Genomic DNA, 72,089 nt, shown 5'->3' on the forward strand with positions numbered 1-72,089 from the left:
AAGCTTTTCTGACCTTATAGTTTTTGAGAAGAAGATTTTTTAAAATTTTTTCGATATATTCCTATGTAAAACTTGATCCCCCCTCTTGTGGCCCCACCCTACCCCCGGGGACCATAATTTGAACAAACTTGAATCTACACTACCTGAGGATGCTTCCATTTTAATTTGAGCTTTTCTGGCCTGAGAGTTTTTTAGAAGAAGATTTTTAAAGATTTTGTCTATATATTTCTATGTAAAACTTGATCCCCTAATTGTGGCCCCACCCTAGCCCCGGAGACCATGATTTGAACAAACTTGAATCTACACTACCTGAGGAAGCTTCCACTTTGATTTGAGCTTTTCTGGCCTAATAATTTTTTAGAAGAAGATTTTTAAAGATTTTCTCTATATATTCCTATGTAAAACTTGATCCCCCCATTATGGCCCCACCCTACCCCTGGGGACCATGATTTGAACAAACTTGAATCTACACTACCTGAGGAAGCTTCCACTTTGATTTGAGCTTCTCTGGCCTAATGATTTTTTAGAAGAAGATTTTTAAAGATTTTCTCTATATATTCCTATGTAAAACTTGTTCCCCCCATTGTGGCCCCACCCTACCCCCGGGGACCATGATTTGAACAAACTTGAATCTACACTATCTGAGGAGGCTCCCATTTTTATTTGAGCTTTTCTGGCCTGATAGTTTTTTAGAAGAAGATTTTTAAGGATTTTTTCGATATATTCCTATGTAAAACTTGATCCCCCCATTGTGGCCCCTCCCTACCCCTGGAGACCATGATTTGAACAAACTTGAATCTACACTACCTGAGGATGCCTCCACACAAGTTTGAGCTTTTCAGGCCGAATAGTTTTTGAGAAGAAGATTTTTGAAAAATACCAACAAATTTTCAAAAATTCTCAATTATCTCCCCTTTGAAGAGGGCGTGGCCCTTCATTTGAACAAACTTGAATCCCCTTCACCTAGTGGTGCTTTGTACCAAATTTGGTTGAAATCTGCCCAGTGGTTCTTGAGAAGAAGATGAAAATGTGAAAAGTTTACAACGCCGACGACAACAACGACAGACAACGGACAAATTGTGATCAGAAAAGCTCACTTGAGCCTTTGGCTCAGGTGAGCTAAAAACTGCTTTGGCGGAATATCTGAATCAAATGATCTTCCCTTATAATTCCCTTTAAACGATCGCATGAACGACAGTGCATTAATTCCCGATTCTACCCAAGTTTGCACTGTTTCAGACATGTTATCTGATTTTCTTTTCGTAACATCTGACCAAGCACTTGCAATTGAACAATTGTGAATTTCGCCAGAAACAAATGTATCTGGATTTCGTACAACCAGATCGTTAAACGTTTCATTCTTATCATTGTGACCGAGTAAATAATAAAGACACGGTTCTGTGTTCAGGATGTTTTATATGTACAAAAAGGTGATTCTGTAAATAAATATAAACACATATAAATATATATACAATTTATACACAATAATTCGTTACGGTTTAAATAAAGCTTTAAACTTTATTATAATCTTAGTTTACTTTATGTAGATACTAAGAACAGTTATGTTATATAAATTAATACAATGAATACCTTGTGCGAGGTGTTGGTGTACAAAATCGCCGGACCCACAGTGAAACAAAATCAAAAGTAACCGGGATTTATAATAATAGAAATGATCTGATTCGATAATACTAGCCAATGGGAACAACGGCCAATAGAAAAGTAAAGAAAGTGTTCACCAACTCAATCCACCTGCGCACAAGAACAAGCGTAACTTGGTAAATAATTAGATATTGTAAATTTTAAATCTGCCCACATCATATAAAGGAAATTGTTCATTTACGTGGACTGCAGGTTTGGAATCGCTTTCTTTTAGTGTTATCCACGTAGGATGCCCTCTCTTTTCCAAAACACTTTTCTCCGGATCAAAGGAATCACATTTTTCCCATTCTGGGATTTCAATCTCAAAGTCCTGTTAAGGAACAAAGAATAAAATTTAATTTACAGAGAGCATCTCTTTGAATATCACTAAGGATAGGATTCCCAACCTGCAATCCACGTGAGCAAGCTCACTAGGGCGTCAGAGTCCCTGGTTATTAGGTTAAAGGAACACAAATTGATGTAAGTCAATATTCATCAAGTGTTTTATTCATACAAATATAGTCCTTTATTGAACAATTACAGTCAAAATTAAAAACCCCCAGTAAGCTTGTGGTGGCTGTGAATATAGGTTCAACATGGGAGACAGATGTGTTGCCCGAACCTTCCCCAATACGCTACTTTCACCACACTCTGACTTTACTTTCAACGCTTTTGATAACGCTTTTCCCACCACATCTGTAGCTCCCCCCCCCCAGAACACTTAAACAGAATGACGGGATATCCAGCTTTTCTTTATTACAGTTAGCTTTTCTCGCTAATTCCTCGAAGACTGCCGCATCATCGCTGTTCATTTTTCGGGCGGTACTTGCTAACTCCTCAACAAGGACAAGAATCAACGGGACGCTTGGTTCCGTCTGCATACACAGGCCCCTCACCTTTGCTTTCAGGCTCTTCAACTCCTCTTCTCCCTCGCTCCTCTTTGATTGTTCGAGTTCTTCAATTCTTTTTTCCAGAGTTTGCTCCTTCTTTTGTTTTTTGGCCTGCGGCTCACCAACCTGCATATTAAGTCATATATGGTAAATATATGCGAACAACACATTGAGTGAATACTTCATATTATACTTATCACCATTATACTTCTTATATTAAATTATAGTAAGATCATATTGTGCTGTTCTCTGTCATTTTTTTTTCCAAATACATTGTCAGTCATTCGCCATTCCCTTTTGCTAAAATATATACAGTCATGTATTTACCTGCTCATCTTGACTGATGTCTTGACCATCCGGCTGGCCCACCTCATTTGCATAAATTATTGCATAGTGCAATAATTTCTTCATGCCCTCTCAACATTGGCAGTATCTCCAACCATCTGGAGGCATTCTTCAAGAGACTCCCCAGACAGCTCTCTGAACGCCGTCTTCATCTCGCTGATGGTCATTGTCTCAGTTGGCGTGTTCATCTTTAGTCTGGCTAAAGGTCCCGCTGGGCCCTCTGCTCCTCTTACACGTTTAATTAACGGGAAAATGTCCTTCCCCGTTAATGTATGCCTCTTCCGTAAGACTGCAGGTGGCGGCATCTAAACAAATGTAAAAGAAACCAATTAAATAGCCATTCAAACTTTATCTTGAAACTAGCTACATTATATAGATCCAAATCTTGTCTCATCACAAATATACTTAAATGACTTATCACGCTTTTATCACAATATTAAATTATGTGAACATTTTACTTAATATGAAATTTTCATCAGTAAACCAGCTTTTACTAAACATAAATTCTCTCTCTCTCTCATCTCTCTCTCTTATAAATTAAACTTGGACTCACTTTATTAAAGTAATTAACATTTTCATGTATTTTCCTACGCGATTTTTCTCCTCTCCCCTCTCTTTATTTTCAAGCTATTAGTCCTCATGCGAATTTACATTATGAACCACCTCCACGTGATTTTAATTTTTTCCTCACCGTAGACACACTTTCATCATCATCACATTTTCTCAAGCATCAAACTTACAACCACCTCAACGTGGACTGAACGTGTTCTCAAAATGCCATTTTATTTCTATCGTCTCTTCTATATCTCAGACTCCATTTCCACCACAATGTGGATTAACATTACACACCTCCGCGTGTGGTATTTATAATTATTAAATGTTTTCCTTCTGAATAAACAAGACATTCACCTCAACGTGGTTCTAATCACAAATTTCATAATTATATGAATTAACATTTCACACCTCAACGTGACTTATATTTCCACCTCATTGTGGCATTCAATTGTTAACTTTTTACTTCAATTAAACAAAACATCCACCTCAACGTGGATTTAATCATGATTTCAAATCACTATATATTATACATCCACCTCAACGCAGATGCATTTTTAATCAACATATCTTAACATACCTTGAAGAAGTTTCAATCGGTGGTCAAATATAGCTGTTAAAACACGTCTGGAAGCTCTCTCCGCAAATCGGCAAGTGATGTTGCTACTCGTTATCAGCAGTTCTCAGTGGGGATCTGTTCTGCAGCTGGAGCCCGTTTCACTAAAAGGCGTACGCCCGGCAAAACCTTACGCCTGTCGTAAGTCCGGACTTAGGTCAAATATTTGGACTTAGGTCCGTTTCACTAAAAGGCGTAACTTTGCGCCCGCCTTAAGTTAAGACAAAAATCTACGCCTAGCCAAGGGTAGTCGCAACTTATGGCGTTAACAGGAATTGACTGCTAATTCTGTTGCTGAGAATATCGGTGCTGACCGTAATGTTAAATTGTACAATTTGTCACGTAAATGTTATCAATTTCATATGAAATTAAGAAAATAGAGAGTTTTGATAGGTGGTACTAATTCTCGAATAGAAACTTACTTACCATGTTTTATGCACATTTTTGTATATTTGCACTTGCCGTTTACATGTTAAAATGACATATTTAGACAATCGATATATAGTTTTCATTCGATTAGTTTTATTCAATAATCTGATTTACGTTTCATATATTTTTGTAAATTGGGCAATGAATAACGCAGAATTTATACATACATGATGCACATGTAGTACAAAGGTATATTTGTGCACGTGTAAGAAATGTCTAGCATTTCAAGCATTTCATCCCCCCTTCCCCAACTTCCACGCAAAATATGTGTGAGCGGGATATTTTGAAATTTAAAACTCACTAAGTGAATTATTGACTTTTATATTTTCCTCTTTTTTTATTTCATTTTTGGTGAGTAAAAGGTGTTAGCTTAGATATAGTTAAACAAAGGTAAATCAAAAAAGTATTTTCAGTATTGTTAAAATGTAAATACCAAAATATGATGAAATATGTTTTATAGTCGTCAAAAGTTCTTAATTTTTTTTAATATTAGATAATTTATTTATCATACAACCGATGCAAAACACTGACTCCAGATTAGATAGATTTTATTTTGTAGGTTACATACACCTACTCTTTATTAACTTCAAATTTATATGAAGCCTCGTTCAATATACTAAATACACATTTAAGTGTACTTGGGTAGTTTATGTTGAGTCCACCATACGTCCGACACAATCATACATCTTTACCTTGGATCTGATAACTTTGGTGAAACGTTTTCAAATAAACGTGCATGCACTTATGGTTTGTATGTACCCTTTCACTTAAAAAATTCGAAAAAAAACAAACTTCGGAAACAAATTGTGTAAAAAAAAAATTAGACTTGGAATTCATTCTTTATTTCCTAGATTATTTTTGCTCCACATTTTAAATTGACACAAATCTTAATATGAACGTAATAAATATATTTATCCGAGCCCCTTCGTTTTTTTTTTTTTTTTTTTTTCTTCTTTTTTTGCAGGAAATATTAAAATTTCGTTATTTTTAGCATATGTTATACGGTTGTTCGATGCATGCTTAATATTGTCCAATCCATGGTTAAAAAGCTCATTGCTGCATTAATTCGCGATATTTTTTTTTATTTTTAAACAAATTCAAAGATTTTTTTCAATCAAGAGGAATCCAGAAAATTTAATTAAAAAAATATTTATACTCGAGCCATAATTGACGCATGATCAAAAGAGAAATTCCAAGGATGTTCGAAGCATGGTTAAATCACCGTAGATATCGATAACAATATAGTTCTGTTGAGTTAATAATTTTGAATGAACATACCAAATATATCTTTCAAATAAAACATTTTGGCAAGTTTTGCTGTGTTATTTTGTCACTTAGTAGGATTAATATGCCTGAATACTTTATGTCTCTCTCTCTCTCTCTCTCTCTCTCTCTCTCTCTCTCTCTCTCTCTCTCTCAGGCAAACACTATTGACAAGTTCTATCTTTATATCTATCTAAAGAATATCTATCTGTCTATATATTTATATATCTATCTTCCTTTCTACTGTTTATCATCTGTCTGCGCATGTGCATAAGCTCGTTGTCAAGGACGTAAGTCTGGCCTTAACTTAGTCCGATACTAGTGTTTACGGCCAGGCGTACGCCTCTTAGTGAAACGCAGTTTACGCCGGACTAAATTTTGGCGTACGCCTTAAGGCCTAACTTAAGTTTCGTCGTATCTTACGCCTTTTAGTGATACGGGCCCTTGTAGCAAAACAGCTCGGCTTCGGCAGACATGTGAAACTCAAAATGTTTACTCAATAACTCGTACATAGAATGTTTCTTAAACCTCACACAAAGACTCACACCCCCCCCCCCCCCAAAAAAAAAAGAAAGAAAGAAAAAACCGAGCCCATCCAGTCGGCAAGATAGTTTGTTTACATCAAAGTTTAACATGCTTGTGTTTAGAAATTAATCCTCGGGGATTTTTACTACCTCGGAAATAACATACAATGTATGTATCGAATATTAAAAAGACCTCATATCATTACAAAATTAAGATGATCAGAAATCTAACATTGGAATTTTGTTCTCACAAAAAATAAGCCTGTCAAAAACGGCGAAAAAATTAATCCTAAGATGAAATTGGGATTCTTTTATCCCAGCCATGTTTTGATGTGAACCTCCGAGCATATGCAATTATGGCAATAAAATATTTTAATTAACACACCCGAACTTTGTTATTTTTTAGCATTTTACAATCACATAGGAATGAAAGATGACTGTGTTATTATATCCCTAATTTTTGAAGTGAATACCAACGGATAACAGGGCAATATAGGGGACCTATATGTGGCTATTATTTCCCGGTTTCAAATTTGGGCAGTAGGGGAACCTCTAGATGGTCCCCAGGGGTTTGGGATCATTTGAGGGGTTTATACACCCCTTGATTTTGATCGCAAGAACTTACAAAACTTGGGTGAATTAGAGGAACTCCCTAAATATTTATAAAACTACGTGCGTGCACGGGTTGACATTGCATATCGGACATTTACGAAATAGGTACATCGACACACTTTATTATTGACATTTACATAACAAAGCTATAAGCCTACAATAATGCTATTAATTTCACTACACTTTCCTTAGTTTGAACAATCTGTGTCTCGGGAAAGGCCCTCGCCACAGTTAGAATGCCTCCCTTATACCCGTAATTTAGCAGAAAATTGCAAAATCGCTCCGGAACGATTTTGGAGAAAGTTAATGAAGTTGTTTTAAAAATAACAGTCAAATTCATAACAACAAACCTTTTTGATACTGCAAATACCTTTCAACTAAACATTGTTATCCACAGAAAGGACGAATTCAACACCTTTTCACCAACGTACAAAAACTGGGTCCGTAGGACATTATTCATTTTTACGATAAAAGTGTTTGTTTTAAACATATTCTATCTTCACTCTCCTAACAAATATAATGCAACTTTTTTGCATGTAATCAAATATTTTTTGTCATCACGAAGACAAAAGTAAGTACTTAGTTGAAATGTATATTTGTTATTTTATACACTCTTCTCATAAGAAATCATTAATATATATGAACAGAATATATAGCAAAAGCCAAATGAAAATTTATCCGTATTTGTATTATCATTTCTGAGTTTATTCATGCAGATATGTGATATTGTGGAAACATAAACTAAAGGTCCCGTTAGTGTGAATGTATTGCGCAAGCGCAAGATTGTAAAATCCAAAAAATCCATGAGATTTCCGGGATTTTTTTAAGGAATTTTCGTTGATAATTAATTAGCGAATCTTAACTGAGAAAAAAACAACAAAACAAATTGGTAATCTTCAAGTATCAATGATATTTAAAATATATAAAACAAAAGACAGTATTCTTCCGATTTCCCGGTATTAAAGACCAAAAATTCGAGTCTATTATTTTATTATAGTAGTATAGAAGAGTCTAATGGCTTCGATCACATCTAACTGTGTCCATTTGGCTCACTAAAACTTTGTCATTTTTAAAAACTTTTCACAACGATATTGTGGTAAATGATGGACCGTTATTTCTCTTTTATTGAAAATGTACATCAAACGAATTACAGGGAAGTCTAGGAGACCTGTAGGGCTATTATTTCCAGGTCTCAAATTTGGGATGTACGGGTATCATCAGGTGGTTCCGAGGGGTTTATATCTCTCTTAATTTTGATCACGAGTGAAGACGCATTTATATTTATTATCCAGGTGATCTTTACTGCCTCTGAAGTTGTCAATGCTCCCACAAATTATTGATGCATTAATCATCTTGATATTTATTAAAGTATGCCGATTATAAAGTAAAATATATTTTCTGTTCGAGTACTCTCAGTAATTTGATGATTTATCTTACTGGCCGTTTGCTTTTGCTAGCTTAATGGCTGTTGTTAGTGACAGCTAACTCTAGCATGGTTATAATGCCAATATGAAGTACGCTTTTCATAATTTTGGTTTAATCATTATTTAATTCTGGGTGATGCGCTTGCAGACCAAGTAGTTTGTAGATGGGGAAATCGTCAGTGCAAGTATGATTCATAAACAAGTCTACTCTTTCATGGCCATTAAACATAATTTTGTTTTATAGTGTATTGTATCTCGAAATTATTACATTTTCAACTGCCTGTGTCTGTGATAACATAACGAATCAATTTTGATCCCTTAAACCCAGTAACTTCATAAAACATGAGTGACACAAAATGGGCGTGTCTTATAGCATAACCGAGAAACGGTATTGGTTGGTATCACCTTATAATACTCAAAGAGTAAATCCTTATTTCTTAAATAATTTCAATGTGTTGTCACTCGTAATAATAAAATAAATGTAAATGTAACTCGTTAAGATGAGAACCATACCCCGATACAATAGGTGAGTATCTCGCATTTGAATTATAATTTTTGTTACTTTCTGTAAAATGCAGTAAACAAATGATGTAGAGTGTGCTTATTTAAATGAGAATGACACTTCTTCCTCAGGCAAAAGGATCATTTTTCTACGTAAAATAGTGACCGGGGGTCATTTTTCTATATCAAAAAATGACCTGCGGTCATCATTCTACAGGGGTCATTATTCTGCTTTACACCGGCAGAGCTCGGAAAAAACCCCAGAACTTAACGGAATAAGGTTACCTTTTGAAGCTGAACGACAAGAAATTAATTAACGCAAGATTATACAAGAGTACAGATGAGTCAGTTTTGGAAATTTGGATATGAATTTTGCGGAGTAATGATTTAATTTCAATCTGAAATTTTTAAGTGAGTGTAGGCCAATACTGTTGTCACTACAATGACTTCCCAGTGCGTGATAGACATTACCATTTAACATATGCAATAGATTGTTCAAGTGAAGTTCCAAGTCTACCCACTGGAATCAGCTCGAAGTAAGTTATGTCTTTTCCTATTTCTGACGACCAGAGCTGGGGCCACTGAAGGTACGCCCAATGACAACCAAATATGACACCGCAATCCAAGTGGCCTGAACTGTCAGATGCAATAAGTAGGGTATCTTGATCTCACCAATCAAGGTCTGACAAGGGTTGAGCCATTATAACTTGCTAAAAATTCAATCCATATTAATATGGTTTAAACTGAGATCAACTACAATTATACATTCTCCGGCAAAATGCCCTGCCTGACGGGATGGCTTTGCTGGTGAAAGCTAAAGACCAATCTAATGTCTGCATTTCTTTAATGGTGATTTTATATTTAGAAACTGTACTAGATTGTATAACTTGGAGGGCATTTACTTTGTCAGGGGGCACAAATATTGACTGAAATACAATATGTCCATAAAGCATCTCACAGGATTTTAAATTGTGTTCTATATTAATTTTTATTGTTGTAATATTAATATTTTTGTTATAAATTATTGTATATAACCTGGCATAAAACATAGTAATGATGTTGATTCAAAGTTTACAATAAGTGCTATACTATTTGCTGTCTTAGTTGGGAGGCCCCACCTTAGCATCACTGTCCATTTCGTCTTTTTTATGACAGCCCTACTAGAGGACAGGTCTCTTCTCAATAACTGAAGAATATTAGAAGCTATCCCAATCTCAACAAGAGGGCATGCCATTTTAATCAATGGAATTTTCAAAATGAAAAACATTTCAAAAATAAAAGCCATTTTTACTTTCTTAAGTGGAAAATACATGCAAAACTTTTCAAAATTTGGTATAATCCAAACTGTAAATTGATGTAAATTGATTACAAATTATGAAATACACGACACTGTAGATTTTTTTTCTTGTTGACATCAAATGGAAGATCCATTATAAAATTATTAATAAGTACCCAGAAATCCCTTGCACTGAATATACATTTAGGATCCATGAGGTATCATTAAACTAAAACTGTAATGATATATAATCATATTAATATGAAATATATTTGATGTAATGCATTCTATTACACCTGCATCATTTTGTCACTGTGATGTTGGAGCATAAGGGGGCTTTTTTGAATGATGCTTCATAACGTAACTTAATGTGTACTAATTGTGTATCCAGGTTGCGAATTAATCTTATGTTCAATCCGGATTATTTTAAAAAGAAAACATCTTCCAGAAATATTAAATGTTAATATACATACCCACAATTAAGATGACGTGATAAGATATTTCCTGGAGTATAAATAGCTTATTGTCCTGTGTTCAGACGGTTTTCGAAATCATTACGTGGATCAATGTCACGGTCAACAGCTGTTACATATTGATGTTTAAAAAATAAACATTCCCATACTGAACAAAGCAGATAAACGTTTCTACATACGTATGCACATATGATCAATTGGACTGAAATGTTAAAAAAATTATTAATTAGTTTAAAACATCAATTTTGATTAAAGAAATTGTCATTGTCATTGATACTTTAAAGGGAGGAAATGGCTTGTGCAATTTCATACAAGCTGTTAGAATGTCAAACATCTATTCAAAAAAGATGATTTAAATATGTTTATTTTATATTCTTTATACTCGTTATCTGTAAGGACTATAAACATCTTACAGAACATGAGAATCTGTACCTAGCAGATGAAAACTTACTTCACCGAATGTTATTGTCATTTAAATTTAGACCACGTGGTTTTATTTTCCTCTTTCAGTTTCACAGAGTTTCACAGTTAAAGCTGAACACCGCTCGTAAATAGGCACCGTCACACAGATACCTGGTATATAAACCCTTTGATTTCGTTACTATATTTACTTGTTTATTTTCAATTCATTTCCACACTCATTCACATCTCCAATGCTGAAGAGTTCCAGTCAAGGTCATAAATAGACTGTTTCAAAATATGTCGTATTCGTAGTTTTACATAGAAAATTATAAAAGGGCAAACATAAACTTTATAAATGCATTTAGATGTCAAGTTATTTGCCAAAAAAAAATAAAATATGGAATTTATAATAAATAAAAAGGAAATATCCGGTATTTATAACTAAACCTTTTAATTTTATAATGAAATATTCATAAAATGATAAGGTTGAAACCTTTGAGTACGACATATTCTGAAACAGGCTATTTGTCACCTTGACTGGATCTCTTCAGCATTGGAGATGTGAATGAGTGTGGAAATGAATTGAAAAATAAACAAGTTCATATTTTGTGGGATATAAATCTTTTAACGGTAGGAACCTAACATTTTATGTTGATAGGGAGTTAAAGGGATGTTCAAAGTAAAAAGTTGAAGCGAGCAGATGATTTAATTCAGCGTATTTCTAACATAACAACCGGCCGAAGTTGGGGCAAATTTTCCCGAATCACTTTGTGTGGCACTGGTCTGAGATTCGGAAAAGACGTCCGTCAAAAATTTTTCAGTCTTGACGAATCTCGCTGAGATTAATATCTTTATTAAGTACATCTAATTAAAATAAGACGACGTAAGCAATAGATAGAGATATGAGTAAACGCACATGTAATACCCTGGCTAACCCGGTAGACAAATACATTTACATACAGTGCATCACGTGGTCTCCGATTGTAGCACATATACGCATAGGCAGACCCTAAGGGTCAAGGGTATATAACAGTAATCACAATATATTTCCTAAACTTCTAAGTTTTGTTGTATATTTCAATGATTTTATGTACATTGTAATGTAATTCATATTTCTTATTAAATAAATCTTTAATTACTCTCTAAGACTTTGAAAAGTCATATTTTCATTTCAAATCTACATAACATTTAAAATTTAGAAATTCTATATGCAACATAAGATATAATGTTGTTTAAAAATTGTACCTTACAGTTATTTTTATAAAAAAAACCCCTAAAATCACATATTTCCACATAATATCAAATTACAAAATCGTACACAATTTTGACCATATTTCTTAAACAAAGTCATATTCAAAAGTTAGATCTTCAATATTTTTTGTTGTTTTTGACAATAATCACACCAGTGAATTGAACTTACATTTCATCAAAATTATTTGTGTTACAGTTCATGATAATGAATCTTTATTATTATGGACAGTTTCCTGACCAAGAGATGCATAGTTTGATCCATCCACATGTCCCACAGGGGAAAGATAATCTCTGTTTAATATAAAATATGAAAATCCTTTAAGACTATATCTTATTTTAAAATTAGACATAATTTCTCCATATGTTCAATGAACTATTACATGTACAGTCAGTATAAGCATATATGTTACAATATACAACATAGCATTGCATTGAAATCTCATATCATAACATTGGAATCTCATACATGTACCATAGCATACAATCCCAGAGATCATCATTCGTCATATCATACCATACCATAGCATAGCATACAGCATGCTTTTAACTCGGTTTGAATACTTTTATTTAAAAAAAAATGAATGTTCACATTGCAGATTAGTGGTATATTTTAGCTTCTAATCATTTTACTTTGAAATGTTTGGAACTCCCCAGTATAAGGAGGTTTTTTTTATTCAAATCTCATAGTATAACATAGCATAGCAAAGCATAGCACGCAACATTATTAAGACCTTCATTTCAATTTCTCATAGCATAGCATACAAATCTCATAGCATTGAAATAAAATCTCATACCATATCATTTGAAGAGCATATTATAGCATAACAAAAAATTGTAAAAGATATGCATGAAATGACTGTAGTAATTTAGGATTCAAAGCAGTTTTACAGTGTCAAATCAACATTTCTTCATTTAAACAAAAAAGCTTGAAAGAAGTCGCTTTTATAAAAAGTGGACAGTAATTTCTTTACCTGCTTGTTTGCAGATAGAAAAAAACAACTCTGGATTTGTTTTTATTATTAATTAGAGAGAGAGAGAGAGAGAGAGAGCAAGCAAAGCATATTAAGTTCTTTTAGCAAGCTGGTGTCTGTCTCTCGTCATAAACCACTGCCCATATATTTTACTATGACCCTCTCCCGTCTAGCTGGGCGAGAGCTGCATTTACTAACAAGCATATATGCGGATGGTCAATCTTCCAATAAAGAAGTATTATCGGGATACTGAAATGGTTCCTTTCACTGGGGACGAAAACTAGCTATTGTCCTCATAGCTTACTTACTTACCCCATGTCCACTTCCTCTGTACTATTAACAGTGTTTTTCTTCTGCGTTCTTCTTGCAAAAATCAAACTCATAGTTGTTGTGCCCAAAATCAATGTAAGGGAAATAAATACAATTGCAACTACTGTCCAGATATTTACGGAACAAAAGGCGCTTCCATTTCTCATAATACAGTTTTGTATAAATAAACAAGGGTTTTCTAAACACGTTTTTTCTATTTCCAAAGCATTCTCCTCTTCGTGTCGTCCTTGGACAGTTATGGTGACATTGGATGAGCTGTGAAACATATTCCCTTTGATGAAATTATATGCCACACACTGGTATAAACCACTGTCGGAGATGTTCGTAACGGTGATTGATAACTTGGATTTATCTGTAGATATGTTGAACTTTGAATTGTTTCCAATACTTGAGTGATTAAATTTCCATGCATATATCGGATTCGGGTTGCCGTCAGAAATACATTCAAGACTTACAGAGACTTTAATGAATAGTTGTGCGTTTAAATCGAAAGAATTAATTCTTGTATTTGTATTTGTCAAAAAATAAATAAAGATTTTAGCTTTCGCTCCGATTAATGTGACATATCTCCATGTTTCTATTCTTTTCAGAACACAAAAGATGTATAAACTACCTCATGCGTTGTTTAAGGTAGTCCATCCATAACTAAAGCGATTTAAACAATTTTGTTTGATCTATACGACATCAAATACATATTTCAAAGTTATTATGAGGCTGATTTAAAACCCAACTCGGAGGTATGTATGTATTCAATTAAATGAACTTTTTGCACTTAAAACTTTTTAATAGAGTTGTCTACCCTTCGGAAAAATTAAAAGAAAATCATTTCCTGAAAATATGTATGGTAAATTATGAATTATTTTAGCATATTCGAAGAAATGTAAAGCTTTTGCAACTTTTACCAAGGGAAATATGAGAAAATTACTTGTACAAAAAATATATTCAAAAATGCATTTCCCCCGACTTCATACTTCAACGTTAACTTCAACGAATGATAAATTTGTTAAGATTCCATTTTTCATTTAATTTCAAATCTTTATAATTTGATAAATGCCTTAATATCCCCTTAAGAATTTACTGATCACACTTGCACTTTATTAGATATGAAATATGATAGTTATGGATGGACTAACTTAAAAGACGGTGCAAAGTTTAAGGTAGATAAACTTACGCTTGAATAAGAAAAGACGAATAGTGAATTTGAAAAATATTGTAAAGATAATTAAAGACCTTGCATCAATCATTATACCAATACTCATACTTCTCTTTCAATAGAGCGCAATCAATTTCAAGCAGTATGCAATAGGTTTTTTTGTTTTCTTATCAGCTAAAATTCTCTATTCTTTTCAAATAGCTACATGTATCTGTTTTTTCTTTTCATGCAAAAACTCAAAAAAATCTTTTGATAGACATCCAGAAATTTCGAGGAGTATGCAATTAATTATTTTCCTTTAAGCTGGAATTCTGTAATTCATTTCAACTAGCTACACCTTAAAGTGTAAAACACTCAAAACAACTTTATACTTGATTACTTAATAAGTTGGACCATTGAAGATTAATGCTTTAGGACTTACAGAGAACTTCTATAGGACCAAACTCTGCAGCTGGGGCTGGTTCTTTAGTGAATTTATTTCTTGATGAACACATGAACTTGGCTCCATTGTTATGTCGGCTGACTTTATATGTTATGGTAAGGTTTGCAACAGATAAACATTGGTCAGTATCAATATACAGTTTTGATGTGTTTTTCAGAAGTGTCGAAGTATTTGATGAGACATTTTGTTCCCATATTGCCAGCGATCCGTGAGGACTTCCGACAACTGCTACACACGCAATATTGAGAATTTCATGTTCCTCCAGGCTGTTATTGGGGTGAACTGAGAATGTTGTTGGTCTCTCTGCATTTGCTTTAAATCATAAACAATATTCATTCACTTAAAGTGCATCAACATCGAATGATTTAAAAAGACAAGGAAATTGTATAATTAATCAAATGCGAAACATACTACATGTATACATGTACAATGTATATGTATAATTTTTTTAATTGCCTATTGTGTTATTAAGGTTAGTTTTGCTCTCTAGCTTTGCACAATAGAAGAAGCTAAATGCAAACAAATTCACGTTAAATTATAAATAATTATTCCGTTTCAAAGGATATATTAAAACACTGCCTTAAGTTAATAATTACTAAAAATCCGGACAAGGACTTTTCGTACAATTTTGCTATGGCCTTCACATTTGACCTTGAAAATTGGTATAAGGTCACTACACATCCGTTATTCATAAGCTCTGTTTATGTGAAGTATGAGCCAAATAGGGTTAAGTGGAAAGTAAGTTCTGAAAAAGGAATATGGCATGGATCGACATGATCTTGTGAAGTATAAACTAAATTGGAGCAATGGGAGAAAAGTTATGCTCTGGACAAGGATTTTATCTATAATTTTGCTATGACCCTAACCTTAGACATAGAAACATTGCACACCCTTTACTCAAAGGCGATCTGTGTGTGAAGTATGAGCCAGATTGGGCAAAGGGGAGAGAAGATATGCTACGGACAAGCGATTACGGACGGACAGACAGTCTGATCACTATAGGGCGCCAGCAGAGCGGAGCCTTAATTATCCATTTTATCCAGGATTACTTCAATTCAAACACTGCTTTATGAAAGTAATAATTTGCATTTCTTTATAACTACTAGTATTTATTTTAAGTTTGAACGTGCTATTTAATTGGATAAAAATATTGTACAAAACTGCGTTGCTTACGTCAGCACACTGTTTTAGATTATGTTCTTATTTTGTACAATTTGTTGTCGGTTTAAGGCTACATTTGTAATATTGAAGAGCGAATGGTTAAAAATGAAAAAAATAAGAAATCATTATCGATTTCGCGTTTTAGAAAGTATAAATTTCCGCCTATAGTTATTCTTGAAATTTTTTTGTAGTTATATATTAATTTTATTTCTGATTTTCTCTGTTCTTGTACAGTACTGCATAAAAAATTATATAGCTTTTGTACCGCTTTTAACAATTAAATTTAATAAAAGTCAATTTTCATCAATTAACGTAAATGTAATGTTTCAGAAGATTGTAAGAAAAGTTCGCGGACCAGTGCAATTGTAAGCAGGCTATTTGCATGATACCAGCGAAACTTTTCATATTTAAACTTGGCATATTTCTAAGAAATATGTTAAGATTTAGTTTTTTTCAATGCACCATAAAAAATTACAGCTTAATCATCATGATAAGATATGCTTCACGTAGCATGAAAGTTTCAATTAAATTGAAGAATTTTTGAATGTTTTACCGCCGAATATGGACAACACTTGAATATTGAGTCAAAAATGTTAACGTCAGTGGACACCTTGGAGCACCGGACCATCATTAAATTTTGTGTATAGGGAGGAAAACCTCTGATGGGGACAAAACGGTTCTTAGATGCTACTGGAGATGGATGGCCACATGTGTATATTTTAATAGAACAAAGGTTTACAGTTGCAATCAGAGGTTTAAAGATGGAATAACATATGTTTTTGGCACCCCTACACACATGCAACCCGGATCTTGCACCAATGGATTTTGCTTTATCGGAACTTTGGTCAGCGATTCCGGATCTAAATGATATACGATATCCCACAAAAGACATTATACAAAATCTTGTCAAAAAATGGTATAGAGGTGCATTTTGTGAATTGTTTAAATGTCATAAAAATGTGTGGACCTGAAAGGTGTGTAAGGTGTTTACTTTGAAAAAAAGTGATCGGTTTGCCTCTCAGTTGTTTGAAGTCACCTGGACCCGGGGCCATACAATTTTTTCCACCATATATTCTTTTTGTAAAAGTGAGACTAAGATCAAAAGTGAGCTCGTCTAACTTTTATGGCCCCAGGGTCTGACGTCGTGGAAATATAAAATGGTGCTCCGTAAATCCAATTTATACAAAGTAAAAATCGCTGTGTATTTTAAACTAATATTGAAAACATATGATTTTTTGAAATACTTATTTTCAATTGATAGTCAATTAATAAAACATACGTCATCCTACAATGTACACAATAACATTTCCGTAAATTACTTTGTCCGCAAACTTGTCTAACAACCCTCGTAGAGGAAACTTTATTTCAGAAATGATAATGATAAACACCGCATGGACGATATTCAAGATACATTTATTTAAAAATGTATACCTTGTATGTACACATCTGTGTATTTCTGGTATGTTTCTCTTTTTGAATCTACCGAGAATTCTACTTTACATTGATATTGTCCGACATCTTCACATCTTACATCTGTAATGTCCAGTATGGGGCTTTGAGTGTTATCATTGAAACTATGAAGATTGGATCGGTTTTCCAAACACAAACCATGTTCTAGATAATACACGGCAGAGTTATAAGCAAATTCTGCCAACTTATTGTAATCAGTGCCGTGCTGTTTCTTTCCCCAGTTCACATTTCTGACGGCTTCGTTGACGTCATGCTCAAATGTACAGTTCAACACAATGGCTGAGTTTGATCCAAGGGAGACGTTTATTTCAGGTGGTGTTGTGATAGTCAGAGAAAAGATTCCTGAAAAATAAAACTAATCTAAATGAGAATATACATATACAGTTCCGATTACCATATGTCCGTGAGACTTATATATATATTATTATATAAGATTCTTAGTAGTTAGTTAGTGAGAAGCAATTTTTAATGTTACTACAATCCTCAAAAGTGGGTGTACTTGAATTTCGTTCTTCATTTATTGGTATTCGAAGAATCTACCTCTTTATCATATTTCAACTTTGGAAAATCTCATTGGCATGACCATTTTTACCTTTCATAAAATGATATTTCATTAGATAAATTTGATTAAAAAATCTTTCGTAATGACATTTTTAGATTGAAGCACTATCTTAGCGAATATTTTAACATTGTCTCAAAGATAACCAGTCAAACAAACACATTTAATTGAATTTGTATCTTTTATGGTATTGAATCTTGTTTAAATACCTTTTATAAAAAGAAGTCCAATAAACAATGTAACCATTCTACTGCTGTTTAATATCTGTAAAATATAAAAGAAAATGAAAACAAGAAAAGTTAATTATTTCTGAGAGAGAGAGAGAGAGAGAGAGAGAGAGAGAGACTAATTTATTTCGTTTAAATGTATAGAAACTATCTTCTATTATTTTACGCTATATTTGTAAAAATCACTAGCAGTACACTATTAGTCAATGCAACACTTAAATAAGTCATAAAACCTAAACCTTTAAATTTTATTTAGTAGATCAATCAAAATGATTTAATGAAAAAATATATTATGATTAAACGTTTTAAAAATGTACATTATATGTGTAATTGTTCGGTCTGCAGTTTCTGTATGTTTCCGTATGCGGGACAATAATTGAGGACGGCTTATGACAAGATTATGGCAATTAAGAGAAGAGAAGAGAAAATTTCCGGAAATAGTGTTTTCCTCCTGACCTCTCTCCCTTTCTTCTGCTGCTAATTCAGTTACATTTATCAGTTTTTCTTCGATGAGTAAATTCCATTTTAGGTACTGATTTTTTATTACATTATTGGTGTAAGGATGTTATCAACAGAAGGATTTCTGTCCTTGACGTCAAGGCATCAAGGCACAAGCTACATGTACATTCTCATCTTGTATTCTCTCTCTTAATTTAATTGAAATTAGTCGCTTAACCTCACATTTCAGGTGGATCTAAACAAATCCAATACAGTGTGTGTGTGTGTGTGTGTGTGTGTGTGTGTGTGTGTGTGTGTGTGTGTGTGTGTGTGTGAGAGAGAGAGAGAGAGAGGGAGAAAGAGAGAGAGATTATTAACGAAGAAATAAACAGAGGACACACATGATTCAGAGATATGTTTGAAATAATCGTGTGTTTACATAATTAGCAAGACTGGAGGTAGCAGTCACTTGTTCCAATTTGCGTAATCTCACTGATGGTCTTTTAGGTTTTAAGTAAAAGAGGTCACTTTCAACTATTCATGTCTTTTTTTAAATTCGTAATTCCACTTCCTTATTAACGTAACTTACACCGAATGCATGTGCTAGAAGAAACCTAATACGATGGAGTAAATGGTTTTGTTAAGTGCCTCATTGCGATGAAACTTTTCGTTTGAAAACTTCATGGTGCATTCTGATAATCCACGGTTATTGATAATCCTCACATGGATATAGATGCAGAGTTGTTAACCTGAAAGTGTTACGTTTTATGTGTATGCAACTACACTGGAAGTTAGTGGACGAAAGCAGTCTTCAAAGAAGCACGCGAAAGACACATCAGAAGAACATTGGGAAGATAACTCCATTAACTGTTACCCCCCCCCCCCATTTTTGAACTCTTCCAAATCTTTTATAAATGCTAGGTTCTGAACCCGACTAAGGGGTCATGGATTTCACAGTTTAGGTATAGGAGTTAGTGGACATCATAACAATACATTCAGTTTTTTGCCCACATGTGTGGTAGTAAAAAAGACGTTTTTCTAAGATTTAATTCATTTTCTCTATATGGGTATATTGGCCCCGCTCTAGAGCCAGAACCTCTGATCCAGGGGTCATGGAATTCACAATTTGGTAGAGGGTTCCATGGACATCATAACCATCATTTTTCACAAATATTTATGGGAGTAAAAAAGAAGATTTTCTAAGATCTAATACATTTTTACTATATAGCCATACTGGCCCAACCCTAGAGCTTGAATTGAATCACTTGACCCAGGGACCATAAATTTCACAAATTTAGGTAGAGGGCTTCATGAACATCATAACCATGTATTTAGTTTTTAACAAATATCTCTGAGAGTAAATTAAAGAAGAAGTAAAGAAGAAGAAGAAGTAGAAGACATCATAACTATGCAATCAGTTTTTTCCTCATATGTTTCAGAGTAGAGAGGAATGTTTAAAATATTGCCTTTTTTATATTTGGCCCCGCCTGTGGCACCACGGGGTTGTAGAGCCACAAATTTTACAATTAAAATTTCTCTTACCATAGAGATGCTTCACACCAAAAATTGTAACAAATGGCCTTACGATTTTAAAAAGTTAAAAGTTAAATATGTAAAATTGTTAATGCACGACAACGATGACGGACGAAAATGGATAGCAATAGGTCACCTGAGTTTACCCAGATGACCTTAAAAAGGAATTTAAGAAACTGATAATAAAAACAGGATTTCAGATTAGACATTTGTTTTTTCATTATATACTTATGATGAACAAAGGCAAAGAATGTTCATTATTACGTGTATAGATTTTACAAATAAGAATTATTTCATTGTCACGTTAATGTATGTCCAATTTTGTCAGATCAAGATATTTTACACATGTTTAGTCTATTTCTGTTTTTATCAGATTGTTTACCTTTTGCCATCACATAACTAAAGGAAGTAGGTTAAGCAGAAAACAGTTAGCAAAAAGATTTAGAGAAGAAAAGCAAGGGTCTGGAGTAGTGTATATGTATAGATATACATCTATGTAACGTGGATGAGCCAAGCGTTCTCCAAATAACAGTTAAGACAACTTCAGGTTTATAAATTTATTTACAAAAGAACAAATGAAATATATTTACAATAACACTTTCCCACCCATTCTCGCTCACATCCATTACTCATTCAATTTGCAGTAATTAATAACCCTACTTTAACAAACTCATAAAAAACACCTACTATCTATCTCTCCAGTATCCCCACCGTAGAATCATTCAGGGCTGTAGTCCTGGAACGTAGGTACCGTGGTGGTGTTGAACATCGGGGTGGTTATCCCCATTGGACCTTCACTGTTGTATTACCAAGTCAAAACGCTACAATTTATTACAGTAATAAGTACATGTAGGCAACCTGAGTGTGGCATGATTTGATGGTACTTGAATAAAATAATCATATGATAAGTGTATGTCACTAATATGTAAACAAAGTTATGATTCATAGCAAAATGTAAATAATAACAAAATAAATATGGCGCACACGTCCGGTCAATAAGTTCCGGAGAATCACTTCCGCTCAAGACATTTAAATAAATCAGCAAGTTTTATCTAATACAAAAAAATACGCATTACGTTCAAAGCTATACAATTCTAATACATGGCTTTATCGATAATATAAAATTCACCCCTGCGAATGTTATTGTCATTTAAATCTTAGACCACGTGGTTTTATTTGACCCTTTCAGTTTCGCAGTAAAAATCATGCCTCATGTTTATACTCTAGTTAATAGAATCTATAGGTACTGTAGTAGTCAAATATTAAATCTAGAGGTTTATTGATTTTAAACTTTATCTTTATTAATTGGTGAATAAAATGTGTTCTAGAAATAAATGTGACAATACAAAAAATAGTTTTTGTCAGCTGTTGCAACAAAAAACATGCTAAGTAGAGATCCCCCCTGAGGATTAATTTTCGATCCGCGCCTGACCTAGTAATAGCATCAATAGTGAAACAGACTATACAATTTAATGCAGAATGTTCCTTGAAAATGACTCGATATACTAAGTTTTTATGCAAAACAGACATCCATTATTTTTTTTTAAACATGGTATTGCACACCACAAGCATCAAACATGGATATGATTTTATTAAGCGTTTATATTTTCAACCACTCAACACGTGGTTGAACACGAACGATAACTCTGTTCTGAATATTATCGTTTAATATAAAAAACCGCTATAAGAAGAAATAAGACGAACTTATTAAAAGAATATCATGCTTTAACATAAACCAAAGTAGGATACGATATGAAAAATGACCAGTACTTACGTTATAGAGAATATAATCCGAACACTTATACTTCCGCTCGAAATTTCACAGGAACTGAACAAATCTCGGTGAAGTCTCGTGAACTTTCATTCGAGCACCTCTGGATTTATTACATACTTAGCAACGATAAAGAAAACATTCCGAACACATTCGCAGGTTTGAAACTGCTATTTAAACTTCCACGCAAAAGATACGCTCGACTGTTCACACAGGTGAGTTTAACAGGTGAACGCTGGCCAAGGTTATATTTAGCTCAATAAACAAGAATTGCTATTCGAATACACAAAAATACAGAATAAAACTGATAACATATACCTACCACGGTCTGCTATCCGTGCCCACTTATTAACAAGGTTCATCCCCAATGCATACTGCAATATCACTTAGTACAGAAAACAAGAGCTGCTCTCAAAATCGTGTCTTGTTACACTGCAGCCAACCCGGTAATGACCAGGACTGCGTTCAAGATCGTAGCTGCTATGTAGGGCTACGTAGTTGAACGGTAGGCTAGCCTAGCCGCTAGGTAGATATTAGTAGCCTAAATATTTTATGCTAAGCATCGAATTCAAGATGGCCACCTTAGTTACCACTTTGTAACAAATATGAAATCTATTCATTTAGTGATATTTTATTCATCCTTTAAGTGAAAATAAATTTTAATATGTATATTTCCGTTTGAAATTAACAAATAACATCGATGAAATTTGTCTTTAGTTGATTATTTCCAACTTCAAATCTGAGACCTAGCGGCTAACCTAGCGGTCCGTTCAACAGACCTAGATATCTACGACCTAGAGGCTAGGCTAGCAGCTACGACCTTGAATGCAGACCAGGTGTCAGCGGTTCTACCTGACTGCGCATTTGCAAAGAATTATGGGCAAGCCGTCTTACAAAATCAAAGGGCCACGAAGCTAGCCTGGTGCTTGTATACAAGTGATTGTTACAATGTAAGTGCATGTAGTTCAGAAAATAAAGAGTGTAGTTTAAGTTGGGAAGTAATTGTTGGTGTAGTTGGGTGGACTTCAGTCTGAAAGAAAAGTGGTTTATTAAGATTAAGGTTCATTATCTGACAGTGTTTTTCTTTGTTATATTGAGTACAGTCTTAGTATATGTAGATTTTTGAATGTCTTGTGTTTGAATTATTTTGTTTATGTGTTAAGAAATAGATCATAGCTAGCCACACAAGAAAATGACATTGTGATTTGCAATGGTGATGCAAATTTGTCAGCGCGCTTCAAATTAAACGTCAAGTAAAAGATTAAATAGAAAATATATATCATTAAAGATAGTTGGGTATACAGAGCGAACACGGAAGCTGAATTATTAAATTTATTTTTACTCAAAGAGAAGCTGTTTATATATTTACAAACTTATACTGAATGAATATATCAACTGTGTTTGGCTTTTCAATTTAAAAGTAGTATGCATGTTTAAAGCTGAACACCGCTCGTATATAGGCACCGTCACACAGGTACCTGGTATATAAACCCTTCGATTTCGTTACACCCGATTGCACATCTGAAACTCGTGGCCGACGTGTAGTGTTCCTTTCGTTGTCTTTGGATTTTTATGCATTTAATTGTTATTTATGTGCATATTATGTCTGTAAATAATGCAATGACCAGTTCATTTGATGTTAGTACTCTCCTGGTTTGAAAAAAGTGCGTAAAACTTGACAATTTCATCGCGACCGAGTAACATGGCGAGGCAAGATGTACGTCCACACAGGTGAGACCTCTACAGCGATATACTTTGAACTTTTAAGAGGTCTATGGCTTATATAGGGGTGTAGGAAGAGCGGTGCTGAAAGAGAAATATGGCGGACATTGCCTATTTACGAGCGGTGTTCAGCTTTAAGGGCTGTGTACATTTTACTTCGAGCTTCATCTCACCTGTTGCTCTATAGAAAACCAGTTTATTACAACAGCGTTACAGATAAGGTAGTGTTTTTCATTTTGGAAACACAATATTATTTTTTAAATGTCCGTTGTTTAAATCATATTTTTCTACCCTTTTAACGATTATAAATCTTAGCATAGAAATAATTACCAAATATTGTATTCTAACAAGGAATATATTTTGGCGGAATAGTTTCTTCAGAAACATTATAAGTATTGATTTGTTCAAAATAACTGTACAACAACAATCAAGTTTATTTTTTGAGATGAAAATCATACAGGATTTTTAAATTATTAAAATCAATATTTAGGGATCAAGGTTTAGGGGTGTGTCCATTTTAGATAAAGGGAGATCACTCAGTACAAAGGAAGCTTGTACGCATTGTTGTAAGCTTGTCGTTTTATATACAGCCATCATCACTATAATTATCATCACCAACATCAATGTATCTATCATTCATTTATCAATTTACACACCTCAACTAATTTGTAGAATGCTGGAGAAAACATACCTAGGAGAAAACGTACCCAGGAGAAAACGAACCCGGGAGAAAACGTACCCAGGAGAAAACGAACCCGGGAGAAAACGTACCAAGGATTATGCAGGTACGTCTGGGTACATTTTCTCCTGGAGAAAACGTTTCCTAGACAAATCATAACCAGAATGTGAAATCGTTATAAAAACTATTTTAATACATAAAGATTGAGGAATTGGTGAATTTTACAAAGTATAATCAATGGTGTTATAGATGCTCGACAGTTCTTATCCAGGTGTTATCAATGTAAGAAGCAACTCTCTAATGTTTGCATATGAATTATCGCCCCTTTATCCAGTAATAATCCAACTTCAAAATATAAACAGATGTTCCGTACTATGTGGTGTTTTAAATTCATCGATTTTTAATGAGTAAAATTCTCTGCTGTAATAACAATTATATATGGAAACTTTTTATATGGCTTATTAAACTAATTGCAATGCTTCAGAAAGAAACATGCAACCAGTTAGATATAATTAGCCTTCTTTCAATATGCAAACTGCCAACGATAATCACGGATGCACAACGCAAAGGTAGAAAATCATCATTGTTTGCACTATCTGAAATAAGATGCTAAATCTTATGTCAAAATTCATACCTTTATAAATACGTATATACCTTTTTTCGGTACTGTATGGATATGAACTTATGAATCCTTAAGTCTTACTTAAACATTGATACTTTGATATAAAAATTGCAATTTACCTTTACAATTCGTAAACCTGACTTATATAAGTCTTCCACGTGTGTACTTTTACCTCGATCTCGAAAACTGCCACTTAAAAGCTTTTATCTTGAAAGATTATTGAGAATGGACCTGCAAAATGTGTGTTTTAATGTGTCATTCTCACCTAAAATAGCAAAAAAGAAAAAATTGAGATAATTTTAAAACTTTAATTGCAATTCTTCCCATACATCTAAAAAGCATTGATAAATATTTGAAACAAAACGATGTATCCGATTACAAACTATGATGCGTACATTCTGAAATGAACAGCGCTTTAAATTTACATGAGCTTATTTTTTTTAAAGAATTGTTTCAACAAAATTTGTTTAAGTGAAGGTTTTGCCGACTAAAACATGTGTTATATTAGGTTTACAGTATTTTATTCTAGTATTTGAGAAACTTATACAATCAATATAACTATTAATAAGATAGCTGTGATCTATATGAATTAAAACTGACAGTAATATAGTCTAAATTATAATCAAATTGTGCATTAATACAATTTATTACATACTTACTAATAAATACAGTGTTTTTGCATATGCGATAAAGCTAACTTTATAACACCAGTATCAGCCTCCGGGGCTGATACGGATTCTGCAGGGCTGATATCGATCTACAGGGCTGATACGGATCCGTATCGCACCCCTTGCGGAACCACTCTGGTTTTTACTCTTTCAGAAATGGGCCGTATTATAGTTACTCTTTTCGGAACACCTCTGCTTTTTACCGCTTCGTCGTTTCTGTACATTTGCAGACGGTAAAAACTTAAATGGATCTCAATGAAAGAACATTTGAATTGCTTGGAAATAGACTTAGTGAATTGGAATACATGTGTGGACTCAACGACACTGTAAGTGAAAAAACTGATTATGTTACGCTGGATTTGTTAGATTCGAGTCTAGGCCTAAGTGCACAGTCTGTAAATGAAAACCTCGAACCTGTAACGTTACCACCTGCTGGTATGCCCGATGTTGAAAGGGAAACCGTGACAGACACACAAAAAGATTCTACATTTGAGTTTGTAAGGGGCCTTCAAAATACCAATACGCGTAGAAAAAATGAATCTGACTTGAGGAAATTTAATGATTACCTAACGAAGAACGATGAACACAGAAACCCGGAGGAAATTCCGGTTTATGAGCTGGATATGCATTTGGCAAGATTCTTCATTAATGCAAAGAAAGCAAGCGGCGAGGATTATGAACCCGACACGTTAAAGTATATCCAAGGGAGTGTGAACCGTTATTTGGCTGAGAAGAAGTTGAACATTAACATCATTACGGATAAGGAGTTCAAACATTCTCTCGATGTACAGACACGTGCAATAAGTATTCGGTCAAAAATGGCAGCGTGTTTACGCTTGAAAACGAAAGTAAAAAAATAAACGACCTTGTCCGACAATTTTAGCACTACAAGAAGTAGAATTGTTTAAATTTAGAAATTAGTCACGTGGTATATCACGTGACACTTTTGTTTATCGTCTGCTTGTTTACAAATAAAGAAAACGTAGTTGTTATAGCCATGGGTCGGAAAGGAAAAGATACGGGAGCGGACGCCAAAAAAGTCATTGTGAATTTAATGCAAAGTGGAATTTCACGTAGAAAGATTAGTGAATTGTTGAAAATACCAAAATCAACAGTAATTGACATTTGCAAAAGGTTTTCAGATACGGGTTCCCTAGAAAACAAACCGAGAAGCGGCAGGCCTCCAAAAATCAAGCCCCGGGATTATCGCACGCTAAAAAGGATTGTAAAAACAAATCGGGGTTGTTCCCTGTCAGATATTACTGCAAAATTTAACGAGGAAAGACCTGAACCAGTGAGAAGGACTAATCAACATAATTTACATAAGAATAATTACAGGAGGGGTGTTGCTAAGAAGAAACTTGTTATAAAGAAAAACAATAGGAAGAAGCGGCTTGCGTGGTGTCGGGGGAAAAGACAATGGTCAGTTGAGAATTGGAAACGTGTAATTTTTTCAGATGAAAGTAAAATCATGATTGGCCATGACAAAAGAGTTCGGATTTGGAGGAAAAAAGACGAAGGATGGCGACCCGACCTCGTTGAGAAGCGGAATTCACAGGCGAAGTATGAAGTCATGATATGGGAGTGCATTTGATGGGAAGGTGTAGGGACTATGACGCCGGTAGAAGGAAACATAAATGCTGCCAAATATCAAGACATTTTAGAGGAAAACTTATGACCCGTTCTTGCTAGACATTTCCCCCCAAATGGATATTTTTTCCAAGACGACAACGCCCCCGTCCATCGAGCCAGATCAACACAAGAATATGTTGCAAGAAATCAAATAAACTGTTTAAGCTGGCCTGCCCAGTCACCAGACTTGAATATTTTTGAAAATGTGTGGCTTTTCATTAAAAGGAAACTTCAATCACGCTGTGGCGCAATTAAATCAAGGGAAAATTTGATCGAGGAAATTCGGCGAATTTGGACTCAAAGTACGCCTGCTTACATTAAAAGTTTGTATGGCTCTATTCCAAACCGTATCCAACATGTCATCAGACTTAAAGGACACCTAACAAAATATTTAACCGTAGGTAGTTTTTTTTTCATTTCATAAGTTTTTGTAGAAATTAAGCATGTTTTATTCGTGTGCATTCGTCGCCAATGTAAACACGCCGCCATTTTGTGACCGAATACTTTTTTGCACATTACTGTACTTTTGTTAAAACGAAGTTGCTAAGACAGCTGGGAAAGGGAAATCGTGAAAAAATAGCAGACCCCCTAACGCCAGAGGAAATCGATCTTCTTTATGAAAAGAATCTTCTTGGAACTGGTAATTTATGATTTAGTTCTGACTCACTTAAACTTAATTTTTTTTTATGATAAAATGTCAACAAGAAAAAATACAAATTTGACTCATCAATTTGTTAAGAAAAAACTCACATGTCTTTTTCTTTAATAGGCGAACAACTAAAATTGTCTTTGAAATTGTTTTCAGGAGATCCCAAGTCACTGATGAATGTTTTGTATCTTAACAATACAATGCATTTTGAAATGAGAAGCAGAGCTGAACATATCAGTCTTAGATTGGGTGATGTGCAGCAAAAGGTCACCTCGACTAGAGAGGAATATTTAGAATATAGAGAGAGATCAACAAAGACAAGAACTGGGGTCACAAGTGAGAGTCAAAGTTTGCACCAAAGATGTTTGAAAATAGAGGTACATATTGCCAGATTTATGAAACCTTTATTTGGTAACCTGAGATTTATTCCTGAAACCTGAATAGTTTGATGTTGCATATAGATATGGCTCTCTATACATAAACTACATATATGCTTTTGTCACTCAAGATAATCCGCGATGCCCTGTTTTAGCGTATAAGGAGTTTGCAAGGAGAAGACCAGAACAGATGAACAGCCCCAATCAGTCGCCATTTTACTTAAGAGTTTCAAGGCACCCTGAAAAAGCTTGGTATGTCAACCAACCAATGGGAAAGAATACGATTGGCAACATTGTGAAGGTCATGTGTGAGGCAGGGGGAATCCAAGGAAGAAAAGTTAACCACAGCGAAAGAAAGACAGCCATTAGTTCCCTAGTACATGCTGGTGTCCCCCCAACCATAATTAAACAGAAGTCCGGCCATAAGAATGTTAACTCTATTAATAATTACAACACCGCCTCCAATGAACAGCAGAGGCACATGTCTTCTATTCTTACAAACTATTCATCTAGTTGCTCGGAACCAACAGTCACAGAATTCGACAGTTCCTCTTCATCCCTTGATAAATTTAGCTCAGTTCTGCCATCCACCTGTGTGGTGCCTTCATCAAATACTGACGATATTATTCATCAAACACTGACTGAAATAAGTTCTTATGAAAATCAACCCATAATGAAAGAGCATGTCTTTGGCAGTTTTAGGGGGGCCAATATTTCTGGCAATGTTATATTTAACTTCTCTTCCAAACAACCAAAATTCCTTAAGAGATGTAGAGTCACCTTCAGTGATTTAGAGTCAGATCAAGAAAAAGGAAGTAGATCTGTGATATTTTGTAAATATGTTCAAATATTAAAAGTGAAGTTGTGTTATAGCTATAATGACTATGATATTTTCTTTGTTATTAAATTTTGTTATTGTTCAAAAATATGAAAGATTATTTGTGTTTAAATTATCTGTTAAGTTTACCAGTAATGTGTTAAACTTTGTCTTTATATATGTATCATATTGATAAAAATGAAAGTTGAATCATTTATGTTTATAAGAAAAAGGAACTTGGTCTGTTATATCTTGTAAATATATATATGTTCAAATATTAAAAGTGAAGTTCTTTTATAGCTATAACTGTGATATTTCCTTTGTTATTAAATGTTGTTTTTGTTAAACAATATGAAAGTTTATGTGTTCAAATTATCTTTTAAGTTGCTGTTTGTTATAATTGTGTTAAATTTTGTCTTCATACATGTATCATATTGTTAAAAATGAACTATCATTTATGTTCATATTCTCTGTTTAAGTTGTTGTTACTAAACAAACTAAATTGTTTTTGTTTTCTGTATGTTATTAGTAAGTATGTAATAAATATAATAATACATACCCTTTTCCATATCACACCTTGTATCAGCACTCTACAAATATCAGCCCTCGGGCCTTCGGCCCTCGGGCTGATATTGGAATCTCGGGCTGATACAGGGTGTGATATGGAAAAGGGTATGTAATATTCTCTATATATTTTCATGTTCTTATATAAATCAAAGTAGGATATGATATGAAAAACGACTAGTACTTACTTATTTTGAGAATATTATCCGAACACTTTAACTTCCGCTCGAAATTTCAAAGGATCTGAACAAATCTCAGGGAAGTCTCGTGATCTTAACTTTCATTCGAGCACCTCTGTAATGATACACACTTAACAATGATAAAGAAAACATTCCAAACGCATTTGCAGGGGTGTACTTGAAGAAATTAGACATTGCGTTTTAAGACGACACAGGGCACCTATGGTCTATCAGTAGATATAGATGCGCAGCCAAATACTACATCTGATGTCGAACTACTAGCCAAACCCTGCGCGTGTTACCCGTATTAGCCGCTGTGTTAACCTCACTCCGCGATACGGTGTAATTCTTTAATTTTTATATTAATGCTGCATATGAATATATTTGGTCTCTTTTTCTAATTATTTTTCTAATAATCAAAAAGTTGATTTTTCATGTTTGTGTGTAATATATAGGCCAAAGAATACTGGTGAAAAAAAACTAGCAAAAACTGTTATATATCTTTATTAAGTACATCTATAAGTTAAAATAAGGCGACGTAAGCAATAGATTGAGATATGCGTAAACGCACTTGTAATACCCTGGCTAACCCGGTAGACAAATACATTTACATACAGTGCATCACGTGGTCTCCGATTGTAGCACATATACGCATAGGCAGACCCTAAGGTCAAGGGTATATAACAGTAATCACAATATATTTCCTAAGCTTTTAAGTTTTGTTGTATATTTCAATGATTTTATGTACATTGTAATGTAATTCATATATCCTATTAAATAAATCTTTAATTACTCTCTAAGACTTTGAAAAGTCTTATTTTCATTTCAAATCTACATAACATTTGAAATTTATCAATTCTATATGCAACATAAGATATAATGTTGTTTAAAAATTGTACCTTACAGTTATTTTTTTAAAAACAAACCTAAAATCACCTATTTCCACATAATATCAAATTACAAAATCGTACACAATTTTGACCATATTTCTTAAACAAAGTCATAAGTTAGATCTTCAATATTTTCTGTTGTTTTTTGACAGTAATCACAACAGTGAATTGAACTGACATTTCATCAAAATTATTTGTGTTACAGTTCATGATAATGAATCTTTACCTACAATCTAATGTCAGTGGAACGTATAAAATTTTGTAAGGGGAACGATGTAATATATTTTCTACATCGAGTACTATTTACATTTTCAGCTGTCATTGTCTCTGATAACATTACAAATCAATTTTGAACCCTGAAACCCATTAACTTTATAAAATATGAGTGACACAAAATGGGCGTGTCTTACAGCATAACCAAGACACGGTATTTGCTGCGCCACGAAATAATACATAGCATGTGCTTCATGAAAAAAAGTGATTTTAAAAATGTTGTTTTTAAAGTATAGAAATTGGAAAATAATATAAATACTGGTAACAAGGAAATATTCTTTAAATATTATGAGGTGATAATTTCGGTCGGAGCGTGGTCAAATCTATCATTAAGCCCTTCGAGCTTTATTGGATTTGACCCCGACCGAAATTATCACCTCATAATACTTAAAGAATGATTCCTTTTTCCCGAAAGAGTTATAATTGTTCTTAAAAATAATGTCTCCTGTAAAGAAGAAAATATTCTTAATATGCGTTTTAAAACTTGCAAAGAATACACTGAGTGGTGTAACTATCTTATGCATGTCGACGTGCATCCCATCTTGTAAGAATTTTTATTAATGAACTTTATTGAGTTAAAAATGGATAAACCGATCGATTTCCTTTAAATTAGATCTGTGTTCTGCATCGTAGAGTACACATGCACAGTATTTTGTCCAAGAACTTCATAGTTTGATCCATGGCTAAACAAGTCCCTGTTCCGCATCGTAGAGTATTCATGGACAGTTTCCTGACCAAGAGATGCATAGTTTGATCGATCCGCATGTCCCACAGGGGAAAGATAACCTCTGTTTAATATAAAATATGAAAATCCTTTAAGATTATATCTTATTTTAAAATTAGACATAATTTCCCCATATGTTCAATGAACTTTTACATGTACAGTCAGTATAAGCATATCTTTTACAATAGACAACATAGCATTGCATTGAAATCTCATATCATAACATTGGAATCTCATACATATACCATAGCAAACAATCTCAGAGATTATCATTCGTCATATCATATCATAGCATAGCATACAGCATGCTTTCAACTCGGTTTTAATGCTTTTATTAAAAAGAATGAATGTTCATATTGCAGATAAGTGATAAATTTTAGCTTCTAATCATTTTACTTTCAAATGTTTCGAACTACTCCCCTGTATAAGGAGTTTTTTTTTCAAATCTCATAGTATAACATAGCATAGCAAAGCATAGCACACAATATTATTAAGACTTTCATTTCAATTTCTCATATCATAGCATACAAATCTCATAGCATTGAAATAAAGTCTCATACCATATCATTTGAATAGCATATTATAGCATAGCATAAAATTGTAAAAGATATGCATGAAATGACTGTAGTAATTTAGGATTCAAAGCAGTTTTACGGTGTCAAATCAACATTTCTTCATTTAAACAAAACAGGCTTGAAAGAAGTCGCTTTTATAAAAAGTGGACAGTAATTCTTTTACCTGCTTGTTTGCAGATCGTAAAAACCAACTCTGGATTTGTTTTTATTATTAATAAGAGAGAGAGAGAGAGAGAGAGAGAGAGAGAGAGAGACAGAGAGAGAGAGAGAGAGAAAGAGAGAGAGAGAGAGAGCAAGCAAGCAAAGCATATTAAGTTCTTTTAGCAAGCTGGTGTCTGTCTCTCGTCATAAACCACTGCCCATACATTCTACTATGACCCTCACCCGTCTAGCTGGGCGAGAGCTGCATTTACTAACAGGCATACATGCGGACGGCCAATCTTTCAATATGGAAGTATTATCGGGATACTGAAATGGTTCCTTTCACTGGGGACAAAAACTAGCTATTGTCCTCATAGCTTATTTACTTACCCCATGTCCACTTCCTCTGTACTACTAACAGTGTTTTTCTTCTGCGTTCTTCTTGCAAAAATCAAACTCATAGTTGTGGTGCCCAAAATCAATGCAAGGGAAATAAATACAATTGCAACTACAGCCCAAATATTTATGGAACAAAATGCGCTTCCATTTCTCATAATACAGTTTTGTATAAATAAACAAGGGTTTTCCAAACACGTTTTTACTAATTCCATCGGATACTCCTCTTCGTGTCGTCCTTGGACAGTTATGGTGACATTGGATGAGCTGTGAAACATATTCCCTTTGATGTAATTAAATGCCACACACTGGTATAAACCACTGTTGGAGATGTTCGTAACGGTGAATGATAACTTGGATTTATCTGTAGAAATGTTGAACTTTGAATTGTTTCCAATACTTGAGTGATTAAATTTCCATGCATATATCGGATTCGGGTTGCCGTCAGAAATACATTCAAGAATTACAGAGTCTTTAATGAATAGTTGTGCGTTTAAATCGAAAGAATTAATTCTTGTATTTGATGGACCATCTGTCAAAAAATAAATAAAGATTTTAGCATTTGCTCCGATTTATGTTACATATGTCCATGCTTCTACTCTTTTCAGAACACAAAAAAATGTATAAACTACCTCATGCGTTATTTAAGGTAGACCATCCATAACTAAAGCGATTTTAACAATTTTGTTTAATCTTTACGACATCAAATACATTTTAAAGTTATTATGAGGCTGATTTAAACCCAACTCGGGGGTATGTATGTATTCAATTAAATGAACCTTTTGCATTTAAAACTTTTTAATAAAGTTGTCTGCCCTTTGGAAAAATTAAAAGAAAATCATTTTCTGAAAATATGTATGGTAAATTATGAATTATTGTAGCATATTCTAAGAAATGGAAAGCTTTTGCAACTTTTACCAAGGGAAATATGAGAAAATTACTTGTACTAAAAAATATATTCAAAAATGCATTCTCCCCGACTTCATACTTCAACGTTAACTTCAACGTATGATAAATTTGTTAAGATTCAATTTTTCATTTAATTTCAAATCTTTATAATTTGATAAACACCTTAAAATCCCGTTAAGATTTTACTGATCAATATTGCACTTTATTAGATATGAAATATGATAGTTATGGATGGACTAACTTAAAAGACGTGCAAAGTTTAAGGTAGATGAACTTACGCTTGAATAAGAAAGGACGAATAGGTTATGATAATACAAGCATATGAGATTCACTTTACTGTTTGATTGAAAACTGTCGATTTCTTCAATCAGTGAATTTGAAAAATGTTGTAAAGATAATTAAAGACCTTGCTTCAATCATTATACCAATACTCATACTTCTCTTTCAATAGAGCTTAATTTCAAGCAGTATGCAATAGGTTTTTTGTTTTCTTATCAGCTAAAATTCTCTATTCTTTTCAAATAACTACATGTATCTGTTTTTTCTTTTCATGCAAAAACTCAAAAAAATCTTTTGATAGACATCCAGAAATTTCGAAGAGTATTCAATTAATTATTTTCCTTTAAGCTGGAATTCTGTAATTCATTTCAACTAGCTACACCTTAAAGTGTAAAAAAACTCAAAACACCTTTATACCATTTGTTTTAGGTTTAATGATTACTTAATAAGACGGACCATGGAAGATTAATGCTTCGGGACTTACAGAGAACTTCTATAGGACCAAACTCTGCGGCTGGGGCTGGTTCTTTAGTGAATTTATTTCTTGATGAACACATGAACTTGGCTCCATTGTTATGTCGGCTGACTTTATATGTCATGGTAAGATTTGCAACAGATATACAGTGGTCAGTATCAATATATACTTTTGATGTGTTTTTCAGAAGTGTCGAAGTATTTGATGAGACATTTTGTTCCCATATTGCCAGCGATCCGTGAGGACTTCCGACAACTGCTACACACGCAATATTGAGAATTTCATGTTCCTCCAGGCTGTTATTGGGGTGAACTGAGAATGTTGTTGGTCTCTCTGCATTTGCTTTAAATCATAAACAATATTTATTCACTTAAAGTGCATCAACTTTGAATGATTTAAAAAGACAAGGAAATCGTATAGTTAATCAAATGCGAAACATACTATACATGTATAAATTTTTTTAATTGCCTATTGTGTTATTTACGTTTGTTTTGCTCTCTAGTTTTGCACAATAGAAGCTAAATGCAAACAAATTCACGTTAAATTATGAATAATTATTCCTTTTCAAAGGATATATTAAAACACTGCCTTAAGTTAATAATTACTAAAAATCCGGACAAGGATTTTTCGTATAATTTTGCTATGGCCTTTACATTTGACCTTGAAAATTGGTATAAGGTCACTACACATCCGTTATTCATAAGCTCTGTTTATGTGAAGTATGAGCCAAATAGGGCTAAGTGGAAAGTAAGTTCTGAAAAAAAGATTTTTGCATGGATCGACATGATCTTGTGAAGCATCAGCTAGATTGGACCAATGGGAGAAAAGTTATGCCCCGGACAAGGATTTTATCTATAATTTTGCTATGACCCTAACCTTAGACATAGAAACATGTTTCAAGGTCACTGCACATCCTTTACTCAAAGGCAATCTGTGTGTGAAGTATGAGCCAGATTGGACAAAGGGGAGAGAAGTTATGCTACGGACAAGCGATTACGGACGGACAGACGGACGGACAGTCTGCTCACTATAGGGCCCCAGTAGAGCGGAGCCTTAATTATCCATTTTAATCCAGGATTACTTCAATTCAAAAACTGCTTGATGAAAGTAATAATTTTACATTTCTTCATAAATACTTATATTTATTTTAAGTTTGAACGTGCTATTTAATTAGATAAAAAATATTGTACAAAACTGCGTTGTTTACGTCCACGCCCTGTTCTAGATTATGTTCTTATTTTGTACATTTTGTCGTCGATTTAAGGCTACATTTGTAATATTGATAAGCGAATTGTTAAAAATGAAAAAATAAGAAATCATTATCGATTTTGCGTTTTAGAAAGTGTAAATTTCCACCTATAGTTATTCTTGAAATTTTTTTGTAGTTATTAATTTTATTTCTGATTTTCTCTGCTCTTGTACAGTACTGCATAAAAAATTAAATAACTTTTGTACCGCTTTTAACAAAATTTCGCGGACAAGTGCGATTGTGAGCATACTATTCGCATGATACCAGCGAAACTTTTCATATTTAAACTTGGCGTACTTACTAAGAAATGTGTAAAGATTTAGTTTTGTTAAATGCACCATAAAAATATACAGCTTAATCATCATGATAATATATGCTTCACGGAGCATGTCAGTTTTTTATGTTTCTGTTTTTGTACGCATTTTTTTAAATTTCTTACCAAAAAAGAGTACCGTTTAAGTGCATAAACATGCATGATATGTCATATGACGTTTCATGCAATTAATTACGAAGGTCAGTTTGTGAAAGTTTCAATTGAATTGAAGAATTTTTGAATGTTTTATCGTCAAATATGTACGAAAGCCGAGAAGGATCATTCGAGATTCGAGATTCGAAATACGAGATTCGAAATACGAGATTCGAGATTCGAAATTCGAGATTCAATATCTAAATTAACCAATCAAATCAAGGATCTGAAAATATGTATCCTAGCGACATCAAACTGTTCTAAATAAAAATCATACGTACATGCTCTTATATACAAATAAATGCTATGTTCACTTCTCCCTACCTAACTAAATAATTATTTGTATTTACTTTTAGACAGAATATCTAAATAGACTAGTAATAATGCAGTGTGCTTCGCGGATCTAAGTGATTTTGTTTGCCCTGGTGCATTTGCACCTGATGCGTTTGAACCCTAAGGTATTTCACCACCAGTAATAGTTTAAAACCCGGGTTTATTCACCCCTTTTGTGTAAAAATGCGGTTATGGTAGAGAACTTCATAAGCGTAGCTAATTTTTTCTGTAGGGGGTCCTAGGCCAATTTCAAAATATTTTACTATGTAAATTTAATAAGCTCCAATTTTCCCGAGGAGGGGGTCCAGATCCCCTGACCCCCTCCTTTCTAGATCCCCGCATGAAGATTAGTACATGTATCTAAATAATCTAAATATAAATAATCTGTCCTGTTTCAGTAATAAATATAAGCATTACTTATCGTTTTTATGTATGCATACAGTGATACACTAGTACTATGATTATAAACAAATCATTGAGATATTATCACATCATACGGAATTATTAATAAATACAATTTTTTTTCCTTTTCCTCAGTAAACAACTTATTATGAGTCTTACTTTTGGAATTGTTTTCAATATAGAAGGATATCTACTCTCTACAATTAAAGGTAGGGATGATAGGGTGCCAATTTGTTCACATTGCCGATTTCTTGTGCAGAGAACAGTAAAACCCTTTATTTGATTGTGCATGAATATTTCAAAATTAATTGTTGTACATATATTTTGTTATAATTCATTCATTGATATATCAACAAGAAATAATAAAAGCATATGTTTCACAGCCAAGTTAAGATTCTCTGTAGTTTCCTACCCCCCTAACCCCCCCCCCCCCCCCCGCACCAAAATTGACAATAATTACATATAAGTCATACGAATGTTTACTTTTTTTGTAAGTAAATCTCTAAAGATGTAAATAAGCACTGCAAACAAAGATGTGTGTATTTAATATACTACTACATTACACTTAGCCAGATAAAATGTAATCAAGGGGTGAGTGGTGCAAATTTACCAATTTGTCGCCATACACACAGAACACCAAATAAAGAAACTGAGTGGTGTGTGGAATGCATAAAAGATGGCGGCAAATTATCTCAAATAATCAGTGCAAAAACCCACAAATAGGCTGTTATTTGTTACATATCCTGCAAAAACATTGATAAAAAATGTTATCGCCCCATATCATAGCCGATTAAGTTAATGTGTACATATGGTCAACGTACATGTAATTCTAATATACAAGAAGGCGGACGTATCAGGCGGGGATCCAGAAAATCAAATTTCAAAAACGATCGGTTGAATTACATTAAGTGCTTTGAAAATTGTTTTAAACTATCGCACGGGTCAAAATGCGTGATAGAAGCTATGTACAGTGTAATTGGAAACTTTCATTTTATATCAATATGTAGTATTACCTATTATAACAAATGAGAGTATAGCACAACTGCCACAAGCAATACATGTCCTTTACCGGCACCACCTCCCTCCCCATAAAAAAATGAAACAATTGTCGTTTTATTTGCTAAAATGTGTGTGGTTCAAGATTTTTCTAAAGGACATACCCGAATAGAATTGAAAAAAAGAGTCGTACGTTTAAAACTAATTTTGTCAAAATTTTTAGATTCATTTGGTTATATTTTGGTCCATTCGGGTAAATATATGCACCAGCGCAGCTCTAATTTATATATAATCAGGCTATAAATTCAAAATATTTTCAAAATTAATAGCTTTAAATCCAGTGGATGAAAGAAAAGGAAAGCAAGTCGAACTCGATGAGTGCTAATACCTGTGTTGAATGAATGGTACAGTAGGATATGCGCAAAAAAGTTCCGTCTACTCTTTCCTACCCTATAATTATTGGAATATTAAATCCGATTATAAGAGTCAAATTAAAAATCAAGTACGGATATGTACCTGTTTATCAAAAGTAAAACTACTCATAATTTATCTACAGTGCATCGTTATGGAGCTACACAGAAAGTTTTATATTAATTTGCCGAGCCAAATAAAAAAAACCTGGAAAACGAAGAGAAAACAAAGTGGGGACAGAATAACTGACAAATTAATTAGGACTATATAGCCGCCGCCCCCCCCCCCCCCCCCCCTCTTGAAATGTATATACTGAAAACAGATTATCGGCGTACAACATCCGTACACAATTTAAAGAAAATTTCATGTTTTTTTAAATCATTTTCGCTAGCTAATGTAAGACATCACAAATACCCCCAGCCCCCTCACGAAAAAGGAAATGCTAGGTGATGAGAGAGAGAGAGAGAGAGAGAGAGAGAGAGAGAGAGAGAGAGAGAGAGAGAGAGAGAGAGAGAGAGAGAGTCGATGTAAATCACAGGTGCGCTAACACCGTTAAAATTAAAGCTTGCTAGTTGGTCTGCCCTACCCTAGCTACCTCCTCTCTTTTCTCGTTTTAGAGGCTTAATTATTGTCTATATATGCTTGTAACAAATCAAATCAATTTCAAATTCTAAATCAAACTGAATTTGACACTAAAAAACTCTCTCTGTGTCTGTCTGTATGTCTGTCTGTCTGTCTGTCTCTCTCTCTCTCTCTCTCATATCGACAATGGCATTGCCATACCCTACAATACACTATTCTTATCTGGATTTTTGTCTTTGAGGTTGTAAATCATTATATCTTCTATGGTTTAAAACTTTATCATAACCTATATTTTGACATGTCGATTATTTTTTTTAGTTTCGTTTCATAGCTAAAATATTTAGATTAAACAGATCTTTCTTCGCGAGCCGATTTTTACACAGTTGGGGCGAATACACTTCGGGTTAAAATTGTTCGGGGGGAAATACATACAGGGCAAACAAAACCACTTAGATTCGCAAAGCCAACAGTGTTATTTCTAATTTAATTGTTTATACTGTGTGGGGTTAATTCATCAATGTTAATTTAACCACTTTATAACCATTATATAAGAGCTATTAAGACATTTATTTGTAGGAAAGAGCATGTACGAATGATCTTTATTTAGAACAGTTTGATGTTGCTAGGATACAGGTTTCAGATCCATGATTTGATTGGTTAATTTAGATATTGAATGTCGAATTTCGAATCTCGAATCTCGTATTTCGAATCTCGTATTTCGAATCTCGAATCTCGAATGATCCTTCTCGGCTTTCGTAAATATGGACAACACTTGAATATTGAGTCAAAAATATTAACGTCAGTGGACACCTTGGAGCACCGGGCCATCATTAAATGCTGTGTGTAGGGAGGAAAACCTCTGATGGAGACAAAACGGTTTTTAGATGATACTGGAGTTGGATGGCCCACATGTGTCTATTCTAATAGAACAAAGGTTTACAGTTGGAATCAGTGGTTTAAAGATGGAAGAACATATATTTTTAGCACCCCTACACACATGCAACCCGGATCTTGCACCTTATGGATTTTGCTTTATTGGAACTTTGGATAGAGATTTCGGATCTAAATGGTCAACGATATCCCACAATAGACGTTATACAAAATCTTGTCAAAAAATGGTATAAAGGTGCATTTTGTGAATTGTTTAAATGTCGTTAAAGTGTGTGGACCTAAAAGATGTGTAAGGTGTTTACTTTGAAAATGAGTGATATGTTTGCCTCTTAGTTGTTTGACGTCACCATGGCCCGGGGCCATAAAAGTTTTTCCGAAATATATTCTTTTTGTAAAAGTGAGACTGAGATCAAAAGTGAGCTCGTCTAACTTTTATGGCCCCGGAGCCTGACGTCGTGGAAATATAAAATGGTGCTCCGTAAATCCAATTCATACAAAGTAAAAATTGCTGTGTTTTTAAAAAAATATTGAGAAGATATGATTTTTTGGAATACTTATTTTCAATTGATAGTCATTGAATAAAACATACGTCATCCTACAATGTACACAATAACATTTCCGTAAATTACTTTGTCCGCAAACTTATCTAACAACCCTCGTAGAGGAAACTTTATTTCAGAATTAATAATGATAAACACCGGATGGACGATATTCAAGATATTTAAAAATGTATACCTTGTAAGTACACATCTGTGTATTTCTGGTCTGTTTTTCCTATTGAACCTACCGAGAATTCTACTTCACATTGATATTGTCCGACATCTTCACATCTTGCATCAGTGATGTTCAGTATGGCGCTTTGAGAGGTATCACTGAAACTATGAATATTGGATCGGTTTTCCAAACTCAACCCATGTTCTTTATTATAAATGGCAATCTTATAAGCAAATTCTGCCAACTTATTGTAATCAGTGCCGTGAAGTTTCTTTCCCCAGTACACATTTCTGACGCGTTCATTGACGTCAAGCTCAAATGTACAGTTCAACACAATGGATGAGTTTGATACAAGGGAGACGTTTATTTCAGGTGGTGTTGTGATAGTCAGAGAAGAGATTCCTGAAAAATTAAACTAATTTAAATGAGCAAATACATATACAGTTCCTATTACCATATGTCCATGAGACTTATATATACTAAGATTCTTAGTAGTTAGTTAGTGAGAAGCAAACTACAATTAATCATTTTTAATGTTACTCCAATACTCAAAAGTGTGTGTACTTGAATTTCGTTCTTCAATTATTGGTATTCGAAGAATCTACCTCTTTATCATATTTCAACTTAGGAAAATCTCATTGGCATGACCATCTTTACCTTTCATAAAATGATATTTAATTAGATAAATTTAATTAAAAAATCTTTCGTAATGAAATTTCTTTATAAAGCAGTTGAGATCATAATTTTAACGAGTATTTTAATTAAGTTAGATTGAAGCACTATTTTAGCGAATATTTTAACATTGTCTAAAAGATAACCAATCAAACGAACACATTTAATTGAGTTTGTATCTTTTATGGTATTGAATCTTGTTTAAATACCTTTTATAAAAAGAAGTCCAATAAACAATGTAACCATTATACTGCTGTTTAATATCTGTAAAATATAAAAGAAAATGAAAACAAAAAAAGTTAGATATTTCTGAGAGAGAAGAAGAGAGAGAGAGAGAAGGAGAGAGAGACTTATTTTTTTCGTTTAAATATATAGAAACTATCTTCTATTCTTTTACGCTATATTTGTAAAAATCACTAGCAGTACACTATTCGTCACAGTAACACTACAATAAGTCATAAAACATTAACCTTGTTTTTTATTTAGTAGATCAATTAAAATGATTTTATGCAAATAATATTATGATTAACCGTTTTTTAAAAAAAACTAGAGCAAAGCTCGTTGCAAAGCAACGAGTGGGTCTTCCGTTAATTCGGAAGTAAAGCTGGAAGTTCCTGTAAGAAGCAGAGCTCTTAAACCAATATAAGAGTAACTAAAATAAAAAGATGAAAAAAATCGAATTATTCTTGGTACGACTTAACAAAATCCGAATGATTTTATGTACGAATTAACAAAAATCTTTTTGATTTCAAGAACGACTTAACAAAAAAAATCCGAATGTGTTCAAGTACGACTTAGCAATAATTTTTGGTACGAGTTAACTTTACTTTGAACATTACGCTATTTTTTAAACCAAGGACGCGGAATCAAAATTTCCGGAAAAATCAATTTTTAAACCCCGATATCTCTGTAATGCATCGTCCGATTTTAAAACGGCTTTCAGTGTTGGATTCAGCTTGATAAGCTCTACAAAACACATATTCATTTTTGATTTGATCAGAAAATTCATTTTTTCGAAAAATTTGTTTCACTTCCGGTTTCGACCGGAAGTGACAGATTTTCATTTCCAGCCTTATTACAGAGGTAAATCGACCAAATCATAACCATTGAAAATTTCAAGCCTCTATCTTCAAGCGTTTTTGAGAAAAGTCCGGGACAAAATGACTTTTTGGAATTTTTAAAAATGACGTCACGTCAAAACGGAGGTGACGTTCTCTTTAAAACTTTTACATCCTTGAGGGACGCTAACTTGCAACAATCTCTGAAAATTTCATCGAAATCGGTTAAAAACCTTTTGAGTTATGAGGCAAAAAAGGAGTCAGAAGAAAAGAAAAAGAATAATAATAATAACTAGAGCAAAGCTCGTTGCATAGCAACGAGTGGGTTTTCCGCTAATGTCGAAAGCAACGCTAGAAGTACGTCTAAGAAGCAGAGTTCTTAATCTAGTAACAAAGAAACCTAAGTACAAAAAGATAAAAAAAATTCGAATGATTCTTGGTACAACTTCACATGATCCGAATGTTTTTAAGTACGACTTAACCAAAAACCCTTAACCATTTCAAGAACGACTTAACAAAAAAAACAATGTGTTTAAGTACGACTTAACAAAGGACTATGTGCGGTTTGCTCAAATATCTGCCCCCGATTTTAACCAATTTTCAAATAGTATTGTATAAAAATAAAATCTTCACAAATCATTTTATAGAGGATGCCTATAACTTTAATCTTGATTTTAGTCATCATTGCTCGTTTGCTGTTTATCTATGACGTCACCTAAATGACCTAATTCCCGCAAATTTGCAAACAAATGAAAATATTCTCATTTTTGCTCTATATTTTGCATTCGGAAGTATAGAGAGCAGGTCTGCTCAAGTGCGATTTTAACATATATTTTTCGTCAGATAGATATACACATTATACTAAAAAATTGTACTTGAGCAAGCCTGCGCTCGATGTTTCCGAGTCGAAAAACCATCGGAAAACACCCATATTTTGCTACAAAACATCAATTTATCAAAATAATGCAATCTTCATGACGTCATTTCTACATTATGACGTCACTGTGGTGATAACCTTTTACACCTTTATTTCCAATATGGTTTTAAATATCTTTCACCTAATTTTTAAAGCTCTTTTTAAAACTTTGATTTTGGGGGCAAAAAATGCATAAAACCGCACATAGTCCTTTGACTTCATTTTAGGTACAAGTTTACTTTACCTTGAACTAACATCTTTTTTCTTAACCCAGAATGCAAAATTAAAATTTATGTAAAAAATCAATTTTGTTTAAAACAATTCTGAGCAACTCTTCCTCTTCACTGCTTTTCAAAAGGTTGACCTTTCGTACTGTGTGCTCGTTGCGTCATTAATTGTCAGAAACTTATCGATGTAAAGTTAACTTAACTGTTCTTCTGTGAATATTTTCTATGTAAAATTACTATGAACCAGACAACATTGAAATGGTGAACATTTCAAAGGGCCCCGCTTATGTTATTTCAGAGAATTCTGCTTTGACCTTGACCTATAACTTGAAATTTTTCCAGCTGGCATAGAACTTTTAATTCAATTTCATTCCCCCTAACATACATGCATTTTTGTTCAATCTGACCAAGATTAAGCATATTTGGAAAATAATCTACTATTTAAAACTAATTTTAAAAAGATCTGCTATGACCTTCACATTGACAGACTTGGTTCAAGGTCACTGCACGCCATTAACCAATAAACTCTGTAAAGGTAAAATATTAGCCAAATAGGGGCTAAAAGGAGAGTATATCTATGCTCTTAAAATATGGATATTTGTGTGATCTGATATGACCTTGACTCTTCATCTACAAATATCATTCGAGGTCATTGCATATATTTTGAACAAAGGCATCATGTGGGTGAAGTATGAGGCTGAATGGAGCAAAGGGAGAGAAGATATACTCCGGACAAGGATTTTTAAAAATATAATTCTGGTATGACCCTCACAGTTTCTTTTCACTGAAAATAGGTTCAAGGTCACTACACACCCTTTCACCCTTTACTCAAAAGCTCTGCTTATGTGAAGTCTGAGCCAAATAGGGGTTAGTAGAAATTATATATGCTCTCAAAAAAGGATTTTTGCATGATCCGATATGATCTTCACCCGTTACCTAGAAATTTCATGCAAGGTCACTGCACATCGTTTAACCATAGAGACACTCTGTGAGTCCAGATTGGACCAAAGGGAAAAAATATATGCCCCAGACAAGGATTTTATATATATAATTCTGCTATGACCTTAACCTTATACCTAAAAACATGGTTCAAGGTCACTGCACATCCTTCAACCAAAGGAACCCTGTGGATGAGGTATGAGCCAGATTGGGCCAAGGGGAGAGAAGCTATGCTCCTGTCAAGCCATCTCGGATGGACAGACGGACAAATTGATCACTAAAAGGCGCCCACATAAACATGCCTTTTTATCTAATTTAAAATAGTATCCATGCTATCTGCCCATGGTGAATAGTCATCAAAACCATTCATCAGCAGAATTTGATTTCCCTCCTTTTTAAGGTGGTATGGGACATCTGTCGATATTAATGTGGATTAAAGTACTATATAATTGAAAACTTTTCACCGGTTTAGAATTTTCAAATTTTACAATATTTAACCAAAAAATAGCTTTTAAAAATATTTGAAAAGGTAAAAATTGTAAAAACCCCAGCGGGATTCGAACTCATGACTTACAGGTTCCTAGTAAACCCTCTAACCCACTGTGCTAAGGAGTTAGGTGACCATTTTTGAAAAGAAACTACATGTACTTTATTTTATTGTTTATTTCGATAAACAATACGTCACAACATGGAAGTGTCCCATATCACCTTAAACTCGGAACACCTCTGACCTAATAAGATCGCCGCATTAAATACAAAGTTTGATTTAACTCTAATTTGTTTATCATCAAGAAATTCTGCATCGCTGACAAATAAAGTTTTCTTCTGTATAATGAAATACCAATTAACTGACTATTGGGACAATAGCAAGTTTATTGTCCCACTCCACAGCAACTATTTCCCTTGGCTTTGCCTCATTAAATAGTTGCTGTCTTGGGGGACAATAAACTTGCTATTGTCCTCATACCCAGTAAATACTAAATAGGCATATAATATCCCATCCACCTACATTTCATGTTATATAACCTCCCGTTTGTAACCTTCGATTTCACTGTAAAGTCAACATATCTGTCATAGCCGCAAGTTTCACAATTTATTTCTGCTTCTCATGTACTTAAAATTAGGGGCCTTAATATTGCTTACCAATTCCAACAAGAGACATCCCTCTAACTATTGATAATCATTAAAATTCATTTCATGAATCTACGCAACAATGATAAACCTTCAAGTACAGTCACTCTCAATTTTACAAAAATATTGACGGTACTTTATCCGAAACTGTTCCTTGTATCTTTAACTTAGTACACTAACATTTTTATGAAAAGACGGTTTGTCTTAGAATAAGAAAGCTAATGCAATTCTGAGAAAAAGAAAACCACATATTGCCAATTCCATTGAGGTTTAATAAAAATATGGCCATTTAAGTGAACCCACCATTTCCAATTTCCTTTAGTAAACACAAATTTACAGGGCCGGGTTCTCCATAGTAAAACATCTTTACCTGACCTTTTAGAGGTCAACTTTTGTTCAACCACCTTTAAAAAGAAACCTTATTCAATACAACATATGCCTACATGATATAATCATGATAAAAGCTTCACATCACTTAGAAATACCCTTACATGTATACCCCCCACCCCCCAATCTTTTGATTTTCATAAAAAGTCATGGTATGAAATGTTTTACCTAATTTTATGAAACCTGTGGCAATTTCCTTGAGTCATTTCTCACACATATTTGAAAACAATCATCAATGATTCTAAAATTTGATCTTTATTTGTTTATTGTATGATTTGTACCATTTTAATTAACAAATAGACAGCTGTCCTGCTTGTGATTTCTTGTTTTCATGAAAAAAGTAAGCTAACAATCATATTTAGTGAATATCTAATCTATCCTGATTTCTAGTCTTCTTCTAACCATGCTAAAACAGTAAGTTACAACCTACAAGTTAGACATCTGCCTTAAATTAGAATTAAATTCAAACACACCCAGGTAGCTGGAGACAGTCTGAGTTGATTTCAATGAACAATGTTCAAATTTGACATGTTTTTCTACTTTTTTATGCATATATACCTTAGAAAGGTAGAAATAGGTTGTTTCTTGTTCATTTCAAAAGTAATTATCATAGCAGATGTTATTTCAAAGTCAAATGTACATTTACATATCCTACATGTAATCTTAATGCAGACAATTAAATAGAGGGGGGGGGGGGGGTTCAATTATGTAAACACATTTAAATATCTTTATGAAATAAAAAATAAAGGAAACATAATTGTATACTTTTATTGAAAAACAAATTTTCACAGCAATTATGAATTTCTTTAAACAGCCTTAATTTTGTTTTCATAATTTCTTATCAAACACAAACCACAACATGGCATGATGCTTTCTTCAAGTTCCATTATTGTTCATGCATTATCGGATTTAATTTGAATTACCGGTAAATAGTCTGTAGAACACAAGGAATATGCATGTGGATAGATGTGACAGGTTAATCTCAGGAGCTGACCCACAAGAATCAACAGGTACCGGTAAAAGCCATGTGGTAATAAGAGTCTGTTTTGAGCTGAAATTAATAAAAAAAATAATTAGCTGTGTTTACATACATGTACTAGTAATAGCTGTGTTTACATTAACATATGCATAGTATTTCTGTAAAAAATACACTGACCATGCAGTGTAATAAGTATGACATATCCCAATACATGACATAACATTTAGGCAGTACAAGATCAAAAATTTGCATATCAAGTCATAATATAATATTAAAAAATTTTCATAGGTATAAACACTTATCAAATTGAGAAAGAGAGAGAGTTTGAGAGAGAGAGAGAGTTTATTACCGTACTTGTAGTGCAACAGTCAATATTTCAATTTGTAAATTACAAACGAATATTACCCACCAAACAGCGTCGAAGTACATGTACTGGTATTAGCTTCTGGTATACCATTTTTTATCAATTCTACTGTGGGTTTTTTTTTGGCAAATAAATTTAGCGAGGGTTTTTGTTTATTTTCTTATAAATTACATGTTTTAAAAACAATACTACGTGTAATAAGCATAAAACATGTATGAGTAAACTTAATGAAGAATTTTTAATAGATTATTTTTCAAAGAATGTGGTACATTACATGTATGTCAATCTTTATAAAACTAGCATATATTTCGTGCGCCATAAATTGCAAGTTTTTTGTAAATATCATTTACTTGCATGATAGGTATATATGGTCTAACCAAAATTTTCTTCATAAAGCTACAGCTGTATGTACCACATATATGTTTTGTCACAAGTATACATTTAAAAAAAAAATACCCAAATTCCAACAGTTGAAATAAACTCAACTCATTCTCTGATAAGTTCATTGTGTTTTGTGCGTGCATATCTTATTTGTCTGCTGCAACAGCAGCCAATCAGCGGTAAGCTGAATCCACAAAAAGAAAGTTTGTGTTTTAGGAGCAGGTAAATTGTTTATGCGACACTGTCAAGAAAACCACACCAAATAATAACAAGAAACATAAATATTCACTTAAATGTATTGTGTTGTAAAGTAAAGGTTTTTAACACTTATTGCATCTTGCAAAACATGTGATGACCCTTAATCATCTGTCATATATACATGTACATGATATACATGTATATGTAAAAGATGGGAGAAATAACGATAGAACAAACTGGGATTCGAACCTTGCCCTCTGAATCTCTAGTCAAGTGCTCTACCAACTGAGCTACATGTATCTGGCACCGGTATTCAAACCAGTCTGACCGTCACATTCCTCCCCCCTTAAATGATCTTCACCCTCGAAGATCACCCCTGGCAGGATCGAGTTAACCTGTTAGTTCCAGGGGTTGGTCACAACACCAATATTGTAACAGGATGGTAGAAATAATGAAGGACCAAACCGGGATTTGAACCTGGGCCCCCTGAATCTCTAGTCAGGTGCTCTACCAACTGAGCTATCTGGCACTGGTATTCAAACCGGTCTGATCGTCACATATATAAAGAATTATTTTAAACAATGTTGTTCAATAAAAAATAACACTCACAACCTTCAGTTTTTGTCTGTAATTAATCAATATTGGCGTGCGATCAGTTCTCGCCGAGTACCATTTCTCACCAGTGCATTGTTACGTCATTTTATCAACACATAAATTACATACGAACATATGATGTAACAGCGCACAGCGAGAAATGGTCCTCGGCGAGAACTGCTCGCACGCCAGTACTGCCAGTAGTCAGATTAAAAAAAGAGAATAAAAAATTACATTTAAAACATTAACAAAGACAATTTAAGTACACATCATAACTGCTAAACAAGAAAAATTATGTAAACTGGTAGAATGGTACGCATAGTTCTAACTTGTAACCTACATGTAGAAGTACATGTACCGGGTACCCGTTGGTCTGCTAAACCTCTCTAATGATACAATGATCGGCATCATAAAGATATTAAAGTCATGTTTTAACTCTGAAGTCTGAAGTATACAATTTTATTTGCTTGAAGTTATGTCTACAGGGTATTCATGACTACATTTGGAGTCTTCTGCACAAGAATATATGATATGTTTCTAATTAGACCCTGCTTTGAATTTTGAGTTGAAAATCACAATCTGTTATTTTTTTAAATAGATAAATTCAGTTACCCTTTCCAGTCCCCCATGAACCTCGAGCGAGTCTAAATTAACATCCATGAAACATGTAAAAATTACACGTTAGTAAACAAACACCCACATCATAACAAAAACATCTAACAGTGTGCACGTACTTACATGTACATCTATACTATATACTAAATTTTAACCAGTTAACAAGAAACTTTAAAAGGAGTAAAAGCCTCACCTTCTTCAGTAACATCCACATAAATCACACACTTTAATGTCCATCTTTTCTCCTTTATTACTCGTAGCTTATCAACGGCTGATCGTCGACAGAAGTGTGGCTGTCAGAATTTCCTCGTAAACGATTCACACGAGAAAAATATCCTCCTTAAACAAATATGTAGTATTGTTCCCTGTGCATGTTCATATGTTTCACAGTAAATTGAAAATGCATGTATTCACCGAAAGAATACACAACTTCTCTTCTGCATTACGGCTCTCTCTTTTCTACAATGCCGTTCGTTACTGTTTACATTCGGCGCGCGCGCGGGGGTTACATACAGGGGCGCCCCGACAAATAGTTGCACATAAAACGTTTAAATAATGTGTGTTCATTGAATTCATAAATGATATAGATGAAAAAAATGAAATTGAATCACAACAATTTATCTAAGACGCAACACAACGTAATGCAGTAAATGCCTGGGCCTTAAAGTGGCATTTGTTCGCTTGTGTGTCTATGTAGACATATTAACTCGTTCATGTACGATTCTCACATATTTGTTTTATGAAATTTGAAAAAAAATATAGCACAGAACTTGTTTAATTTGATACCAAATGACATTATTTATTATATTAACAATAACTGAATTCATTTTTTTTCATTAAATGATAACGATTTTTGCTATCAGAAAAATACGTGTATGAGCTGCTGACCCCTAATTATAGGGGCCAGCCCTTTTTTCTTAATTTTAAATGAAAGCTCTCGTTATTCTAAACAACTTTTGCTCTATATGTATTAACAAAATATTTTTAGTTTAAAGGTTATTATACAAAGAACAACAAAATTTCAGACCCCCCAAAACCTTATACTTTACCGGCAAATAGCTTAAAAACTAAAAAACATTTTGCCAAACTTTTCATGCCAGCAAAACTATAAAATGTTACCAACAATTCCGCTAAATTTCATGCAACTATCTTTTGTAGTTCCCGAGATCAACTCTGGACAAAAGACCCCCCAATTTTCAATTAAAGGGCAATAACTCATAACCGGAAGTGAATTTTAAAAATTTGAAAAAAACGTCTCGAGATATTAACATTGTCTACATACCCTGAAAGTTTCATAACAATCAGACAACAAATGTACGAGAAATGGCCTACACAAAATTTGCGGATAAAAAAAAAAAACTAGAGCAAAGCTCGTTGCAAAGCAACGAGTGGGTTTTCCGCTAATGTCGAAAGCAACGCTAGAAGTACGTCTAAGAAGCAGAGTTCTTAATCTAGTAACAAAGAAACCTAAGTACAAAAAGATAAAAAAAAAATCGAATGATTCTTGGTACAACTTAACATGATCCGAATGTTTTTAAGTACGACTTAACCAAAACCCCTTAACCATTTCAAGAACGACTTAACAAAAAAAACCAATGTGTTTAAGTACGACTTAACAAATTTGACTTCATTTTAGGTACAAGTTTACTTTACCTTGAACTAACATCTTTTTTCTTAAGGATGACGTTTACTCAGAATGAAAAAAAAATCCACTGATGATAATGAAAAACCATCTATTGTGTGTTATAGACCTTTGCTTGTATTGTTATTTTTCACTTTCAAAAAAGTAGGTCAATGACCTATTTTTTGAGTTAATGGCCATTGAATATTTATTGACAAATCAAGAAAAATCCCATAAAATTTTACACTACGATTGAGATTTTCTTAATTATAAAAATATTACAAATAATTAAACACTTTAAAAAATAAGATACAGTTTATGAATGGTAGTGCCACTAAATAAGTACACAACATTAAGATTTCAGCATCAATTTCAAAAAATAATTCAGTCCGAATTTCCTCTATCAGTTTTCAAATCCCTACCCATTTTTAATTCAATTTTACAAAAAATTGAATGATGATAATACAAAAACATTTCTGATCTTGAACTACTTGTATCGACCTTAATCTGTTGGCATAAAATTTATATTAGGTCAATGATCAAAATTTTGAGATATGATGACTTTTACCGTTTTTAAGCATTTTTCAATATTTTTATTAATCGTGCCATAAGATTATTTTAATGAATAAGTGAGGTAAAACCAACGGAAAATATGCAAAATTACGTAGACTTAAATATAAAATCCAAGCTTTTAATATTAGACTACTGCCAAAAAACTTTTAGCAGAAAAACAAAATCTGCAAAATTTAGTCCGAATTTCCTCTGTTTGGCTAAAAGTCAATTTTTGTTTGAGCATAATTCCATAATAAAGTAAAACTATTGAATGTTTTGTCAATAATAATTTATTTCATAAATTCTTTTTGTGTATAGAACAAATTTTACTCATTACATTGAACATTTTAACAATCGGAATTTGAGAACTCAAACCCTGAGTAAATAACATCCTTAACCCAGAATGCAAAATTAAAATTTATGTAAAAAATCAATTTTGTTTAAAACATATTTCTGAGCAAATTTTCCTCTTCACTGCTTTTCAAAGGGTTGACCTTTCGTACTGTGTGCTCGTTGCGTCATTAATGGTCAGAAACTTATCGATGTAAAGTTTACTTTACTGTACCTCTGTGAATATTTTCTATGTAAAATTACTATGAACCAGACAACATTGAAATGGTGAACATTTCAAAGGGCCCCGCTTATGTTATTTCAGAGAATTCTGCTTTGACCTTGACCTATAACTTGAAATTTTTCCAGCTGGCATTAAACTTTTAATTCAATTTCATTCCCCCTAACATACATGCATTTTTGTTCAATCTGACCAAGATTAAGCATATTTGGAAAATAATCTACTATTTAAAACTAATTTTAAAAAGATCTGCTATGACCTTCACATTGACAGACTTGGTTCAAGGTCACTGCACGCCATTAACCAATAAACTCTGTAAAGGTAAAATATTAGCCAAATAGGGGCTAAAAGGAGAGTATATCTATGCTCTTAAAATATGGATTTTTGTGTGATCTGATATGACCTTGACTCTTCATCTACAAATATCATTCGAGGTCATTGCATATATTTTGAACAAAGGCATCATGTGGGTAAAGTATGAGGCTGAATGGAGCAAAGGGAGAGAAGATATACACCGGACAAGGATTTTTAAAAATATAATTCTGATATGACCTTCACAGTTTCTTTTCACTGAAAATAGGTTCAAGGTCACTACACACCCTTTCACCCTTTACTCAAAAGCTCTGCTTATGTGAAGTCTGAGCCAAATAGGGGTTAGTAGAAATTATATATGCTCTCAAAAAAGGATTTTTGCATGATCCGATATGATCTTCACCCGTTACCTAGAAATTTCATGCAAGGTCACTGCACATCGTTTAACCATAGAGACACTCTGTGAGTATTAGCCAGATTGGACCAAAGGGAAAAAAGATATGCCCCAGACAAGGATTTTATATATATAATTCTGCTATGACCTTAACCTTATACCTAAAAACATGGTTCAAGGTCACTGCACATCCTTCAACAAAAGGAACCCTGTGGATGAGGTATGAGCCAGATTGGGCCAAGGGGAGAGAAGCTATGCTCCTGTCAAGCCATCTCGGATGGACAGACCGACAAATTGATCACTAGAAGGCGCCCGCATAAACATGCCTTTTTATCTAAAATAGTATCCATGCTATCTGCCCATGGTGAATAGTCATCAAAACCATTCATTAGCAGAATTTGATTTCCCTCCTTTTTAAGGTGGTATGGGACATCTGTCGATATTAATGTGGATTAAAGTACTACTGTAGAAGCAGAAATATTCGTTGAGGATTTAATTTCGTTATTTTCGTTGATAGTATACATCAGCGAAATTAAATCCATGACGAATTTTAAACCCGGGTATTAATGATAACAAAGAGATTACGATATGACGAAATTAAATGCTAACGAAATTGCATTTGGTTTAAAAACAAGGAAATTTTGACCCAACGAACATATGTGCTTTTACAGTATATAATTGAAAACTTTTCACCGGTTTAGAATTTTCAAATTTTACAATATTTAACCAAAAAATAGCTTTTAAAAATATTTGAAAAGGTAAAAATTGTAAAAACCCCAGCGGGATTCGAACTCATGACTTACAGGTTCCTAGTAAACCCTCTAACCCACTGTGCTAAGGAGTTAGGTGACCATTTTTGAGAAGAAACTACATGTACTTATATAATTACACTTTATTTTATTGTTTATTTCGATAAACAATACGTCACAACATGGAAGTGTCCCATGTCACCTTAAACTCGGAACACCTCTGACCTAATAAGATCGCCGCATTAAATACAAAGTTTGATTTAACTCTAATTTGTTTATCATCAAGAAATTCTGCATCGCTGACAAATAAAGTTTTCTTCTGTATAATGAAATACCAATTAACTGACTATTTGGACAATAGCAAGTTTATTGTCCCATTCAACAGCTACTATTTCCCTTGGCTTTGCCTCATTAAATATTTGCTGTCTTGGGGGACAATAAACTTGCTATTGTCCTCATACCCAGTAAATACTAAATAGGCATATAATATCCCATCCACCTACATTTCATGTTATATAACCTCCCGTTTGTAACCTTCAATTTCACTGTAAAGTCAAAATATCTGTCAAAGCCGCAAGTTTCACAATTTATTTCTGCTTCTCATGTACTTAAAATTAGGGGCCTTAATATTGCTTACCAATTCCAACAAGAGACATCCCTCTAACTATTGGTAATCATTAAAATTCATTTCATGAATCTACGCAACAATGATAAACCATCAAGTACAGTCACTCTCAATTTTACAAAAATATTGACGGTACTTTATCCGAAACTGTTCCTTGTATCTTTAACTTAGTACACTAACATTTTTATGAAAAGACGGTTTGTCTTAGAATAAGAAAGCTAATGCAATTTTGAGAAAAAGAATACCACATATTGCCAATTCCATTGAGGTTTAATAAAAATATGGCCATTTAAGTGAACCCACCATTTCCAATTTCTTTAGTAAACACAGATTTACAGGGTTCTCCATAGTAAAACATCTTTATCTGACCTTTTAGAGGTCAACTTTTGTTCAACCACCTTTAAAAAGAAACCTTATTCAATACAACATATGCCTACATGATATAATCATGATAAAAGCTTCACATCACTTAGAAATACCCTTACATGTATACCCCCCACCCCCCAATCTTTTGATTTTCATAAAAAGTCATGGTTTGAAATGTTTTACCTAATTTTATGAAACATGTGGCAATTTCCTTGAGTCATTTCTCACACATATTTGAAAACAATCATCAATGATTCTAAAATGTGATCTTTATTTGTTTATTGTATGATTTGTACCATTTTAATTAACAAATAGACAGCTGTCCTGCTTGTGATTTCTTGTTTTCATGAAAAAAGTAAGCTAACAATCATATTTAGTGAATATCTAATCTATTCTGATTTCTAGTCTTCTTCTAACCATGCTAAAACAGTAAGTTACAACCTACAAGTTAGACATCTGCCTTAAATTAGAATTAAATTCAAACACCCAGGTAGCTGGAGACAGAGTTGATTTCAATGAAAAATGTTCAAATTTGACATGTTTTTCTACTTTTTTATGCATATATACCTTAGAAAGGTAGAAATAGGTTGTTTCTTGTTCATTTCAAAAGTAATTATCATAGCAGATGTTATTTCAAAGTCAAATGTACATTTACATATCCTACATGTAATCTTAATGCAGACAATTAAATAGAGGGGGGGGGGGGGGGTTCAATTATGTAAACACATCTAAATATCTTTATGAAATAAAAAATAAAGGAAACATAATTGTATACTTTTATTGAAAAACAAATTTTCACAGCAATTATGAATTTCTTTAAACAGCCTTAATTTTGTTTTCATAATTTCTTATCAAACACAAACCACAACATGGCATGATGCTTTCTTCAAGTTCCATTATTGTTCATGCATTATCGGATTTAATTTGAATTACCAGTAAATAGTCTGTAGAACACAAGGAATATGCATGTGGATAGAGGTGACAGGTTAATCTCAGGAGCTGACCCACAAGAATCAACAGGTACCGGTAAAAGCCATGTGGTAACAAGAGTCTGTTTTGAGCTGAAATAAATAAAAAAAATAATTAGCTGTGTTTACATACATGTACTAGTAATAGCTGTGTTTACATTAACATATGCATAGTATTTCTGTAAAAAATACACTGACCATGCAGTGTAATAAGTATGACATATCCCAATACATGACATAACATTTAGGCAGTACAAGATCAAAAATTTGCATATCAAGTCATAATATAATATTAAAAAATTTTCATAGGTATAAACACTTATCAAATTGAGAAAGAGAGAGAGTTTGAGAGAGAGAGAGAGTTTATTACCATACTTGTAGTGCAACAGTCAATATTTCAATTCGTAAATTACAAACGAATATTACCCACCGAACAGCGTCAAAGTACATGTACTGGTATTAGCTTCTGGTATACCATTTTTTATCAATTCTACTGTGTATTTTTTGTTTGCAAATAAATTTAGCGAGGGTTTTTGTTTATTTTCTTATAAATTACATGTTTTAAAAACAATACTACGTGTAATAAGCATAAAACATGTATGAGTAAACTTAATGAAGAATTTTTAATAGATTATTTTTCAAAGAATGTGGTACATTACATGTATGTCAATCTTTATAAAACTAGCGTATATTTCGTGCGCCATAAATTGCAAGTTTTTTGTAAATATCATTTACTTGCATGATAGGTATATATGGTCTAACCAAAATTTTCTTCATAAAGCTACAGCTGTATGTACCACATATATGTTTTGTCACAAGTATACATTTTAAAAAAAAATACCCAAATTCCAACAGTTTAAATAAACTCAACTCATTCTCTGATAAGTTCATTGTGTTTTGTGCGTGCATATCTTATTTGTCTGCTGCAACAGCAGCCAATCAGCGGTAAGCTGAATCCACAAAAAGAAAGTTTGCGTTTTAGGAGGGGGTAAATTGTTTATGCGACACTGTCAAGAAAACCACACCAAATACAGTAATAACAAGAAACATAAATATTCACTTAAATGTATTCTGTTGTAAAGTAAAGGTTTTTAACACTTATTGAATCTTGCAAAACATGTGATGACCTTAATCATCTGTCATATATCTGATATACATGTATATGTAAAAGATGGGAGAAATAACGACGGAACAAAGTGGGATTCGAACCTGGCCCTCTGAATCTCTAGTCAAGTGCTCTACCAACTGAGCTACATGTATCTGGCACCGGTATTCAAACCAGTCTGACCGTCACATTCCTCCCCCTTAAATGATCTTCACCCTCGAAGATCATCCCTGGCAGGATCGAGTTAACCTGTTATAGTTCCAGGGGTTGGTCACAACACCAATATTGTAACAGGATGGGAGAAATAATGAAGGGATTTGAACCTGGGCCCCCTGAATCTCTAGTCAGGTGCTCTACCAACTGAGCTATCTGGCACTGGTATTCAAACCGGTCTGATCGTCACATATATAAAGAATTATTTTAAACAATGTTGTTCAATTAAAAATAACACTCGCAACCTTCAGTTTTTGTCTGTAATTAATCAATATTGGCGTGCGATCAGTTCTCGCCGAGTACTATTTCTCACCAGTGCATTGTTACGTCATTTTATCAACACATAAAATTATATACGAAAATATGATGTAACAGTGCACCAGCGAGAAATGGTCCTCGGCGAGAACTGCTCGCACGCCAGTTCTGCCAGTAGTCAGATTAAAAAAAGAGAATAAAAAATTACATTTAAAACATTAACAAGGACAATTTAAGTACACATCATAACTGCTAAACAAGAAAAATTATGTGAACTGGTAGAATGGTAGGCATAGTTCTAACTTGTAACCTACATGTACAAGTACATGTACCGGGTACCCGTTGGTCTGCTATACCTCTTTAATGATACAATGATCGGCATCATAAAGATATTAAAGTCATGTTTTAACTCTGAAGTCTGAAGTATACAATTTTATTTACTTGAAGTTATGTCTACAGGGTATTCATGACTACATTTGGAGTCCTCTGCACAAGAAGATATGATATGTTTCTAATTAGACCCTGCTTTGAATTTTGAGTTGAAAATTCACAATCTGTTATTTTTTAAATAGATAAATTCAGTTACCCTTTCCAGTCCCCCATGAACCTCGAGCGAGTCTAAACACCCATGAAACATGTAAAAAGTACACGTTAGTAAACAAACACCCACACCATAACAAAAACATCTAACAGTGTGCACGTACTTACATGTACATCTATACTACAGTGTATATACTAAATTTTAACCAGTTAACAAGAAACTTTAAAAGGAGTAAAAGCCTCACCTTCTTCAGTAACATCCACATAAATCACACACTTTAATGTCCATCTTTTCTCCTTTATTACTCGTAGCTTATCAACGGCTGATCGTCGACAGAAGTGTGGCTGTCAGAATTTCCTCGTAAACGATTCACACGAGAAAAATATCCTCCTTAAACAAATATGTAGTATTGTTCCCTGTGCATGTTCATATGTTTCACAGCAAATTGAAAATGCATGTGTACACCGAAAGAATACACAACTTCTCTTCTGCATTACGGCTCTCTCTTTTCTACAATGCCTTTCGTTACTGTTTACATTCGGCGCGCGCGCGCGGGGGTCACAAACAGGGGCGCCCCGACAAATAGTTGCACATAGAACGTTTAAATAATGTGTGTTCATTGAATTCATAAATGATATAGATGAAAAAAATGAAATTGAATCACAACAATTCATCTAAGACGCAACACAACGTAATGCAGTAAATGCCTGGGCCTTAATGTGGCATTTGTTCGCTTGTGTGTCTATGTAGCCATATTAACTCGTTCGTGTACGATTCTCACATATTTGTTTTATGAAATTTGAAAAAGAATATAGGACAGAACTTGTTTAATTTGATACCAAATGACATTATTTAATATATTAACAATAACTAAATTATTTTTTTTTCATAAAATGATAACGATTTTTGCTATCAGAAAAATACGTGTATGAGCTGCTGACCCCTAATTATAGGGGCCAGCCCTTTTTTCTTAATTTTAAATGAAAGCTCTCGTTATTCTAAACAACTTTTGTTCTATATGTATTAACAAAATATTTTTAGTTTAAAGGTTATAATACAAAAAGCAACAAAATTTCACCCCCGAAAAAATCTTAAACTTTGGCGACAAATAGCTCAAAAGCTAACAAAGAAATTACCAAAATTTTCATGCCAGCAAAATTATAAAATGTTACCGACAATTTCGCCAAATTTCATGCATCTATCATTTGTAGTTCCCGAGATCAACTCTGGACAAAAGACCCCCCAATTTTCAATTAAAGGGCAATAACTCATTACCGGAAGTGAATTTTAAAAATTTGAAAAAAACGTCTAGAGATATTAATATCATCTACATACCCTGAAAGTTTCATAGCAATCAGACAAAAAATGTTCGAGAAATCTCGTGCACAAAATTTGCGGGAAAAAAAAAAATAATAATAAGAAACAGTAGAATAACAGAAGGGTTTTCCGTTGAAAAACGGAAAACCCTAATAATAATAAGAAACAGTAGAATAACAGAAGGGTTTTCCGTTGAAAAACGGAAAACCCTAATAAAAAGAAACAATAGAATAACAAGAGGGTCTTCCGTTGGAAACGGAAGACCCTAATTAGTTATATGTGTTATTGTTCGGTCTGCAGTTTCTGTAAGTTTCCGTATTCAGGACAATAATAGAGGACGGCTTATGACAAGATTATGGCAATTAAGAAACGGTGGAAAGAGAAAATTCCCGGAAATAGTGTTTTCCTACTGACCTCTCTCCCTTTCTTCCGCTGCTAATTCAGTTACATTTATCAGGTTTTTTTCGGTACAAAAATTGAAATTTAGGCGCAATTTAAAAAATCGTTTCTGCATCTTACTGCATATTTCTCTAGATGCTACATCACATCATAAGTTATTGTGCCCAGTAGTCTTATACTTTAATGTCCAAAACGTTTGTTTTTTAGGGTCACATTCAATTAATAAACAAAACATGTACTATAACACAGTTATAAAAAACTGATTTTTTTTTTTACATTATTGGTCTAAGAATGTTGTCAACAGAAGGATTTCTGTCGTTTATGTCGAGGCACAAGCTACATGTACATAGTCAACAAATCAAATCTAATACATGGTGTGTGTGTGTGTGTGTGTGTGTGTGTGTGTGTGTGTGTGTGTGTGTGTGTGTGTGTGTGTGTGTGTGTGTGTGTGTGTGTGGGTGTGGGTGTGTGTGTGTGTGTGTGTGTCTGGATATATATATATATATATATATATATATATATATATATATATATATATATATATATATATATATATATATATACACCTCGAATAAAGATAATCGAAGAATTAAAAATCCATATCACAACCAGAATGGGTCACATTAGGGTTCAACGGTTGATAGATATTTATGAAATACTGAAGAGCATTTCTCAAAATAAAAGTTTGCGTAATTTGTCTGACACCCATGTAAGAAACGTAGGATCTACAGATTTTACACATAGACATTTCAATTATTTAGTCTTAATTGTGGACAGGGTCATACATCCTATTATAATACACTATAAAAACTCAAACTCATGTATTTAAGGTCTTCCGTTTCCAACGGAAGACCTTATTGTTATTGCTTTGTTTCTTTTTCCCTTTTATTAAGGTCTTCCGTTTCCAACGGAAGACCTTATTAGGGTCTTCCGTTTCCAACGGAAGACCCTCTTGTTATTCTATGGTTTCTTTTTATTAAGGTCTTCCGTTTTCCAACGGAAGACCTTATTGTTTTCGTTCGGTATTTTTTTCCCTATTATTATTAAGGTCTTCCGTTTTCCAACGGAAGACCTTATTGTTTTCGTTCGGTTTCTTTTTCCCTATTATTATTATTTTTCTTTTTTTTTCCAACCAATTTTGTGTACGCGATTTCTCGAAAACTACTCCACCGATTTACATGAAACTTTCAGGTCTTATAGATAATGATCTGAACCTTATTGGAATTTTTTTTTAATGATGACGTCACTTCCGGTTTTGAGTTATTTACAATTTAACGATTTTCAGAGGGTCAGCTTGTCCAGGGGTAAACTCCTTAACGATTTAAGATATTGAGTTCAAAATTTCAGGGATTGTAGACAAAAGGTTGTAGATCTGACATTTGGTATACATATTTTCCTGTGACCAAAAGCGCCGAAGCTCGCCCGAGCTCGAAAATTACAGTTAAAAAAGCGTCGTGATTTTTCGTGGTTTTCTTTCAATATCTCTTTTCTCGATTGTATTTTGTTATAAGATGTAGAACAAAAAATCTTTATAAAGTCAAGAGCTTTTATGGAACATCAAGAAAAAGGGGCTGGCCCTTCAAATAAGGGGCTGAAGGGACTCTAAAGTCTTTTAATGGTAACTTTTTACCGTGAAATATTTTGTGATACGTTATAAAAGCAATTATGTTCATTTTAAGGTTATTTACCTATACATGGCAATCATTTACTCCTATGTTACGTAATTAGGGATTTTAAGAGGCCAGAAGTCCAAAACTTTGATGCTCAATATTTCAAAATGGAGGAAAATTTTGAAAAGCAATATTGAACAAAAGATGCTCAAAATATTGAGCCTAACAATCTGCAACCATAATTTTTTGTTATGCGATCCCTAAAAGGAGTTCCAGGGTCGGCCCCTAAAACGACCCTCTCAAGATATCTCGAGAACGATACAAAATTTGTAAACACTTGTTGAACAAAATGTGTTTGAATTGAGAAGAACATTCTTATGAAATCAAGAAAAAGGGGCTGGTCCTTCAAATAAGGGGCTAAGGGGGCTCTAAAGTCTTTTAATGATAACTTTTTACATGAAATATTTTGTGATACGTTGTAGGGGCAATTAAGTTCATTTTAAGGTTATTTACCTATACATGGTAATCATTTACTCCTATGTTATGTAATTAGGGATTTTAAGGGGCCAGAAGTCAAACACTTTGATCCTCAATATCTCGAAATAGAGGAAAATTCTGGAAAGCAGTATTCATCAAAAGATGCTCAAAATAATATGCTTAACAATGTACAACCATATATTGTTTGTTATCTTGACCCTAAAGGGAGTTTTAGGACCGGATATAAAAACGATTTTTCCCAGATATTTCAAAAACGGTAACCAATTTCTAAACACTTATTAGCGGTACACAAAATACCTTTTAACTAAAATGAATTAAAAAAGGAGCTGATCCCTCAAATAAAGGACACCAAAGGGATAGATAGTCTTCCACCCATTACACTCATAGATTCCGCCTCCTTTTCCGGATACGTTTCGTTGACGAAGATCAAGAGTAAGGTCATTCCTTATTATAAAAATCGGACGGAAGACCTCCTCGTTGCTCGCAACGAGATCGTGTCTAGTTTTTTTCTTTTTTTTTCCAACCAATTTTGTGTACGCGATTTCTCGAAAACTACTCCACCGATTTACATGAAACTTTCAGGTCTTATAGATAATGATCTGAACCTTATTGGAAATTTTTTTAAATGATGACGTCACTTCCGGTTATGAGTTATTTACAATTTAACGATTTTCAGAGGGTCGGCTTGTCCAGGGGTAAACTACTAAACGATTTTAGATATTGAGTTCAAAATTTCAGGGATTGTAGACAAAAGGTTGTAGATCTGACATGTGGTATATATACTTTCCTGTGACCAAAAGCGCCGAAGCTCGCCCGAGCTCGAAAATTACAGTTAAAAAAACGTCGTGATTTTTCGTGGTTTTCTTTCAATATCTCTTTCCTTGATTGTATTTTGTTATAACATGTAGAACAAAAAATCTCTATAAAGTCAAGAGCTTTTATGTGACATCAAAAAAAGGGGCTGGCCCTTCAAATAAGGGGCTGAGGGGGCTCTAAAGTCTTTTGATGATAACTTTTCACTGCGAAATATTTTGTGATAAGTTATAGAAGCAATTATGTTCATTCTAACGTTATCCACCTACACATGGCAATCATTAACTCCTTTGTTACGTAATTAGGGGTTTTAAGGGGCCAGAAGTCCAAAATTTTGATGCTCAATATCTTAAAAAGTAGGAAAATTTTGAAAAGCAATAATGAACAGAAAATGCTCAAAATACTGAGCTTAATAATCTGCAACCATAATTTCTTTGTTAAGCGGCCCGTAAAAGGAGTTACAGGGTCGGCCCCTAAAATGACCCTTTCAAGATATCTCAAGAACGGATATAATTTGTAAACACTTGTTGAACAAAATGTGTTTGAGTTGATTAGAGCTTTCATTTGAAATCAAGAACTAGAGGCTGGCCCTTCAAATGAGGGGCTGAGGGGGCTCTAAAGTCTTGTAATGATAAATTTTTACCGTGAAATATTTTGTGATGCATTATAGAAGCAATAATGTTCATTCTAACGTTATTTACCTATACATTGCAATCATTTACTCCTATGTTACGTCATTATGGATTTTAAGGGGCCGGAAGTCCAAAACTTTGATGCTCAATATCTCAAAATGAATGATAATTTTGAAAAGCAATATTGAACAGAAGATGCTCAAAATATTGTGTTTAACAATCTGCAACCATAATGTCTTTGTTATACGACCCGTAAAAGGAGTTACAGGGTCGGCCCCTAAAACGACCCTTTCAAGAAAACTCGAGAACCGTACACAATTTGTAAACACTTGTTGAACAAAATGTGTTTTAAATTGATTAGAGCTTTCATTTGAAATTAGAGAAAAGGGGCTCGCCCTTCAAATAAAGGGTTGAGGGGGCTCTAAAGTCTTTCAATAATAACTTTTTACCGTGAAATATTTTGTGATACGTTATAGAAGCAATTATGTTCATTCTAACGTTATTTACCTATACATGGCAATCATTTACTCCTATGTTACGTAATTAGGGGTTTTAAGGGGCCAGAAGTCCAAAACTTTGATGCTCAATATCTCAAAATTGATGATAATTTTGAAAAGCAATATTGAACAAAAGATGCTCAAAATATTGAGTTTAACTATCTGCAACTATAATATTTTTGCTATGCGGTCCCTAAAAGGAGTTACAGGATTGGCCCCTAGAACGACCCTTTCAAGATATCTCGAAAACGGTACAGAATATCTAAACACTTTTTGAACATAATGTGTTTGAATTGACAAGAACATTCTTATGACATCAAGAAAAAGGGACTGATCCTTCAAATAAGGGGCTGAGGGGGTTCGAAAGTCTTGTAATGATAACTTTTAACTGTGAAATATTTTGTGATACGTTAGAGAGGCAATTATGTTCATTTTAAGGTTATTTACCTATAAATGGCAATCATTTACTTCTATATTATGTAATTAGGGGTTTTAAGGGGCCAGAAGTCCAAAACTTTGATCCTCAATATCTCGAAATGGAGGAAAATTCTGAAAAGCAATATTTAACAGAAGATGCTCAAAATAATGTACTTAACAATGTACAACCATATATTGTTTGTTATCAGGACCCTAAAATGAGTGGATATCAAAACGATTTTCCCCAGATATCTCAAGAACGGTAACCAATAAAAAAAAAACTTATTAGCGGTACACTAAAATACCTTTTAACTAATATGAAGAAAAAGGAGCTGATCCCTCAAATAATGGACACCAAAGTGGTAGATAGTCTTTCACTCATTACTCTAAGATCCCATCTCCATTTCCAGATATGTTTCGTTGACGAAGATCAAGAGCAGAGTCGTACCTAATTCTAAAAATCGGACGGAAGACCTCCTCGTTGCTCGCAACGAGATCGTGTCTAGTTATTATTAAGGTCTTCCGTTTCCAACGGAAGACCTTATTGTTTTTCTTCGGTTTTTTTTTCTCATTCTTCTCCTTTTTTTTTCTTACCGATTTTGTGTCAGCGATTACTCGGAAACTCTTTGATCGATTTTGATAAAATTTTCAGATCTTATTGATATTAATTTAAACTTGATCGGAAATTTTTTTGTTTGCTGACGTCATTTCCGTTTTTGAAATATCGACGTTTTCTTGATTTTCAGAGGGACGGCTTGTCCAAGAGAGTTATGAAAAACTATAAAAGATATTTAGTTCAAATTTTCAGGAATGATAGACAAAAGATTGTAGATATGTAATAAGGCATTAATCACTTTCAGGCACAAAAGGCGCTAAAGCTCGGTAGGGCTCGAAAAATGCGATTAAAAAAGTGTTGTGATTTTGCCTTGTCTTCTTAGATTATCTTTTTTCTCACAAATATTTTGTTAAGACATGTAGAAGAAAAAAAAATTATATTTACAAGATTTTTTGTTTGACATCTAGAAAAAGGGGCTGGCCCCTCAAATTAAGGGCCTAGAACCCTTCAAAGTTTTCACTTTATAACTCAAAATTGGTTAAGATTTCAATATGGCTGTCGCTGCAAAAGTTGTTCATTATGATCTTATTAATGTCGTAACAATAATATTTTGTTCGGGTATTGCGTAATATGAGTGTAAAAAGCCAGACTTGTTACCATGTATTTGTGTTTTATTTGGCAAGTAAACGGGGTATTTGTGCGTATAACTGACATAAAGGATACCAGTTTATATACGGAAATTGTTTAAACATTTTAGTTATTTTCTAGTGAAACACATTATGGATGAAAGAACTGTTTCTATGCAATTCATTTGAGTCGCATTTAAAATCTAGCTGTATTCCGAGCTGTGTATGTGAACAGTTACGTATCCACCCTTGCCCGCAGCCGAGGAAGTAGGTCACGACTGGACTAGCGAGCGGGTCTGCCGTTATCAAATACACAAGATTTGCGTCTTGCTGTAATGTACACATGGATTTTTATATGTAGCTGCAAACACAAAACTTCCGATTTTAGTGATTTTAATAGTAAATAAAAAGATTATACCTTTACCTACTACCATAGACAGTGTACTAGCTTGCTTTCGGAAAGTGTTGAAACATTTTAATTCTTTTCAGGGGAAACACATTCTGGGTAAAAGAATAACTTCTATGCAATGTATTTGAGTCGCATTTAAAATCTAGCTAGCTGTTTTCCGAGCTTCATGTATGTAAACAATTATACGTATCCGATCCTTGCCCGCGGCCGAGGAAATGGGTCGCGGCTGGACTAGCGAGCGGTCTACCGTTATCCAATACACAAGATATGCGCCTTGCTGTAATACACACACGGGTTTATTTATTTTGCTGCAAACACAAAGAATTCAGATTTAAACGATATTAAAGAGTAAATGGAAAAAGATTATACCATTACCTACGAAGTATTGCTTTTTTGCTCTCGTAATAAAAAAAAAAATAGATTGTATGACTGTCATTGAAAAAGGGGCGTTCTTTGTGATCTTGTCTATGTCATGAAATAGTTTTATTGTTGGAAAATAAAATTTAGTTATCAAACTGCAAACATTTCAAACCCACCACGTTGAGTGTACATTTTCATCACACGGGCCAAGGAGAAGCCGCGCTAGTGGACAGCCGATTCGCTGTAGGACACATGCTTCTCGTGTTTATACGTTATCACACATTTCAATGCTTTTTGATTCGTTGTTATTTTCATTTCCAATGATATCGGCTAACGATGCATCAAACCATTGATTTAAATCATAGTTCGTAAAATAAAGGAAAAAACTGCCATCAATTAATATAATACGTTTTACAGTCGTACGATTTGAAATGTAAATGAATTCACCTGTTTCTATTTGTGACATTTTGCTGCTGAGAATTAAATGCATTACACTACCAATTTCAACAAAATATTGGCGATATTCACATAAGTATCTGTAATCTATGATAATGTGATTCTTCATTTGTCTAACAAAGTATTAGAATTTTTTATGAGTTGAGAGAGAGAGAGAGAGAGAGAGAGAGAGAGAGAGAGAGAGAGAGAGAGAGTTAAGCAGGATGTAGTAAGTAAAAGTTGAAATATATTTAAAAAGCGTTCGAGATAAGGCAGCTTAAGAAGTACAATGTTACATGCTTGCGGTAGGTGCGGGCACGATAAAACTAAACCATTTTTAAAGAAGTTGAAAAATTATTTACATTCAGGCCGTAAAATAATAAGGGTCACAATATTGGTATAATAACCTATTCTCAATGGTGGTCAGATTCATTAAAAAGCATACTCATTGCTGATTTTATTAATTTATTATTAATCAAATTTTATTTTTATTTTTGATTCTGAAAGAATATGTGAGTTATAAAAAGTTTATGTACATGTGCATTCATTGTAAATATTTTGATTGTATTCGGACAGTTAAAAATCGAGTAGAGAACACATGGTTAAAAATACTACTTAGTAGATTAATTTTCTAATACAAATCGAATTGGCTTTAAAATTTGCATATTCAAGCACACTTAAATAGTTAATACATAAATTATATATACATATTAATAAAAACGTCTGTATGCTGTATTATGTATTTGCTGTCTGATTAGGACTATTCCCCCCCCCCCCCCCAAAAAAAAGCGCTCGGCAATCGCAATTTTTTAAACGTTCTGTAAAGTACAACACCTGATTTGAGTACATGCTTATATATAATTTTTTTAAAAAATGTTATCGTTTAACTAAGCGTAATTGTAGATGTCATGGAGTCAATAGGCAAATCAAATTCGCCAATCAGGCAATAGCAGTTATCTAATGCCTATGATTGATAATTTTACACGGTAAATTAATACATGTCAATATGAATTTTAAAGCACTCCCTGCTCCCCTGTTAAAAGCTCCCGTTACCTGCATTCTTTTATTTACGATTTTTGTGCACACAGTTATTCGGAAATGGCTGAAATTTTGTTACACGGGCCCGATAAAAAGATGAAAGGATGACCCCTAAAATTTCTTTCCCAAATATTTCAAGAACGGTCTTAAATTTCAAACACTGGTTGAATAACATATAACTTATTTTGTACAAATTTATGTGCATGAATGACAATGTTCCTGTAACTTAACAAAAAATGACACTTTTTGAAATCTATAAGTTTCTGAATTCATCATTAAAATTAATAATGTTAGACGGCCCATGCAGCAAGTTTTTCTAGTCGAGTCTTTCGTTCAACAGCGAATCGATTGTGAACATTTCAGCGGGGTTTACAACAAGACGGTGAAACGACCACGAATTTTTATACGTTTGGCTAAAAAGGGTTTAAAAGAGATGGATACAAAACACAGGTGCGATTATATCTTGTAGGAGATAAAAAATGATTAATCTATGTTTGCCAAAAATACAATTTTTTATCATAAGAATACTTTAACATTTATATCCGCCGAATAGTTCCATTTCCGTTTATTGTTTGGTGCCTGATTTGAAATAACGTTTCGAGGTATAAAATGTGGAGAAATTTCTTTAAGCTGCATGTTCCGATTTGTCGGCCATTACAGTATCAAATAATTTTCCTTGCAAACCAAATGAATGATCTTACAAAGTTATAGATGTATTTACACGGAATTGCTCTCCCTTCAACGTTAGAAATATTCAAAGTAAATAAAAATAAATTTTGGGCATACAAAAAAACCCTCAAAATACATCATTGGAATGTTTAAAAAAGGAAACCGTTGGGTTTCATCCTTCGAATGATTGGGTTTATTCATCCTGCATGTTTTGCAATGATTATAAACAACGTAAACATAAAACCTATTAATGAACAAATGTACACTGCTTTATTTTTGTTTAAATAGTCATGCTGTATATTTCATATGTTATAATAGATTATATAAAAAAGACAGATGTCAAAGTCGTAATACAATCATACTAGCTTCGACGTAAGGGGCCAGTTTAAACACGAGGCGAAATAACGCCAAACCCTTTTATGTCGATTATTTTGTGGATATACACCAAAAATTGTGTAATCCGGCGGAGGGTGGTTCTGAAAAAAAAATGGCCGGATTAGGCAACATCCGGTTTAGAGGACATTGTTTCAAATTAATTTTAGTATTTAATGCAGTAGGTCCTGATCGTGTATTCTTGTAAAATTTTCAATTGTTCTGAAATATATTAGATTTCATCGATCTTATCTATACGGTACCAATTTTCATTTTAAATTATTTTTTTGAAACAATAAATCCATAACAGAATACATACGATGGAAATACTTTTTGAATCAAATCATCGTTATTGATAATTTTTCAAGCATCCGATCTACCTGTAAAGTGCATGCTTAACCGTAAATTGTTAAACAAAACATTAACAAGTCAACAGGTGGCTGAAACACCTGATGGCGAGAACTGTTATATACAGGGAAACACTGGATAAATATTAATATAATGAGAATTTTATTTTTAAAAAAATTAGCATTTTGACAGATCTAGAATAATATGCAACTCTGTACGTGTAGCCATACAACGGGGATAACAAACAATATCGGCAGTCTTACTCTCACAGTATCCTGAATCACGGCCTGAAAAAATGGGGTGAACTATAATCTAATTATCTAATTTTTGCAATTCATAACAAGACTTTACGGTATTAACTGAATTGAGTTGCTAGTTCGGATCTATATTTACAGTTATTTAAATCAATAGCAACGACAGTAAAATTGGTCGATAATTGAGAATTTAAAATATCTCGCAGAAGGCCGACCGATCGATAAGTAGACGGACGACGGGAGATAACTCTCACTAATTATAAGCAGTATGTTTTTTCATTTCGCCGGTTTACAGAATAGACAGGATCCGGATTGCACAATTTTTTTAAAACAAAAATGATGGGAAAATGTCAAGGGGCTGAATAATGTCGCCGGATTGGGCAGCATGCCGTAATACACAACATCCGGATTCAACGAGTTTCAACATGTACATAATTTTTTTCATTTAAATATGGCTTAATTGACCGGGAAAACTACTGCAACGTATATTATTGCACACATACTTAGCATAACCATCGTTTAAAAGCATACAATTATTTTATTGAAAATTGGACCAAGCAGCTTTTACATTAAGATTTACATGTGTAAGACACTTTATTTGTCATGTGCATGATCATGTGCATTAATTATGTTCAATACCCGCTTATTCTCCAAAATGATCTACAATTCCATTCACAACTATGGTCATTCAAAATCACAGAATTAATCAAAATTTTAAATTTTGTGTCGATCTCAACTGTTATGTATCCAAGAAATCAATTGATTTATTCATGTGTTACGTAATTAGGTATTAACGTTTTTTAGGGGGTCAAACTTCATTCAGAAATTACTATTTTTCCTTCGTAAGCATTCACAGGATCAAAAACAGATTTCCTACGGTAATTTATAATTGGGAATGTTTACATCTTTTCTTAATTCGGAAGTCTCACGGAATATCTAGCACCATTTTTCAACGTTTTCATCCGGGCTTTATAATGGCCGATGCAATGCAAAATCCCCGTAGACATTCTTTTTTTAGCCGTGTATTGAAACCTGACAAGCTAGAGGGGACGTTACAAAAGGGAAATCTTGGGATTTTTTCATACTATCGAATGAACATCGTCTGAATCAAGAGATATTTACAAATATCGAATAATTTGAGAAAATGTGTGGCAAAAATATCTTGGGACAGACTTTATGTATAATACGTTTATATATCCCAACAATATAATGATTTTCTCATGCGTTACCTAACTAGGGATATTAGGGGCAAGAGGTAAAATAGTTTAATCTTTTCTATTTCAATTGGAAAAAAATTTTCTATTTAAAAAAGCAACGTAAAAGAACTTATAAAAAGCATTACAGGAAAGCATTAGTTCTTCACCCCTATTTCCATATAATGTTTTGTTGTCGATAATTAAAGTCGATGACGTCATTTCACCTTCTAAAAATCGGACGGAAGACCTCCTCGTTGCTCGCAACGAGATCGTGTCTAGTTATTATTCTTTTTCTTTTCTTCTGACTCCTTTTTTGCTTCATAACTCAAAAGGTTTTAAACCGATTTTGATGAAATTTTCAGAGATTTTTGCGAGTTGGCGTCCCTCAAAAACGTTAAAGTTTTAAAAAGAACGTCACCTCCGTTTTGACATGACGTCATTTTTAAAAATTTCAAAAAGTCATTTTGTCCCGGACTTTTCTCAAAAATGCTTTGAGATAGAGGCTTAAAATTTTCAATGCTTATGATTTGTTCGATTTACATCTGTAATAAGGCTGGAAATGAAAATCTGTCACTTCCGGTCGAAACCGGAAGTGAAACAAATTTTTCGAAAAAATGAATTTTCTGATCAAATCAAAAATGAATATGTGTTTTGTAGAGCTTATTAAGCTGAATCTAACACTGAAAGCCGTTTTAAAATCGGACGATGCATTACAGAGATGTCGGGGTTTAAAAATTGATTTTTCCGGAAATTTTGATTCCGCGTCCTTGGTTTAAAAAATAGTTTAATGTTCAAAGTAAAATTAACTCGTACCAAAAATAATTGTTAAGTCGTACTTGCACACATTCGGATTTTTTTTGTTAAGTCGTTCTTGAAATCGGAAAGGTTTTTGTTAAGTCGTACTTAAAATCATTCGGATTTTGTTAAGTCGTACTAGGAATATTCGATTTTTCATTTTCTATTTTAGTTACTCTTGTTATTGGTTTAAGAGCCCTGCTTCTTACAGGAACTTCCAGCTTTACTTCCAACATTAACGGAAGACCCACTCGTTGCTTTGCAACGAGCTTTGCTCTAGTTGTTATTGCTTTGTTTCTTTTTCCCTTTTATCATTTTTTTTTTCTTACGCTTTTTTGTACAAGCGATTTCTTGAAAATGACTTGACCGATTTTCGTGAAAATTTCAGATCTTGTAGATATTGATAAAAAGCTTATATATAATTTTTTACTTTAATGACGTCATTTCCGTTCGGGAGATATTGACGTTTTAGTGATTTTAGAGGGTCATTTTGTCCTGCTATCTCCTCCTAAACGAAAAAAGATATTGAATTTAAATTTTCAGGGATTGTACACAAAAGATTGTAGATGTGTTTAAAGGCATTTATGGTTGTCTGGCTTCAAAGGCGTCGAAGCTCGCCTGGACCCGAAAATGGAATTTGAAAAAACAACGTAATTTTTAATGGTTTTCGTTCTTTATCTCCTTTCCTGAAAATATTTTACCATAACATATAGAGCAAATAAAATTTATATTTACAAGATCTTTCGTTTGATAACAAGAAAAAGGGGCTGGTCCCTCAAATTAGGAGCCAAAAGGGCTCTAAAGTCTTTCTTCCATAGCACTTTACTGAGAAATATTTTGTAATATGTTTAAGAAGCAAAAATGTTCAGCTTTTACTAATAAAACTATACATTATAAAATGTTTATAATGCGTTACGTAATTAGGGGTTTCAAGGGGCCAGAAGTCCAAAACTTCGATCGAATATATCTCAAAAAGGACAAATATTTTGAAAAGCAATATAGAATAAAAGATGCTTAGAATGATGTTTTAAACAATATTCAATCATAAAAGTTTCGTTATCTGGCCCCAAAAAGGAGATTAGGGGTCAGCCCCTAAAACGTCCTATCCCAGATAGCTCTAAAACGGCAAAGAATTTCTAAACACTTGTTGAACAAAATATGTTTAATATCAAAAGAACTTTCGTATGATGCCAAGAAAAAGGGGCTGGCCCTTCAATTTAGGGGCTTAAAGGGCTCTAAAGTCTTT

At 33.5% G+C, this 72,089-nt stretch overlaps 1 protein-coding gene and 2 long non-coding RNA genes across 3 annotated transcripts; all 3 read right to left on the reverse strand.

Moving 5' to 3' along the window:
- Nucleotides 1-31,915: 31,915 nt before the first annotated feature.
- LOC117684920 (nectin-4) lies at nt 31,916-41,832 on the reverse strand. Its single transcript, XM_034458962.2, has 5 exons — nt 41,751-41,832; nt 40,891-41,271; nt 34,835-35,167; nt 33,157-33,694; nt 31,916-32,114 (listed from the first exon to the last, which is right to left on the reverse strand). Exons 1-5 carry the CDS (start codon nt 41,785-41,787, stop codon nt 31,931-31,933), a joined length of 1,473 nt encoding a protein of 490 aa, XP_034314853.1. The 5' UTR covers nt 41,788-41,832; the 3' UTR covers nt 31,916-31,930.
- A 5,121-nt stretch (nt 41,833-46,953) lies between these two features.
- On the reverse strand, nt 46,954-50,995 carry LOC136275915 (uncharacterized). The gene is made up of 2 exons (XR_010714427.1): nt 49,524-50,995; nt 46,954-47,250 (listed from the first exon to the last, which is right to left on the reverse strand). It is a non-coding gene; the product is annotated as an uncharacterized lncRNA (long non-coding RNA).
- A 4,289-nt stretch (nt 50,996-55,284) lies between these two features.
- LOC136275903 (uncharacterized) lies at nt 55,285-58,591 on the reverse strand. The gene is made up of 2 exons (XR_010714413.1): nt 57,847-58,591; nt 55,285-55,581 (listed from the first exon to the last, which is right to left on the reverse strand). It is a non-coding gene; the product is annotated as an uncharacterized lncRNA (long non-coding RNA).
- Between the last annotated feature and the right edge of the window lie 13,498 nt (nt 58,592-72,089).

Source organism: Magallana gigas, chromosome 5 (genome assembly GCF_963853765.1).
Source record: "Magallana gigas chromosome 5, xbMagGiga1.1, whole genome shotgun sequence".
Taxonomy (NCBI): Eukaryota; Metazoa; Mollusca; class Bivalvia; order Ostreida; family Ostreidae; genus Magallana; species Magallana gigas.

Coding starts and splice junctions, on each gene's coding strand:
- LOC117684920 (XM_034458962.2), bottom strand. CDS start 41,787: ATGGTTACATTGTTTATTGGACTTCTTTTTATAAAAG. Junction 35,168..40,890: donor CACAGATGTGTACTTACAAG/GTATACATTTTT, acceptor TATGATTTAAAG/CAAATGCAGAGAGACCAACA. Junction 32,115..33,156: donor ACAGAGGAAGTGGACATGGG/GTAAGTAAATAA, acceptor TATATTAAACAG/AGGTTATCTTTCCCCTGTGG.